This window comes from Pituophis catenifer, unplaced genomic scaffold (genome assembly GCF_029215685.1).
Source record: "Pituophis catenifer annectens isolate HBS135680 unplaced genomic scaffold, rPitCat1.0.hap2 SCAF_1, whole genome shotgun sequence".
Taxonomy (NCBI): domain Eukaryota; kingdom Metazoa; phylum Chordata; class Lepidosauria; order Squamata; family Colubridae; genus Pituophis; species Pituophis catenifer.
Window position 1 is genome coordinate 293,076,515 of NW_027256881.1, and position 72,089 is coordinate 293,148,603.

General features: G+C 36.6%; 1 protein-coding gene across 5 annotated transcripts; it reads left to right on the top strand.

Annotated features, from left to right (window-relative positions):
• Nucleotides 1-13,550: 13,550 nt before the first annotated feature.
• ARHGAP5 (Rho GTPase activating protein 5) lies at nt 13,551-56,312 on the top strand. 5 transcript variants are annotated; one of them, XM_070940386.1, is made up of 8 exons: nt 13,551-13,817; nt 21,520-21,601; nt 39,245-43,134; nt 48,442-48,589; nt 48,809-48,886; nt 50,228-50,359; nt 51,102-51,207; nt 52,518-56,312. In XM_070940386.1, the coding sequence occupies exons 3-8, from the start codon at nt 39,415-39,417 to the stop codon at nt 52,846-52,848; spliced, it is 4,515 nt and encodes a 1,504-aa protein (XP_070796487.1). In that variant the 5' UTR covers nt 13,551-13,817; nt 21,520-21,601; nt 39,245-39,414; the 3' UTR covers nt 52,849-56,312. The 5 variants fall into 5 exon arrangements, with proteins under 5 accessions (XP_070796487.1, XP_070796498.1, XP_070796515.1 ...); XM_070940397.1 differs by having other exon boundaries at nt 21,520-21,595; XM_070940414.1 differs by lacking the exon at nt 21,520-21,601.
• Nucleotides 56,313-72,089: the final 15,777 nt, after the last annotated feature.

Consider the following 72,089-nt stretch of genomic DNA (forward strand, 5'->3'; position numbering starts at 1 on the left):
TCTGCAATTCTTGAATGACTAGTGTTATGTCAGATTTCAGTGATTTTTTTTTTTAAAAAAACATGTTTAATTGCATAATTGAAAGCACTAGGCAGATACTAAAGCATGATTAGATCTTCTGTTTTTATGGTAATAACTAATACTTAAAAGATAATAAAAAGTGAGATACCATATTATTTAGAAGTAAAATAGACACGACAAAAATATTTGTCCACCTTTCTATTGAAGTTCCCTGCTTTTCTGCATCATTTCCTTATTATTAGACTTCCGACTGCAGTTTCATGCAAGTGGCACCAAAATCAAATTAAATAAATCAGCTAATAAAAGTATAATCTGCATTGTGCATTTCAGTATTAAGTTAATTAAGTCTCTATTTTGCTGCTGTTTTTGATTTTGCATCATCTGCCCACATTTTTCATTCATTTTACCTCTTGAGGTAATTGAGATAAAGGCAACATAATTTGCTTCTAGTAATTTTTCTCTAACATGCATGAAATAAGTTTGTTTGGGACATTATCCAATATACTTTTAAATTCTATTGCTTTTCATTAGAGAATTTAATACTGCAATTAAAAATTAATTTTGTAATGGAAAGGAATGAGGTATTAGATGTGCTTAATGTTGGCTGGATTGCAACTGCGCTGATGGCATAAATGGATGTGGCAAATTACTGTACAATATTATATTATAGGAACTATTACTCTGTCATGGCGCCCTGCATGGCTATGATATGTCAAACTCCTACACCCACGTATCATAATCAATTCTGTAGGGCGTTCCACTCTAATTTATATCAGAATGAACAAAAAGATCTCTACACTTTTGTGAACCATTCTTTGGGGAGGCATTGACTAGTGGATCTACCATTTTTCAATCTAATGATGCATCTAAAATTGGCAAAATGGCATTTTGTTATACAGATAATTTATATGACACCACATTTCTATGCCCCAATTCCTCACAAAGCAGTTTTAAACTGACATACAGTTGTTCTCTTGCTTCTAAGATAATGCTTCTAAGAGCCAGTTAGTGGTTACGGCACCAGGTTAGAAATCATGAGAACATGAGTTCTAATCCTACCATATCATAAAAGCCAGCTGAGTGACTTTTGGCAAGTCTCTCTCTCTCAGCCCAACCCCTCTCACTGGGTTGTTGTTGCTGTGGGAGAAAATAGGAGGAGGAGGGAGTGTTAGTTTTGTTTGCAGCCTTATTTATGAAAATAATAAAGACAGGCTATTATTTATTTATTTATTTATTTATTTATTTATTTATTTATTTATCCATCTTACTTTGAAAAGCAACTCTGGGCAGCTTATAATTATGGGATTCTTGATATACTCAGATATATTCAGTTTTCTTGCAGATGTTTCACTACTAAACTAGGTAACATTATCAGTGCTTGTAGGGACTGTGGTTTGCTGTCATACTAGTGGCTTGCCCTGTCCATGTTGGTGAGAGTGGTCTTAGTGGTTCCTTGATTGGGTTGTTTACCGTTGGCTTGTTGGGTAGTTCCTTGATTGGGGTATTTGTTTGCTTCTTCATTGTTGGTCTAATGTTAATCTTGGTGTTAATTTCTGCTCAACTGTGTGTTGATTGCTGGTGAGATGTTTTGATCTTTTTGTTTACTTTTTGTTTTTTTAATTGTCTCTGTAGATGTTGTTTATCTTTATGTGCCTGTTGATGGCCGATTTATCTGAATGCCAGATTTCCAGGAATTCTTTACTGTTTTTTAGACTTGGCTTGACCCCATAATTCAACCCTGAGCTACAAATATTCTCTTCTATTGGTATCTTACAATTAATAATCCATTAAATGAATATAATAAATAAAACACTGAAAATCAAGTGCATCAAACCGCATTCCTCTTTATTGATCAACAGAAGGATGGAAAGAACAGATTTCACTCAATGCCCTATCCCACACTCCTACCAATCCTGGAAAAACAAAAGTTCTTTCTTCCTGCTCTATACAAAAGGAGACAAAATAAATTTGACCATCTCCTCAGCATCCATGTTTTTAGACCATATGTGAATTTGTATGACCATTTGCAACTCCACTTACTATGGAAGAAACTTTCTTAGATACAAAGATATAATTTCTTCTGCATTTATAAGCCTGTTTCCAGCTGTATTTGTGGACAAATAGTGTGCTCACTCTTTCTATAATTGTTGTAATGTTTACATATTGTTAGAATGGCAAAAATGCTTTGTAAACAATATCTACAGAACATCATTGGAACTCTATGGGCAGGTTGGAGTAGTAATGGCCCTGAGCCCACAGAAAGAAACAAGGGTTGTTTATTCCAATATTTTTTCCACATCCTTAAACTTGTTTCACTAAGAATTGAAGGAAATTTGCTCAGTGAATGTCATAAAACTTGCTATTCCAAAGGTTATTAATATTTGAAAAGTAGTAAAAAGGAATTCCAAAAGTGATTAAGAATTGAGCTTGGATGAATTTTGTGCCCATTTGGATACATTATGACTGTGAGCTTTGTTGGAATCCCTTATTCCCAGATGTTCAACTCACACACTGACTGCAAAAACCTCTGTTCCTACAGTCTCCTCATGAGGTGCAGCTGTCTGGACCATCTGTCTGGATCTCTCCTTTCTCTGGACAAATTTTATGGACCAGGACCCACCCTCAGACTGCTAATTTCAATTGAAATGCAGTCCCCTCAACTTCATTGATGTCTACTTCATCATGTCCTCACCAGAATTTCAACGTATCCTACTATTAAGATAATTTGTTTAATAGGAAAAAATGAAATAACACTTGCAAATTATATATAGCAGTTCTATGTAAATGAATCTAGTGTAACTTAGTACAATATTGAGAATTTTTATGATTTGCAAATGTTGGGAGAAAGATAGTGAGTAATATATAGTCTATAATAGATATACTGTATCTCTGTACTTTTAATCTTATTACAGCAAATAGTAGCATATGTCCAGTTTTCAATTATATAAAAAAGTGAGACAGGACTGGTTCTGTTTAGTATTAATTCTTGAGAGACTATCAGGAAATCCCAGGACAGACAGACTGGGATGGGGGTCCTTAGCGGTCTTTGTGCTTGGTTGTTTTCATTACCAGATAATTAGATAATTAGATAATTCATTAGTGCTGAGGTTTTCTATATCCTTAAACAGTGCAGAGAGCACCAAGGACCCCACAGTTCAACCCTGAGCTACAAATATTCTTTTCTATTGGTACAGACTGGGATGTCAAAGTCAGTTCTGGAAGAAGGCAATGGCAAACCACTATTGTATTGCTGGAAAGAAAAATGTATTTAAACATCCATGCAGTCACCAGGAATTGAGCTTGACTTGAAGTAGCCTTCAAACTACAAGATTTTAGGTTTCAGATGGGGATTCAGCTTATTCAGAGGAATTGCCAAATCTTCAAGATAATTCAGATTTCTCACAGCAGCTGTACTCTTTATAAATTGGTCTGACGAAGACCAGTTGAGCAACAAACTTTAATTTTATTAACACAAACAATACAATTATACACATTGTTTACATTACTTAAATCTTGATTTGAAGGAGACCTTAGTTATTTTGCCTTGGTTTATTCTCCCTTGTTTTTAATTCCCACAGTGTCCAGAAATAGTGTTCTTCTTCCAAACAGAAGTAGTTATTATCTGAAAAGCTTGGGTTACCTGATTATTTTCAAGATGGGCTATTCTGAGTAGCATCTGCCCACCCAATGTACATAAAATGCCTACTGAGATTCCCTGTAATTGGGAGTTCTGGCAAGAGGGTGCTCAAAAACTGACATGGGGAGGGGCTTCTTCTCCTACGGAATAGCTTGGCCCTGGAAATAATACAGTAGTGGTCTTTTTTTCTCATTATTTTCTGAAAGCTTTTAGACCTTGGAGACTCAGAGGGCCTTGGGGACTAGATGAAATGACTTTTGCTCTGCTCTCTGAATGAGATGCCTCACTACACAACATGTTGCGTTGTACACTGATGTTTTTATTTTGTGCTTACTGTAAAAAGCTATATTTGTTTTTAAGCTCTTATATTGTTATTGTGCAGATTTGTGACTGTACACTGCTTAGCTTCAATCAAATTGAAATAACTTAAAACAAATAAAATACATACCATACCTTAATAATTGCCAGTGTATTTGCCTTCATACTTTGTGAACCTTGAATCTATATCACATTATCTAAATTCATGCTTTTGGAGGTGTTGGACTTTAGTTCTCATAACAACCATACAGATTTGGGATTATGAGAATTGAAATTCATACTTGAAAAGCAGTAGTCTGAGGATGCTTGCCTGCAATTATGCCTGCAAGACATAATTGTTTTATTGAAAAAAAAAATCAATAGTAATAACAAGAAAGGTCATTGAGCAAAACAGAAAACTCATCTGCATATACCAGGACTTACTAGTTTGTAAAAATAAATTAACATTAATATATACAGAGTGTAGACATAAAACTTACTCAGGAGGTAGTAGTATACCTTTAAGTTATTATTTTACTGGAATGCTCCAAGACTGCCAAATCTAAAATTTAAAGAAAAGCAACATGATTTATGTATAGGAGGAGATAGATTAATTCAACAAATTTGAAATGTAGACACGAACCAATTAAAGAATTATATAACTCATTAATATAAGTGTGGTAGCATATTAGCTGAATGTTATTGATAATATTCACCAATAATTGGAAAATAGGCCTGTGCAAAGGTTACAAACAGATGCTTCACAGTGTTAGGAAGCATAAACAAGAGCCCTCTTCTTTAACTGTTAAAGCAACTGCATTTTTTTTTTTCTGGCTTGCATAGCCATTTCAAAAGCTGCTCCATATATTCTTCACATGTGTGCGCAAAAAGGTGCATGGATGGGGAGATGACATCATTTACCAATCTCATGCCTTACAGGGAAAACATGGCGTCACCAGTAGAAAAGGCTGTGACATTTTTTGTTACTGCAGCTAGTCACCTATATTCCAGGCACATTCAAAGTGTTGGTTTTAATCTTTCAAGTCTTTTTAACAGACTGAGACCAAGATAATAGAAATAGTGACTTTTCTCATACAGACCTATTTATGAAATTTGAGATTCTTTTTCAAGGTCTTACTTAGGTCCCTCTGACAAGTGAAATCAGTAGACAGTCAGAATGAAGATGGCCTTCTTAGTGGTGATATCCAATCTAAAAGCATTGCTTTCATTTTGGTACTGAATGAAGGCATTTTTTTTTTCATCTTTTAAAAGCCAATTTAACTATTTTTAGTTAATGTATTATGTTAATAAATATAATCATAACTAACTAATCTAATAATAGAACTATTGTTTATGTACTATTTATATAAATTCTGGATGTTTGACATGAGAGATAAATGTTGTGCTTTATAGGAAACAGTATTATCTCAACAATATTCAAAAGATTTTTTAAAATATGTGAAAAATAAATGAAACCATAGATTTAGGAAAAGATCGATATGATTAATTTATCTCTTGGAATACAGGTCCTCAATGTCTAATCAATGATGAAATATTCCTAAATATTTTTCTTAAATTAAATTCCTTGTTATTCTGACCTCATAAAACCCTTTTGTCATTTTTTTTTTTTTTTTGGAAATAATCACATTGACTCTTGAAGACAAGACACTTTTTGTATAAAAACATGGCAGGAAAAGGGTGGTAATGGCTCACTTTTTAAACAGAACTTGTTTTTAAATAAAATAATTTTTAAAAGAAACTAAACTGCAATTTAATGAAAATTGTTCCTACAAGTATAATTTGTTCTAAATTCATGTACATTTTAATGTCTTCATGTTAATAAAAAAATATAGATCTTTGGGGTCCTGTTGTAAAATAAAGGGCTTTACTTTTAGTTTAAGTCTGTAGTTTTACATCCTAGATTATCTTTCATTGAACCCCCTCAGGCGACCATTCTTTTTTTCTTTGCATTACTGCCTATGTCGTGGAGTAGGTTTGACCTTTGAGAAGGACACATGTGGTTTAAATTATATAAACTCATTCTCACTGAATTGAATAGGAAGATCTAAGCACAGACTGGATATTATGGTTTTTACCATAGTTCAGTGCTAATATTTATTTAACTTAACATATAGTTCAACAATTTTGCTCTATCACTGGATAATTCTGTCCCTCTGTATATTTGTTACGGTACAAAGTTATAATGGGCTTTGCTCCCATTGTGAATTTTGTATATTTCTGTTTTAAAAAATTATTGTAGCATTAAAATAACTAAGAATCTATTTTCCCTATTATCTATATTCTTCTAGGTCCCAAAGGCATCTGGAATTGTAATATATTACAGAAAGACACTATAGAAATAATTTCAACCAAAACCTTTTTGCTTAACATTGCCCCAAATAGATCAATACATCAAAGAAGGAGTTATGGTGATATAGATCAAACCTCCCACATACCCTGTCCCCCAGGAATTATGAATGATATTTGCTGGTCACAAACCTTCTCCCATTCCCACTCTAAATCTAATTTCCCAGCTGTTTCCATAGCTTCTAATTGATACAATAAAATATTTGTTTAAAAAACTCTTCTGTTCTCTCAAACCAATGTCTACATAGAAATCTCTATTGTGACATAGTTACATCTTTTTATTTAATTATTACTTTTCACCAGTGGTGGGATTCAAATAATTTAACAACTGTTTCTCTGTCCTTATGACCATTTTTATTATAAAAAAAGGATATACTGAAAGGGCTAGGGTTAGGGCCTGAATTTTAGGGCTGTGAGGTAGCCTGAATGTCAAGAGAACCGGGGGCGGAGGCAAGCAGAGGCTGCCTTTTTACTATCCCTGTCCTGGATCAGGGAATCTGGCAGGTGGGCAGGAGTGGGGGTTGGTGGGAGCCTCAACCATCATCTTCTCTCTTTCACCCTCACCCCGAAGCAGCCTCCTCAGACTGCCATCTCTATTTTGAAACAAATATACAGTCAAAATGAACTGATCTGGGTTATTCTTGACCAAGACTCTTTTTAGCCCTCAAACAAGAAATAGGAAGATATGTAAGATCACACATCATATAGGGCTTCTTTATTTCCACAATCTATTTTTCCTTGAATTTCATAATTCAAGAACAACCTGTAATGTGCAAGTTGGGATACCATTTTTTTTAAAATTTGATTTATATGCCAACCTTCTCCGGAGACTCAGGGCGGCTTACAATGCATTAAGCAATAGCCTTCATACTTTTTGTATATTTATACAAAGTCAGCTTATTGCCCCTACAAACTGGGTCCTCATTTTACCTACCTTATAAAGGATGGAAGGCTGAGTCAACCTTGAGCCTGGTGAGATTCGAACTTACAGTAATTGCAGACAGCTAGTGTTAATCACAATGCTTTCAGTCTGCTGAGCCACCAGGCCCCTTAACCATTCTTTCAAGTGTGTCTTGATTTTTCTTTTCCAAAACTCAGGGTGCTTCAAAATAGTATTTCTTTTAGAATTTTCTCCTTAACAGATTTTCTTTAAAAAAAAAAAAATTAAAATAGTGCAATGATTAAAAGCATGGTGGATAAAAATTGATTTTTCTTAAAAAAATTTTTAAAAATGGATTTTTAAAATTTAAATCAGTTTTTTTCGATTTTTATCAAATTTATTTTAATAAAATGCTTTTGGAGTAAAAATCTATCTAAAGATAGTTTTCTATTTAAGATACATTAATAATTTAGTTTATTCAGCATGAAATGGAGGTTAGTTATGTAGCATGAGGCTGTATATTTGGTAAATTCATTCAATGAATCCAAACTCTGCAAGCTGAGATAACATGCACTGCATTGATGCATTCAAACAATTTCACAGTAACCATGAGATAAATCATAAAACAAAGTTCAGGAATATTCCTTTATCCCATTGTTTTGCAAATCTATGTAGACTACAAATTGTATGATTGTTTGAAGAGAAATGCATCTGTACCAATAGGCTCTAAGTGTGAGGAGGAAGGGCAAGCAGTAAAAATGAAAGTGAAACATTTTAAACAGCTTATAAATATAATATTAAAGAGCACCTGTCAATTCAGATCCATCATGGCAGAGCCGGTTAGCGGGCAACCACTTACCTGCTGCCTGCCATGTCCCTCATTTTGTTGTGTCACTGCCACATCACCAGCTGTCCCATTAAAGTGAATGGGACTGCCGGTGAGTCAACAGAGGGTCAGAGGAGCCGCTTCAGGACAGAAATGACAGTTGCGCTTTAAAAATTATGATTTAAATAGAGTTGATTTAAATCAAGCATTTTTTCTAGTGATTTAAATCAAATCCACGCAGATTAAAAGTGGAGGACCTTCTTACTGAATTTACAGATAGTCCTTGACATATGACCAGTTGCTTAGACCATTTGAAATTATGACAGGTTTAAAGTTACAGCTGCCGTGCTACCCTGCAGTCACATGATCACATTTTGGATGCCATCCATTTATATTTATGGCCATGTCGTAGTTTCTGCCATCACATGATGGCATGTTGTGACATTTTTTTTGTCTTTGTGTGGCAAAAAAACCCCTATTGGATGAACTGGATTTGGACTTACATGATTTGCTTAATTTTCATGGTAACTCACTTAATGACCACCATAAAAAGTAGTAAAATCAGGTCCATGGTACATGGTAACTTGACTTAGTACCAAAATTCTGGGCTCAGTTGTAGTCATGAATCAAGAACCTCCTGTATTTTAATATTCTTTTAAAAGGATAGAACAGCTGCAAAATGTAAACTCAAAAATACCCCCAAATAACAAATTATTTTAGTTGAATTTGAGTCTCCCCCTTACCAAATGCCTCTCTTGCTATTGGAAAGCTAGCTATCCAGATTATGAAAATGTACGGAATCTTGCCAATGTCATCACTGCTAGCAATACAAACAACAGATTGCCTGTTAGGCCCACTTCTTATCTCCATAGTCTAATAGGACTTTTCTGAGTGCTCACATCATCTGAAGTAATTATGTGATCAGCAAGGAAAATGATACCCTGGTCATGAAATAGGATTCTAGAAGAAAATTACCTGATATTGTATTTGTCTTTAGGGAATCAGGTCAACAAACTGTTTCAGCCTGTCAGACATGTATGTTTTAACTGAATTTTAATTTCTAATCATTTTGTCTTCAGTTTTGCTTTACTGACATGCCTAGTTTTGTTGACCATCTGGAGAACTCATTTTTGTTTTCGTTAATTAGATATTTTAGTACTTTCTTATTCAGACTGGGTATTTTTAAAAGAAAAAGGGAGTCATTTCAACTGATCACTCCTACCCTGCAGCAGCTCAGAATATTTTACATACATTTGTTTAACATTTGATGTTAACATTTGATATTTTTCAGTTTCTTCCCCAAAGATAAAATATATTCAATGGAAGTGAATATAAGTAGCTCAGGATGGAATTGTGGAACCCTTGATGCTCTATGAGCTTGATTATTTGCTTGCAAATATTTCTTCACCTGACTGGGATGAACAAGAGACAAACTAAACTATGATTAATACCAGGCAATCAAGCAGAAAACAATAACTTAATTAAGGAAGTATAAAAAAGAAAACCACACCTTCACCAACACCGAGAAGGCAAAGTCCAATATATAAATTAGGACTTCATACTCAGTTGCACTGATATTACATAGTTGGGTAACTGAGTATCTTTAAGGACACACAAGCTCGGAGAGCACCAAGGACTCCATAAAATGTTAATTTCATATCTGTTACTTTGAACATTATTATAATACAGCGACATCTAAATTAGTGAAATGGTAATATAAAAAGTAACCTGTAAAAGGCATTCAATGCATGCATGTTCATGTATAGAAATTCTATTTCTACACTATATACCTGTGATGGCGAACCTATGGCATACGTGCCAGAGGTGGCACACAGTGCTCTTTCTGTGGGCATGCAAGCCATTGCCCCAATTCAGCTCCGCTGCACATGCGTGCACACCTCCCACCAGCCAGCTGCTCTTCGAGTCTCTGCTGCACATGCGCGTGGGGCGCATGGAGGGTTGCAAGCGCATTGAATTTTGGGGATGCGCGTGCACTTTGGGCACTCGGTCCGGAAAAGGTTAGCTATCACTGCTATATACCATTCTTCCTCCCTAAAAGCCCACAATTGCTAAATTTTCAATTTCTAGTGAAGTTTTAAAAAATCCAATTCGGGAAACATGTAATAATATTCCAGTTTACTGTTTGGCAATCTATGATAAGGAAATTGTTTCTGCCTTGCCAATGATATACAGAGATGATTCTGGAGATGGATGTCCCAAAATGCTTTTTCCAAAAGGCAACTAGACTTTTTGGACTTCCAAGAAAGATCAGTTAGTTGCCTTCTGGAAAAAGCACTTTTGGGACAATCATAACCTGGATGATTGAGAATCTCCACTGACAACTAGAGATGGATGCCAAAACCTACTTCTCAGTAGCAAAATGCTATCATGTATTCCTTCAGCACTTTGGAAACGAAGCATTAATAATACAATTTTGCATTAGTTATCATTTTTCCAAATTTCCTATCAACATTATCTTTCTCAGCCATTAGCCTTACCTACATATATATTGAAATGTGCTTCCACTCCACTGCCAATAAGACTAGACCAGTGAGCATTTTTAAATGCATGGATTTTATTTGAAAAGATATTGATCATTCTCCTAGAAAGATTAACAGCAAAGGAAAGAGTGATGACAATTCTGTCATTCACAGCTGCCAACATCATTTTGAAATAGTATGTTGGAATAGTATTAAAAAAAATAAATCATTCAGTTTAAATGATGGCAATAATCTCTTCTTGTAAATCACTTTAAAGGATACTGTGTGTGAAAAACATGTATTTACACGTTATAAACAATAAGCTTTCTCCAATGAATATTTTATATTTAAGACTATTCTGTTCCTCAATGTTCAGTGTCTTCGTTGGATCAAAGGATCCACTAAGTTACTGCCATTCAATCTTTCTTGGACTTGTCCAAACAATTTTGTATTCAGTACTCCAAGCTACTTCATTAATATGCTGTCAACCTACTTTATACACACATATCTTACAATGATCCTGTTTGGGCCTCTGTCTCTTCTGCTTTCTCAGTCTATTTAATTCATATTTCATTCATGTCCAGGAACTTTCTCTACTGCTAAGCAGAGGAGGAAAGGAGGGGTTTTTGTTTGTTTTGGTGCCTTCACGACAGTTTTTGACTCCTGGCAACTGCCTGGACAAATCCCTGCGGTTTTCTTGGCAAGATTTTTCGGAAGTAGTTTGCCATTGCCTTCTTCCTAGGGCTGAGTGAAGGTCACCCAGCTGGCATCAATCCTCAGGCAGGACTTAGTCTCCCAGTATCGAGCCTGGTACTTTAACCACTACACCAAGCTGGCTCTCTCAGAGGACGTTTAGGGAATGTTATAGTCGAGATTTCATCAACTGTTATCTTCCTATTTCCTAAGTTTTCTTTGCAAAACAATTTTTGTTTTCCTTATTTTCAGAATATTGTAGAATTGCTTGTTGGGTAAGGTGTACTGTTTGCAATGGAAGCAATTCTCCATCTTTCAATGCATTCTTTCACAGACCAAGCAAAAAAGTTAATAAGTGTAAACAACTTCTACATCAAAAAAAATTCATAAATATTCTCAAGGTGCAGCTTGACCCCTAACCGTTCTATTAATATTTTAAATATTTTAAACTTTTTTCAGTAATCCCATGTATATGTCATATGAGACTCGCAGCAAGATTCAATGGGATCTGCTCCTTTAATCAGTAAAAGTTATCTTTCTACTACTGAGTAATCAAAACATGTACTTAATAGTTTTGTGTTATTTTCCAATACATGCTAGCCTGGCAAATTGCCATAATCAATAACACATTGAAATATTTTTTTCTAACTGTTTTATAAATCTTAGTTTCCTTAAATTCTCAAATTATTAACAGCAAATACCATATGGCTTTTGGACACTCATATCTACTGCAAGAGTAACATCAATGATGTTGATAATGAGCAACAGGTAACCTCAGATATTTATTTATTTATTAAATTAATTAAATTAATTAAATTTATATACCGCCCTACTCCCAAAGGACTCAGGTAACTTCAGATATTTATTTATTTATTAAATTAATTAAATTAATTAAATTTATATACCGCCCTACTCCCAAAGGACTCAGATATCCTGCAATAGTATGTATTTTTGAGTTTAATGGAACATATCTAATTGTGCAAATGCATACCTAGTGGCTAGGTATTAATTACAACCTAATCTATTAATTTTGTTATAATTGTGACTACAAAAACTATGCAGTGCATTGTTTTGTTTGGTTTGGATGCACTCACACTTCCATTCTCAAAGCAGTCATTTACCCCCAGATATGAAGTATTACTTTCCTCTAGCCGCAAAAACTCAGTTCTGTTGAATTTACACTGTGCACATCCCTGCCAACACTGCAGAAAGCATTATACCACACAGTTGCAAATTCTGTGGAACTTCTTAAGCTAAGTGATGCCTATTGTTAAATTAAGCCTTCTTAAATCCACTCCTCCTCTCCACAGAGGAGCCGAATTTAGCTCCCTTTTCTTCTCCATCCATTCAAAGTTGCCTTGCCAGGCGTACCCAAAAATGTGCCATTCCTTCAGGGGCTCAGTCCACTTGCTGTGATGGAAATCCTCCTGGACGGCCATGGATCAAAGAGGGATCCAGGGATCCACTTGAAGGAAACTTGTTTCCAGCGCACCTCAAACCATAAACCAGCCCCTGCTGTAGGTTGGGTGGGAAAATTCATGAATTCCTTCATTTAGCTATTAAGGTTGTGTCTGTGTAAGGCTCGGGCATGCCGTTTGCTCTCCTTCGCCTTTTCCAGAGGGCCGTGGTGAGCTGAGGAGTTGCTCCGAAGACTTCGAAGGACAGGCGGGTTAAGAAAGTAACGCATAAAGAGAAATCACGCAGACCAGCCGGCGTTGGAAGACGTTGGAAGAAACGCCTCTTCGGATGTAACTCTCGGCGTACTGATTTATGTATAATCTTAATCGCGGAAGTTTTTGTAGGCGGGGGAGGTTTTTCGTTTCCCTAGAGAGTCACACATGTATTTCCATCGGTTTCTAAGGACCACAGCTTTTACCAAATGGTCGGATCCAAACATTTCGTTATTCCTTCTCTACCAGTTTCAGTCGCAGGGTCCGAAACGAAAACTGCGAGGAGCCTGTCGCCTTATCTCCCCCCCACCCGCCCCTCAAACCCTTTAAAGTGGCGCTTTCAGCAAGCCGTATGTGTGTTTGTGTGTGGGGGGGGGGCGGTGGGAGGAGAGGGAACTAATATACATAAAACGGGCGAGCTCGCGCCCGAGACGAATCTCTCTCTCTCTCTCTCACGCGCATGTTGCGTAGGCAGGGCTTCGAGGGAACCTCACGACGACGACGACAGAGGCCCAGCAAAGAAACGGAAACGTTTAGAAGGTCCTTCCCGCGCACGCGCACCCGGGGTAGGCCTCGGGGGCGCGCGCGCGCAGAGCCGCGGTGGCGGCGGCGGGCGAGAACAGGGAGGGGGGAGGGAAAGGCAGGGAAAGCTGCTGAGGTAAAGTTCGAGGTGGGGGCGGGGAGCGGAGAGGGGGGCGCCGAGTGTCTCTGTGAGAGCGAGAGCGAGAGAAAGAGAGAGACGCGGGTCCATCAGCGAACCCATTGCTGGGGAGTCTCAACCGCCGCCATTACGAAGCCGGGAACACCGAGAGAGAAGGGAGGAGATATGAAGATGGGCCGAGAGTTGTGAGGGGGGCTGCGACCTGAAAGGGAACGGCGGCCGCTGGCGCGGAGCGAGAGTTCCGGGAATGCTGCTGTTCTCGCTGTGGAAAAGCCGGAGATCGAGGTAAGGAGAAATTAAGCCGCTCCTCCTTGTAAAAGCCCTCCTCCCGATCCACACCGGCCTCCCCCCCCCTCCTTCGCTAACTACACCCAAGCCCATAGCTGCAGCGGCGTTGGGGTTTCGGAGCCGGGTGTTGCTACTGCAGAGGTCCGGACTCTACCGGCTCCTGCCAGTTCCGAGGAAGGCTGAGGCCGCCTTCGGCCGAGACTTCTGAGGGAGAGATTGCCTGGGTAGGTCAAGAGCTCCGCTTTCTTTTCTTTCCCTTTTCCTTCCTTGTGGGAGCCCTCTCCATACCTACACACCCGGGAAGGAGGAGGGGGAAGGGTTGGAAGCGTTGCTTGCTCTGGTCCCAGACAGGTGATGAAGGCCTAAACCCGCCGGGAGGCTCGGTCGGAGCTTATTCTACCAGGCTCTAATAGCGACGGCGACGGCTGCCAGCTGGTCACGGTTCCCCTGGGAGAAGGGAGGACGGAAGAAGGCAGGAAGGAGGAAAATTCTCCTTTCCTGCTTGGTTCTTTTCTCGATCTCTCCGCCCTCCCGTCCCCATTATTTCTGCTTTGCTCTCTCCGGTCTTCCATACTCTTCTCTTCCTCAGTTTCCCTCCTCCCCTCTCGTCTCCGACCACCTCCCAAAATCTCGCCATAGCAAACTTTCCTCTTTTAAAGATGTGAGTGGCCTACTTTTTCCTCCTTTAAACCCTCCCCCAGCTCCGTAGGGTGGATAGAATGTAGTTTGAAACAGGAGGTTAGGCGGGCTGTATTGCTTACTACAATTCTTCATGTTCTTTCTTGTCTCGGTAACCTCTGGATTTCCTCTATCAAGGAAAAGCCCTAGATAGAAGTCTGGAAATGGCAGTTTGACTGAGGAGAGACGTAATTAATTCAGAGGCCGGTTACTTGCTGGCTTTAATTTTCTCCCCCCATCAAATACTCTGGTGTTTAAAAAAGGGTGTGGAAACCTTCCCATATGTACTCTTCTACGTGGAACATCCAGCAGTTCCAGTGTTAAGGATTTGCTTGAAAAGTAGGAGGAAAATGTTTTAAATTTAGATTAAAATAGGCCAGTGGTGGGTGTATTTAGATTAGATTTTTGATGGTAATTAGTGTATATTCCCTGTTAGATACCAGCAGTTAGCAGACATTTCTCAAAGTCTGCATTGCATGGTAAAGCAGTTCTTGGATTCAAACAGTTGTAGATCAATTGTATATTCATATTACTGTATATTTAGATCTTTGTTGACAAGCATTATTCATATATATATATATATATATATATATATATATATATATATATACACATATATACATACATACTTGACCAAAAGGCTAATTAATAAGTGGACAATTCTACTTTTTTTTTTGCTTTTAATATTAAATATTTGTTTCATAATAACGACTACAGACCTTGATTTTCTACTTTGTGAAATGAATGTTTTATTTGTAATTAACCAGAACATACATACATACATATATGTGTGTGTGTGCGTGTATATGTATATATATATATATATATATATATATATATATATATATATATATATAAATATAAATATAAATATAAATATAATAAATATAGGGAGATATTACAAATGGAAATTGTAGCATCACAATTAAAAACTTGCTGTAAGTTTACTGTTATATAGTACTGAACTTTTAGCAGATACTTTGTAGTGTACCATATTACATTAACAGTATATTTGAACAAGCTTTTTATCTATGCTTTACGCATTAAGCTGAAGTCTCACTAACAATTCTTGATCCAAAATAAGAGTGCCTAAACTTGCAGTAAAATTCTATGCATACTTCTAAATCCCATTAACTTTGATGGCTATTTTTCTGGAGAAGAATATACAACATTTCAGTTGACAACTGTTAAAATCTTTTCATTTGGCAGTTTTAATAGGACTTTAAAGTTTGGCATGCAAATAAAACTGGTAGTTTTGATGAAATTATTGTAATAAAATACTTTAATAATGTAAAAAATAAACCAAAGCCTAATCCAACTATTTGGTAATGCTTGTGGATTTGCCTTTATTATTTACAACCCCTATTTTTTTTGTTGTTCAGATTTTTCCTACTGTTAGTTTTAAAAGACAAATACATAAACCACTGTTCAATTTGTTAAATAGATTTAAAAAAACTTTTAAATCCCTGAGTTTGGGTTTTTATTCATACGTAATTTTTGTTTCACACTGAATTTTCTAGATTCATTAATAATATACTTTGCACTCCATACATTACTCTGTTCCAAGCACTTTAACTAAAGGCCTAATTGCCTCTAAGCTGTATTAATTGTAGATGAATTCTGATTTGCTAATATTATAGCTGCAAGTATAGGCCAGTTAGTGTCTTACAAAAACAGCTCCCATATCTGGCTACAGTTGTTGGGCCATGAATTCAAAACATCTGGACAGCATCTGCTTGATCGTCTTGGTTTAGAATGACTTTGCAATGCATTCTTTTACATTATGATCTAATATTTCACTTCATAAGTATGTACATCTATCAAAGTGGGCCTAAACATTTATTCTGTCATGTTTGCTAATCTCTTAAGAATTGCTGTGATGCAATTGTGAGGTTCCTGCACTTTATCATACACTGGAATAATTTATTCTGCAGTAAATATTTATTTATAGTTACAATAATAATTCACAATAAAATCATATTTATATAAGTAATTTTACAATTGTAAAGTAGTAAGCAGTTGGGAATAAATGTTTATAATTCATAAGATGACTTTGTTGCTTCCCAATGTGGAATCCAAGTTTTAGAAATAGTAGAAAGAACTTTATACTTTGTATAATTTTTATTAAATCAATTGATACTACAGGGAATTCATGTCTTGTTTGAAAGTTTTTGATATTGATGCTGAATGAATATTATAAAACAATCTTTAAATGTAGTCTTATAACTTTTTAAAAAAGTTTTCAATCTAGCAAATACTTTTGGGCAGTTTTTGTTGGCTATCATAAACGTTTTGGAAATGTTGACACTTGAAATAATTGTAATATAAAGTGTAACAACACATATAGAGTAATTTCATAAAGGAATATAAGATGCTTTTGTTAAAATGGCAAAATATTTGCCAAATGTAAAAGGTACATTTGTTTAACAGTTTTCCAAAATATAAATAAAATTTTGAGGAAATAAGCTTTACAGGTGCTATGAAATATAGAAATTGATTAATCTAATCTGTAAGTTATTAAGCAATAGGTAAATCATACAAGCCTGACAAGTGATGGTATTTGTCAGAATTCAAGAGACAGTCAGGTTCATCTTGTCTTGCAATGCCCATCTCTAAAACTAAAAGCAAGTTCTTCTGGCTGTTTCCAACTTTCTTCACTAATATGATGTTAAGAAGTGGACATTTGTGTTAGCTTTGGAGGGATGTTGGAAGCAACAAGATCAATTCAAGCTTTTGACTTTCCCCAAAACCTGACATTAAACGAAAGACAAAAAATAGGGAGATTGATTTTCAATCTTTCAGAAATCAAAATAGCAGAAACACAAATATTAGAGATATTAGAGATATATAATAGGAAGTCTCACTTTATGATAAGTATTTAGGGAAAATATGTCAATGAAGATTCTCAGTCATCCATGTAGAGTTATCTGGAAGTTGAGTCATGGCAACTGGACTTTTTCTTTTCTTTTTTGGTTTGAAACGTTTTGTGCTTATCCAAGTAGCTTCTTTAAGAAAAGCTAGACAGTTGCCAAACTAGCCAGTGGAGGTTAAAATTGGTGCTTTTAAGATGCTCTTATTATCAGGAGCACCTCCTATTTTGGATATACAAGTGCTTATGAAATTCAGTAAAGGTTTAACAGAGATATCTACAGCTATTGGTAGAATATAAGGCATTAGAATGAATTTCTTCAAATTATTATTTCAATGTTTATTCAGAGAATTGGACAGTCTTCTAGCACATATTAATGTGATACAGTTAAAGATGGCCAGTATTCCACCAGACAAGCACAATCTAAAGCACACTGAAGATGTCTTCTTTAATGGGGACGAAACGTTTGCAACCAAATCGCCAAGTTCGGAGCTCAAACCAACAACACAGTTAAATACTGTTTTGTTAAAACATTTAGGTTTAGATTCATAAATATTATTATATTTTACTGTTGAAATCAATACAAAGTAATCATAATCAGTGGTTTAGATTCAGTATGAAGTACCATGCAGTCTATTTGAAGGGGGAGAGAATATCCATTATGCTTGAATGTCTGCTAACATGTTTATTTGTTTCATCCAGACTACTTCAGATGCAGTGCCATATTCTATTATTTCAGGGAAATATCTGAATAGAAATTTGTTCTTTGCATATGGATTACTAAATGGAAATCTCTTAAATCAAGGTTCCTTGTACATGAAATCAGATGAAAGTTCTAAGTATTTCAGCTTTCTGTATTTACATAAGTGACAAGTGAAGCTTATAGGCATGATGTGATTCCCTTCCCTTCCCACTAGCTAAAAACATTTGCCTGTTATGTAAGAGATATATGACCCTTAAAGGTAAGTAGGCAGTGTACCACTATTATATATGAATTTGTCTACCCCTATGGTCATTATTTGACTATTATATGGAAAAAGGCTTTCTTGTATTGATCCTAGTTTCAGTGAATGCCCGAGGTTCTAATATTGGATATAATAAGCATTTAATAATAGATTGACTATATTAGTAATGTGAAGTTTATTTATTTCAATTATTATTTTTGAATACAAATCCTATAAAAGCACCTTACCTATTAGCTTCTTCAATAGCAGTGCAAAAAATAGCCTCTCACCGCCCAGTACACTCCCATAGAGAGGGGCTTCTCAGGGTGCCGTCAGCCAAACAGTGTCGACTGGCGGCCCCCAGGGGGAGAGCCTTTTCTGTGAGGGCACCCACCATCTGGAACGAGCTCCCCCCAGAGATACAGAAGATTCCGGATCTGCGCACTTTCCGCTGTGCCCTCAAAACATTCCTGTTTCAGCAGGCCGGCCTGGCCTAACTTTCCCTTTATATTGCTTTTGATTTGATTTTAAACTGGGATGTCTTGAATTATCTAGGACCAGAGTGTTTAGTATATTTTAATTGGTTTTTTTTTAACGTTTGTATTACATGTATTTTTATCGTTCGCTGTTCACCGCCCTGAGTCCCTCAGGAATAGGGCGGTATATAAATTTAATAAATAAATAAATAAATAAATAAAAAATAAATTATAAATATAAAAACAACAATAATTGGAACCTTCTGTCTTCAAGGATCTTTTGACACCGGAGATGGTAGTAATGGTATTGTGGGGGCCAGGAACAATCTAACTGATTATAACGACCTTCATGTACTTGCTTTTCTTTTTCTTTTCTGGGATTTCTTTCTGATAGAAATTTTGAAAGTTATTTATTTGCTAGATTTATATTCTGTATTTCGTTCAGGAACTCAAGACAATGTACCTAGTGTTGCTTCCTCCTATTTTTCTTACAACCAACTGGTGAAGAAGGTCAGGCTGAAAGAGTGACTGGTCCAAAGTTATCCTATAAGTTACTGTTACTGAGGTCAGATTTGAACCAGAGTCTCCACAGTATCCCTCCATCATTTGTACTACTATATTCTTTTGAATAGCTAGTTTATGGTAGATTGGTATATCTATATCCTTAGTTGTAAAAAATAGCATCTACGATAGTGGTTAAAGTGCTGGATTAGCAGTAGGGAGGCTATAGAAATTTTATATGTTTTTCAGAGAAGGCTTGTAACCTGCATCACTTTTCAGTATATGTAAAATAAGGAAAGCTGCTTATTATTTGAATAATTGTCTCCTATTAATTTTGAGTTAATTTGAGTTAAATTGGTTTTTTATTGCCTTCTTTGTGTTTATTTTAAAATATAAGTCTAATTTACAAACCTGGTATTTCCTGGCAGTCTATCCCCTAGATTCCAATATTAGTTAGCGTTTGAGCATATATCTAGCTGGGCATTTTTTCCATCATGCATGCTTAAACGTCCTAATCCAAGTGATTGATGTTCTGATCTAGCACATTTATAGAATGAAGAGTTTGTGAATTTTTTTTCTGCTTTTTGAGGAGATGACTTTCTTTTAAAGGTCAGATTCAGAGTAGGAGGGTATTTTGGGGGGATCTAACTTTACCTTTGGATTTCTAGACTGTATCTCTTGCTATAAGGATTTTTATTAGCTGTTGTTTGTATGCCTGTTGCACCCTCTTCTGGGCAGTTATGATTTTGTCTTTCCCATATATGTCTTGGTAATTTTAAGATTAAATATTATGATATATATAGAATAAAAATATTTAGAAGCTACATTTGATCCAAAACAAATTATTGTTAATTGGTATCAACCTCAAACTTCCTCACTAACAACCAATTGAATTTTGTACAGATCTGTCTAGTCTGGAATCTTGTTCCCAAAGTGATTATCCAAATGTCACTGTGAAGTTTATATGTAACAAGGGTAATAGTGTCTTTATATTTCCTAGATAAGAGTGACATGAGAAATAGACTGCTTGTGTTTATAGAGATACTTGTAACAACTAGTAGTTTTATAAATTATGTATTTTTTAATCATCCAGTTTATTATGATACATTGGTGAATTCTACAGGCTAAAAATTATCTTTGCGAAGAACCATTTTATTTAAGGGGGCATCCTTGATATTTGCTGAGCTTGGTTGCTTTTTTGCAGACATTGCAGATACACTCAGTGTTAGTGAGAGTGGCCCAGGTGGTTCTTTGGTTGGGCTGATTTATTGTTTGCTTGTTTGGCAGTTCCTTGATTAGGTTATTGTTTACTTAGTTGTTAGTGTGATGTTAAACTTTGTTCAACTGGGTGCTGAATGCTGGAAGGGAAATGTTTTGGAACTGCCAAACAAGCTAACAGTGAACAGCCCAACCAAAGAACCATCAAGACCACTCCCACTAACATGGACAGGGCAAGCCATTAGAACATAAAATGGTAGCAAACCCCACTCCCTATGAGCACACATGTTTAGGTAATGTCTGCAGGAAAACAAGCTTAGAGAGCACTAAGGATCCCTCATATCAACCCTGACCTACAATTTACAAATATTCTCCTCTATTGACAATTTCTGTTATTTGTGAATCTGGTAATTAAAGAATTGGTGTTAATTGTTATGGAAAGTTAGTCAATTCTGAGCAAAATTCATTGCATTGACATCTGGTAAATTAACATTTCAGTACATGAAATTTTGTGTATTGCTTTACATGAAATAAACAGTGTGTCAGATGAGTAATGTTCATGAATAATGAATAAATTATAATCAGCATGGGCCATAATAAATAGTGTTAGAAAATGTAGTCCAGTGGAATCTGGCTGTTCATATCTGTTCTAAGGTCTGGAAGATGAATATCGCCTTGAATCTTGGAAAATAGTTTTCAATTCTCTTTTCTAGTACAGATTCGTTTAATATCAGTGTAGAAATAGATGAAACATGATGGTCTTTTGTTTATTTCTAAAAAATCTAAATATAAAAATATTTTCATAAGTTTTTAAATGTTTTAAAAATAAAATTAAAACTCAACTTATAAATTGTGCAGAACTACGGTACTAATAGAAGTAGGTAGTATGTAGCATTTTAAAATACTATAAAAAGTTAAATAAATGTAATTGAAAATTCTAAGAAAAAAATTACCTTGCTATGTATTATTTTGCCTTTATGCTTTTAAAAATGTCTCATCTCCTTGATTTTTAGATCTTTACATCACTGAAATGTGTGACATTGCGATACTTTGCAAGAGCTTGGCAGCAATCTCCTTGCATTTTTTTCTGTAAGGGTAAGCTGAAATTTCTGAATATTTGTGGAGTGGGAGAGATTATTTTATAAATTTGTAGCTGAGAAGAAACAAGATCGTCTTTCATATTTTTTAAAATGGGCTTGAGTTCCCCAACCTTTGTGGCTTTGCGGACTGGCAGGGTGGGGGAAGGGATTTTTCCACATGAGCGGTGGGCAAGTATGCACATGCAGGTCTATTTGCATGAACAGCAGGCACATGTATCCACTGCTCCCACAAATGGAGCACATGTGCACAAGCTCGTCTGCTGTTCACACAAGTGGGGACCTGCACATGCTCGCCCATCACTTCTGCGGCCTGGTTCCGAACGGGTCAAGGCCCAGTAGTGCATTGCGGCCCATGGAGTTGGGGACATCTGGTTTAGAGATGACACTGCATGTTGATCAGAGGAACTTCTACATCATTGTTGGATATTAGACCCCCCTCCTCCAAATTGTAGGATATGATTTTTGTTGTTTGTTGTTGTTTACAAAAATGCCCCCAGTCTTAACTGGCAGGTTTTCACATACATTCAAGGCAGGATTTAACATTGATTCAAATAAACAGAATTGGATTGTGTGAACTATTGACTGGAACACTCCTCCTCTACAAGTAGTCCTCAACTTACGACAGTTCATTTAATGACTGTTAGAAGTTACACCGGCACTGAAAAAAGTGACTTTAACTCATGATGGTTGCAGTGTCCCGGGGTCATGTGATCGAGTTTTGCAACTTTTAATGAGCAAAGTCAATGGGGAAACCAAATTCGTTAATAACAACTGTGTTACTAACGTAACAAATGCAGAGATTCACTTTACAACTGTAGCAAAATAGGACATAAAATTGGGCAAAATTCACTTAACTCTTTTAACAGAAGCAACAGAAAATTTGGGGTCAATCGTGCTTGTTAGTCAAAGCTACCTGCGTTCTGTGTGGTCTTAGATTGCTTTTTTCTGATATCACAGCAGGAATCTACTAAAGCAAAGAGGTGAGAGAAAACAAGACAGAGGCATGTTTCAGATTTTGTCTGAGCCATTTTTGCCTGTGCATATAATGTTAAATGATTCACATTGGGTGAAATACATCTTTGATAAAACCACAAAGGGAAAAATGCTTAGAAAGTCTCTGATCAGTGGTGGGTCACTCCCGGTTCTGTCTGGTTCTTCCGAACCGATAGTAAAAGTGGCGGGAGGCTCTGCCCAGACGTCATAAGGTACGATCTGTGCATGTGCAGAAGCTTCTGTGCATGTGCATGTGCTCCCATTGCGAACCGGTAGTAAAGGTAAGTAGAACCCACCCCTGACTCTGATCTAATTTGACTCTAAAACCTAGACTAAATTATTGTAAATGAACCAAAATAAATTGAGATTCATGTATTTCTTCTTTCCTACAATCAGCAAAACTGCTGTAGCTATAGATTCCTGTTTTATATGGACTTGAAGAACTGGTAATTCTGTTTTGAGTTAATTAGAATAAAACAGGATATCATGCTGTGCTTTATCATGATATTTTTTTTTCTCTAACCTCCTGCTTTCTTAAGGTAGAACTGTATTTAGATGGCTACATTTTGAAATAAGTTTAAAACTAGGATTGAGTAGCTGCTAATTATGTTTATAGAGAATAAAAGAAGAAGTAGGGCTATGGGGAGAGATACTGATTACTGGAGAAGAATCATGAGAGTCAAAAATGCATGTTTTTCTTTAGTTACCAAATTGCTTGCAAATTTTGAAAGACGCAAAAAGTACAACCTTTAGAAAAGGTTCCCCTTGGTCCTTTCAGACATTCCTTACTGTTTGGGACCCACAATATGTCCTTTCTGCAGATTTTACGGAATGGGTAGATGTGATTGGGAGAGAAGTGGTCACTCAAATATTTTAGTTCTGATATAATTTTATTTGTCTTAGTTGGCTTTTAAGTTTGCTGTTATCTTTTACATTTGTTTTTTTATTATTTTCATGCCATTCAGAGTTACACTGTCTTGAGTTGGGTGGCCATATACATGCTCCCAATAAATAAACGTTGAGTTTATGTACTACATTAAGGTAAAATGTGATTGTTTTGAATGTGTTTAGCATGTTGCACCACATAGTTGTGGCTTATTCAATAAATCATGGCTAAATAAGCAATAAAGAGCTGGTTTAGTACAGTAGTTGAAGATAACTTGGCTAGAAACTAGGATACTATGTGAATTCCAATGCTGTGTTAGGCCTAAAGCCATCTGGATGGTTATTGATATGTCACATTCTTAGTCCTAGGAAGAAAGCAGTGAAAAAATATTGCCAAGAAAACTGCATGGATTTATCATGTAGTCATCAGGAATCACTATTGACCTTGAAAACATTAGTAACAACAACCAACATTTTAACATCTCATTCCTCAGTACAAATTTTTGTGCAATACTAAGTAAATCCATATTCTTATTGCAAGTCAATATTTATTGATGCATATTAGTGCTATACCACTTCAACCATAGATTTTAAGAAGTTTTAGCTAGATGTAAAATAAATTTTGGATTAAAATGATTAAATTCTTGAGAAGAATGTTGAGAATCAAACGTACAGGTAATCCTCACTTACTGACTACAATTCAGACCAGCATCTCCATCACTAAATACTGTTGTCATTAAGCAGAAAATCATCTGAATGTGATGGGCTACAACTACACTTGTCACTTGATTGTTAGACATTTGTTAAACTAGTCATTTGCTTAGCTAAGCTAGTCATTAGTAAACTAGTCATTTGCTTAGCTAAGCAAAACATGTGACTTTGATGATTTTACTTCTGTGTTCTCCATTATAACTCTGCTTGTTGCAAGCCAATTGGAAAACACACAAATGATTATCATATAATTGTGGAACATAGCAGCAGTAATAAATGTGAAGATTGATCACGAAGCTGTTTTTTAACACTGTTGTAACTTTGAACAGTTATTAAATGAAGCAGTCAGTAAGCATGGATTATCTGTAGTTTGAGATTTAAAAAGTACCAGGGGATAGAATCAGATATGCAAACTGGATGACAGATTAGTATATATTTTTTAAAAAAACTAAAAAATACTGTGTTTCCCTAAAAACAAGATCCTGTCTTATATTTTTTTTGCCACCAAAAAAGGCACCAGGTCGTATGGGGGGGGAGTCATCCACTGACTAACCTCACTTGTGTACATTGCCCCCAGCCTCTTTTTTGCTATCAGAGGCCTTCAGGAACTTCTTCGTCTGGCAAGGCCAGCAAGGCTTTCCTGAAGGCCTCTGTAGCTCATAACAGAGCTCCAGATCGATCCGGAGCTCGATTATCGACTACAGAGGCCTTTAGGAAAGCCTTGCCGGCTGCAGCAAAAGAACTGGGCTGAGGTGTGCAATGCCTGGCTGCAACTATCCTTAGGTAAGTAGTAGGGCAGCTCCACCCCCCCATCCCCAGCCTAGCTTAATTTTTACCTGTGCAACCTGGAGTGGGTAGGGCTCTTAATTAGGGCTTATTTTGGGGTAGGGCTTATTTTGGGATAGAGCTTATATTGGGCGCACATGTAAAAATCAAGCTAGGACTTACTTTCTGAGTAGGTCGTATTTTCGGGGAAACTACTAACGAAAATATTGCTAGACTTACTGGAGTGTCTGCTCTTAAATGATCTACAAGTTTTAAGAAGCAACTACTGATATAATATTTATGGGAAAATAACATGGATTTCTGAACAATGACTTTTTGGGTTATTGCAGTGCTGAATGGATGGTGAAGACTCTGGAAATTGACTTATCAAGTAATACGTAATGAAGTTGATATCCCATTTTTCTTTTTTAAAATGTAAGCAATAGAAGTTTTTTCTTTGAAATCCTATGCAGGTCAATAGAAATAAAATACTCAATAGATTTACCTGGTGGAGATTAGAAACAGGCTGTAAAAATTCATTGTTTTATTTTGCAGCAGTATAAGAAACTCTGAGCAGGAATATGGTCTTAGTTATTTGACAGCATTCCCCATGACCAAGAAAGGTTTTGCTTTTAATATTTGAGATTATCACAAAATATGGGTGTTAAACATTTTGAAATAAAAAATGCAAGGAAAATAGAATAGAAAGTTGTTATAATAAAATCTTAAGAGATTCTACATTAAGGCTTTATTTTTTTTCCTTTAAAGGTAGCCTCAAATTTAAGATGACTCCGCTTCTAAAAAGAGAATATTACGCAGAAAAAATGCTAACTACTACTGTTATTGTCAGATGACTCTCCAATTAAATATTAATTTAAGAAAAATAAATTTTCACTCTTCAGCTTAAAATAACAGTTTATAAAATAATAAAAAATAAGCAGACTTTAGGTTTACAATCAAAAAGTCATGATACAGAAGATGAAGGGAATAGGACATTATAAAATATTTTTTTAATGGTTTGTGGTGATAGAAATAAGCTGCTTGGAGGGACAGGTGATGTCTTAATTTTGCTTGCAACATATTACTTTGATGTTTTTCTCTGTTTTTAAAATGTTCTTGAACAAGCTTTCTCCTTATAATTTGATTTAGTCATGTAAAAACATAGCAAGAAAGGAGATTTTGTATGATTATCTTAAGAAATGCTTGTACTTTATAGATATTCATTATGAATGTTAAAATTCCTGTTTTAAAAATTCACATTGAAAAGTTTTGCTAATATCTGATTTATTTCAATTTTATTCAGTTTATTACAGTTTTAAATAACAGTTTGGGAAAATGTGGTTCAGTATGATACACAGACTTCCAGTTGTCTGCCAACTTTATTTCACATAATGTCTCAAGAAAACATTCTTGAAAAGTAAAATGACATTTGACAGTTGAAAACCCAATTTTTGTATTTGTGGTTGCCATCACATTCCCCTGCCCCAATTCAAAAGGAAGGAAGAAACTGAGCCCTTTGTTACCATGGATGGCTTGGCATGACCCCCATTGCTAAGGGTGACAAATAAAGGAAGAGGAAGTGAGAAGACTGGTAGAATAATATAATAGTGAACTTTGAGGCAGTCCAAACGAGAAAGAAAATGTGTGTATATATGTTTTTAAAATGTATAGATGTGTTATTAAAAATAGAATGAGATTAGACTGTTTTTTCCTGAAACACAAACAGCTGACCTGAAGGGATTTTGTACACTATGAATGTGGGCCTATAGATTCTGGGATGTGGGAGGTACAGATCAATCATATTACTACTGTATATCAGAATTGTGGGTGTAGAGAAAAACTTTGTGTTAGACAGTTGAGATTCTATTTTTGACTTGGATCCAAATAATGGAATAAGTGACTTCCCCTTAATTTTTATTAGTTTGCCTTTCTGTTATATGAATGTGTACCCAAATGACTGTTATTTTGAGATGATAAATATGACATATATTCAGAATTCTAAATATGTCACAAAGATTGGAAGTTCCTAAAGCTAAATTCCTATTGCAATTGTTCCAAAGCAAGATTGTTGCCAAACATTCTGAATTATATTGACTAATCTTCTCATAGTCTAATTGTGCCACAGTCTGCAAGCAAATGGGCAAGCTGTACCTTGCTAAAGACTAAGGAATATATTTTAATAAAAACACTCCATGCTGTTTACACTCCTCCATGGACACAAAGCCAAACTGTCATGCAGGAAACAATTTCTATCTCTACAAATAAGACAATTAGTCTCTGAACTATGAACACAACTCAACATATTTCCTATATTTGAAACTGAAATTAAATGATAACTGTTCTCCGGTAATTCATTTAAAAATTAAAAAAACTTTATATACCAACACATGCCAATGTATTATTTAGTAATTATTTGTGCAACATTTTAAAGAACATACACATCTGCAATGTAAACCTTCATATTTAAAATTGAAAATGTAAAAATTCAACATCTTTACAAAACGAGTAAGATAAAAATATATGAAGTTACCATAAAATACTAGAATAAAAATAAAATGCTGGCTCAATGTATTTCATAAAGATAATATGATATGCAGCTTTTATTTAACCAGAATTTCTTTTATCAGTTAATAGGATTAAATGGAATTGTGTTCACATTGGAAATCATAGGCTTGCAGGATTATGGGTAATCCTAAAGGATCTACAAATTTTTACTATTTTACTACTGCCAAAAAGAAAGCACAATGATGATTTACTACTGCCAAAAAAAAGGACAACTTTTAATTAATAAATTTGACTCAATATATTTTACTAGCTATACCATATTTTTCGGAGTATAAGACGCACCGGACTATAAGATGCACCTACATTTTTTGGTGAGGAAAACAAGAAAAATCTGCCTTTGCCTCCCAGCAATTTTGCCTCGTTGCAGCAAACAGCAAATAGCCTCTTTCATTTTTGTTTTCAGCATAGCTTGATTAGCACAAGAAAAAAAAAATCTGCTCCAGCAATTTACCTCCTTGCAGCAACCAGCAGAGGCCCTAGCAAAACAGCTGAAAGTCGGGAGGCCGATCCAATCAACTCGTGTTAATTAGGCTGTGCTGAAGTTGAAACGAGCTATTTCTTCTTGCAGCTTGCTGCAAGGAGGTAACTGCTGAGAGGCAGAGGCCAGAGGGTGGGTGCCAGTGGGTGGGCGAGGCTACATTCGGTGTATAAGGCACCCCTAAATTTTCACCCCCTTTTAGGGGGTATTTCACCCCCGTATTTACTCCGAAAAATACAGTAAATAAAATATATTATATAGCTAAATAAGCATTGAGCACATTAAAGTACTTTGTAAACTTTTTCTTTTTTTCATGTAATTGCCTGTATACTTATAAAGAAGTATGATTTAGGAATCAAAGCCTATTTTGTGTTTATGACACTGGAAGTAGCTGTATACAGCAAAAAGGTTTTACAATACATATTAGTTCTTGTTTTTTTTTTTTTTTTTACTAAGGTAGATAAGTGACAACTTTTAAACTATTTAGCGTTCAGTGTCAAACTGCTTTGTGTCACATTTTTGTTGTTCAGTCGGTAAGTTCTGTCTGATAGTTCGCAACTTCATGGACCATAGCCTGCTAGGCTCTCCCTGTCCTCCCCTATCTCCCAGAGCTTGTCCAAATTCATATTCATTGCGTCGATGACACTAACCATCTCATCCTCTGACATTTTCTTTTGTCGTCAGTCTTTCTCAACATCAGGGTCTTTTACAGACAGTCCTCTCTTTTCCTGACTTGCTGCTCAGACATTCCTACGTCTGGGTTATCCTCACTCTAATTTGTTCGACTGAGTGCCAATCATTTCCCCCTGAAGCTGGTCACGCCCACCTCCTCGGCTCTCCCAGCAGTCTTTTTCACTCAGTCGATGGTGTCAGACTCAAGTGCCTTTACTGCGGTATTTAAATACAATTTCCTTTCTAGAATCACGGGGGTTTATTTGGATTGTGGGGGCTGTGCAACGTGGGATTTCCCTCAGCGACATTTCTGCTCCTTTGTCAGCGTTTCCAGGGCTCCTGACGCCGCTCGCACTTTCTCCTTAATTACCGGAGTTTTTGGAGGTCGCTTCAGCGTCTCCTGTTGCTCAGCCGCGGGTGTAGCTTGCTGGGACCAGCATTATTGGCTCACCCTCGCAGCCTTCACTGAAGCGATCAGCGGCTTAAGAGTTCCTGCCAGCTGGCATACTCGCTTGTAAAGGAGGACGCTTCATGGCGGTTGATTTATCCCGCCATTTTGCTTCGTTGTCGGGCCATTTATTTGCGATTGCCTGCTTCTGCCTAGTGGCCCTGCCTCTGAGTGCCTCGTTTCACTGTTGCTGTGTGTGGCTTTGACCTGAGGGGATCTTCCAGCCGCCATTTTGCCGCTACTTGCCCGCCATTTTCTGCACAATTTGGCGTGGTTTGTGATTTACGTCCTGAGCTTTGGTTCTCAGGGACGTAGGCGAAGCTACAGGCTTTGGACGCTGTCCATTATTGCCCTGCCTCCCATCGCAGCTCTGGTCATCGCTGTTTGCCTACATCAAAGGAAAGTACCTTTTATTTATTTACTGTTGGGGCCCTGGTCTGAGGGAAGTTTCTTGATTCTTCTACCAAAAAAAAAAAAAATGATTAATTAATAATCACATACTACTTTATTGCTATTAATATTGGCCCTCTTAGTTCCTAATATTACTTGCAATGGCAGATGTTGAGCTGTCCTCTGATCTGGAGCAGGTTCCTTCCCCCCCTCCAGCTCTGTCCCCAAAACTGTCCAAGGAGAAAAAGTCCCAAGTTTTCTAGGGCCACTAAGACAGTACCTGTGCTAGACAAAGAGGCCCAGAGGAGGCACAATGCCTTAGAACGGCAATTCTCCAAAGCACAACGTCAGGCACAGCTGGGTCTCTGTCCTGCGGAACCTGAGGTGGCTGCTGACCACCAATTACAGCTCACTTCAGCATCCTCTCAAGATGTTGACCAGAGCTTTTGCCCCCAGTGTGATATGGCGTCTGTATCTCGAGATCAAGTCCTGACCAATGTTCACTCTGACCATGTTGCTCCCAGGCCTAGGTCTTCTGGAGTCGCTAGTCATGTCTCACAGTTGTCCCATCCTGCACCTGAGGCCACTTTCACACCTACTGCTGCCGGGCTCCGTGCAGATGAAGGCCATAGCTCTAGTCAGTTTCTGAATTTTAACTCCTTAGTATCACAGGCTATTACACACATTTTTCAGGCTGGTTTACAACAGACTGGTTATGTGCTGCCACCAGAGTGCAACACGGGGGTTTCTTGTCAGATGCAGTCTACCACAATGCACCCTTCCTCTTCCTCCTATGGACATGTGGCTGAGCCGGTCCGGGAGGAGGAATATCTAGAGGACTTTGAACTCTCAGGAGATGAGGAAATGGTTCCGGACAAACCAGCCTTTCCGGGTTTGTTTAAACCTTCTTTATTCAAATCGCTCTTACATAAAGCTAAAGTAGCTACAAATATGGGCAAAGGGCTTGACTAACTTTCTGCTTCCCAGGCTCAGCCTGATCCCAATAGCAATTTATTTCTCTTGCCTAAACCTGACTATGATTTTGTTTCTTGCCCAGACCATTTTTCACAGGTCATCCAGAAGCCGTGGGAGCATCCTGCTTCTCTCTCTGGCCCAAATTCCTTTGACAGAAATCCTGTATTGCTCGGCACCGGAGCTTGATGCTTTGCTTCAGCTACCAACTGTAGACGAACCTGTGGCTAGCCTTACGTCGTCCTCTGTTCTCGGAGAGGTTGGTGATGGTCTCAAATTTGAGGACAAAAGAGCTGAGATGGCCTTCCGTAAAACCCACCAGGCGGCTGCCTGGGCCATTCGAGCAGCAACTTCTGTCTCGTTTTTCAATAGACCGTCGCTGGTCTGGCTGCGCCAGTTACAAGACAGGTTACCTCCAGAAGATGCACGCCTCCAGCAGGACGTGGCTAAGATAATTGTGTCAGCAGAATATTCGGCGGACATTTCTCTGGACGCGGCTAAGTTTGCCTCACATGCTTTGGCGTCCACGGTTTCGTCTCGTCGGCTTCTCTGGCTCCGGAATTGGAGGGCCGACATGAAGTCAAAATGGAGGCTTACTGCAGCACCCTATAAGGGTTCTTCCCTTTTTGGGGCATCTTTAGACTTTGTGTTAGTTGAAAATAGGGACAAGAAAAAGGTTTTGCCGTCCGCGTATAGACGGCCGGATCGGCGGTATTCCCCTTACCCACGGCAGCCATTTTGTCATGACCAAGGAACCAGTGGTTCCTCATATCAACTTTCCGCACCGTTCTCCTACCAACCTGCTTCCGACTGGGCTTCCTTTTGGGACCGTGGCAGACATCAATCAAGTTTCAGACGTCCGTTTTGGGCTTCTTCCGCTGTTACTCCCGTAGAGGCAAGTGACTCGCCGCCTCGGATTCCCATTGGAGGCAAACTACAGTCTTTCTACCACCAGTGGGAAACTACCACATCGGATGCATGGATTCTTCGCACTGTCACTAGCGGCCTCACCTTGGAGTTCACCTCCACTCCTCCGAACCGTTATCTTCAATGCCCCTGGCCCACTCAACCGGCCAAGCGGCAGCTCTTGGCCCTCGAAATCCAACATCTTTTGCAGATAGAGGCCATAGAACCGGTCCCGGAAGATCAGGTATGGACCGGGTTTTATTCAACATTATTTCTCGTTCCAAAGAGTTCCGGGAGTTGGAGAGGAATTCTGAATTTGAAGCAACTAAACCTGCATGCCTTGTATCGCCGCTTCAAGATGCATTCCCTCAAATCTCTCCTGGGATGCATCCGCCAAGGGGATTTCATGCAATCGATCAATTTAAAGGAAGCGTATGTACATGTGCCCATACATCCGGCACACAGAAAGTTTCTGAGGTTTGCCTTCGCCAACAGCCACTTTCAATACAAAGCGATGCCCTTTGGGCTCTCTTCGGCGCCGTGAACTTTCACAAAGATCTTAGCAGCATTGGCGGCATCGCTCAGAGAACTGCCTGTTTGTCTGGTATGCTACCTGGACGATATTTTGATTCTATCGTCTTCGGCTGTTCAGGCGGACAAGGACAGACAACTTGTGATTAACACTCTGCAGAGCCACGGCTTCACTCTGAATCTCGCCAAGAGTCATCTATGCCCCACGACACGAATCTTACATCTGGGAGCGATAATAGATTCTGCTCAGGGACTGGTTTACTTGTCTCCCGACCATCAGTCCAGCATTCAAGACCTGGTGACTCAGGTGTTGACGCACAAGAAATTGCCCTTGCTTCTGCTCTCCCAACTTCTTGGCAAGCTCATATCGTGCATAGCAATAGTTCCGTGGGCGCGCTGCCACTTATGTCAACTACAGTGGTTCCTCCTCCCCTTTCAAAAACAAGGCTGGGGGGAGTCTCTCTTCAAGGTTGCAGTGCCAGCTCGACTGCGTCTTTCTCTCCGTTGGTGGGTCTCACTAGCTCTGCGTCAGGGCTCTCTTTCTGGAACCAGAAAGGGTCATCTTAACCACGGATGCCAGTCTTCACGGCTGGGGTGCCCATCTACAATCTCAACTTGCACAGGGCACCTGGTCTCCCTCGGAAAAACTTCAGAGCATCAACTGGTTGGAGTTACGCGCAGGACAACTGGCGCTGGCACATTTCCACCGTCAAGTATTACACAAATATATTCTGATATTGACCAACAACACGGCCATGAAGGCCCATGTCAACCGTCAAGGGGGCACTCGTTCCTTGTCGCTGATAGAGGAGACAGAAAGGTTGATGTCATGGGCGGAGCGTCATGTCCTCTCCTTGAAGGCGGAGCACATTTCAGGTGCGATCAATCGCGAAGCGGATTGGCTCAGCCGTGGTCAGTTGGACCACTCGGAATGGCGATTACATCCTTGTCTGTTTCAGGCTCTGTCTCGTCGGTTCGGGTCCCCGGTGCTGGACCTTTTCGCCACCCCCCAGAACACACAGCTGCCGAGATTTTTCTCCCGTTTTCCAACGCCGGGTGCAGAGGGTCACAACGCTCTTCAATCTCCGTGGCCTTGAGGGCTCCTCTACACTTTTCCCCCGATCATTCCCAACGTGATTAGGAAGATGATCATGGAACGAGCAGATCTCCTTCTGGTAGCCCCTCATTGGCCTCATCGGGCGTGGTTCGCCGATCTGATGTCACTGTCCGTCAAGCCGCCATGGCAGATTCCACCCGACCAGATTTCCCTGACTCAAGGTGCTGTGCAACATCCAGAGCCAGAATGGCTCCAGTTGACCGTCTGGCGCTTGAAAGGATACGATTGACTAAAGGTCACCTGTCAAGTGAAGCAATATCTACCATTCAAGCAGCCAGACGGCCATCAACTGTACACATCTACAATGCGTCTTGGAATGCTTTTGTAAGGTGGTATGCTATAAATCATGTTGATCCGACTACTGCCGCTGTCCCAGATGTCCTTTAATTTCTCCAATCTGGCTTCACCAAAGGTCTGGCTCCTGCAACGCTCAGAAGGCAGGTGGCTGCCTTGGCCACAGTCCTCGTTGGAGACAATCAATAATCCTTATCTCATGATTCCTGGATAAGATCCTTTCTTCAGGGTACGACAAACTTATTCTCTCCAGCAATACACCGGTATCCCACATGGGATCTTACACTCGTACTGCAAGCATTGACATCGTCTCCATTTGAACCTTTCCGTTCTGTCAGTCTGTGCTACCTCACTTTGAAAATGGCCTTCTTGTTGGCGATAACATCGGCCTGTCAAGTCTCTGAAATTGCGGCCCTTTCTATTAGGAGTGACCTTTGTGTGTTTTATCAGGACCGTGTGGTTCTCCGATTGGACCCGGCATTTATTCCCAAAATTAACTCTCATTTCCATCGTGCACAGGACATTGTACTGCCAAATTTCTGCCCGGATCCCCGTCATCCTTCCGAAAAACGTTGGCATACGTTGGATGTGTGTCGAGCCTTAAAACGATATATTAGTCGGACTGCCTCCTTTAGGAAGACTGAGGCGTTGTTGGTGTCCTTCCTTCCTTCCTCTCTGGGACAGAAGGTCTCTTCCGCTACTGTGGGCAGATGGCTTAAAGCCTGTATTTCTAAAGCGTACGAATTGCGGGGTGGTCCAGCTCCGGGACGGATATTGCCCCATTCCATATGCAGTGTCGCTACATCGGCTGCCTGGGCTACTCAGGCCTCCATAGATGACATTTGTCGAGCGGCCACTTGGTCCTCGCTTTCCTCTTTTGTTAAGCATTACCGTTTGGATGTTTCTGCTGATGCCGCTTTCGGCAGATGTGTTTTACAATCTGTAATATCTTCCCATGGCCAGGAAGGGGCTTCGATTCCCGCCCTGGGGACTTAAGCTTGGGTATGTCCCAGACGTAGGAATGTCTGAGCAGTGAGTCATGAAAATGGACGTTGCTTACCTGAACATCCCTTTTATGCTCACTGCGAAGACATTCCGTCCTGCCCGTGATCTTGCCTTGTCCTGGCCTTGGGTGGGTTTTTTTTTTTTCTTGTTTCCCTCTGCAGCTGATGCCGTCGGATGATTCGATCTTTTGGTGTCTACTCTCGTCTGTTATGGAATAGCCTTCATAAAAAAGACTGCTGGGAGAGCCGAGGCGGTGGGCGTGACCAGCTTCAGAGGGAAATGATTGGCGCTCAGTCGAACGAATTAGAGTGAGGATAAAAGGGACGTTCAGGTAAGCAATGTCCATTCTCATGTGGTGGCCAGAGTATTTGAGCTTTAGCTTCAGTATCTGTCCTTCCAAAGAACAGTCAGGGTTGATTTCCTTTAGGATTGACTGATTTGATCTCCTTGCAGTCCAGAGGACTCTCAAGTGTCTTTTCCAGCACCACAGTTCAAAAGCATTAATTCTTCATTGCTCAGTCTTCCTTATGGTCCAACTCTCACAGCCATACATTACTACTGGGAAAAACCACAGCTTTGACTATGCAGACCTTTGTTGACAAGGTGATGACTCTTTTTAATATGCTGTCTAGGTTTGCCCTTGTTTATCTCTCAATATATTCTGCAGGTAATCTTATTTCTGGCTTGTCATTCATCCAGCCCAGCATGTAACATAATGTACGCTGCATATAAGTTAAATAAGCAGGCTTAAAATATACAGCCCTGTAGTACTCCTTTCTGTATTTTGAATCAATCAGTTGTTCAAATTCTGAATGTTACTTCTTGATCCTCATACAGGTTTCTCAGGAGACAGGTAAGATGGTGTGGTACTCCCATCTCTTTAAGAACTTGCCACAGTTTGTTGTGATTACACAACCAAAGGCTTTAGCATAGTCAGTGAAGCAGGAGTAAATGTTTTTCTGGAACTCCTTGCATGTTCCATAATCCAGCGAATTTTGGCAATTTGATGTCAAGTTTCCCTGTCTCTTTGAAACTCTGCTTGTACTTCTAGTAATTCTCGGTTCATATATTGATGAAGCCTAGCTTGTAGGATTTTGAGCATGACCTTGTTAGTATGTGAATAAGCACTATTGTATTGTAGTTTGAACATTCTTTGGCATTATGTCACATAGCTAATAACATATATACAAACTTGAAAAGTTTGAAGCTCCATATTTTACAGGTAGTCCTTGACTTATGATCATTCGTTTAATTATGGTTTGAATTTACAGCCTCAGAAAAAGTGACCAACCACCTGTCCCTGAAATTATGAATGTTGCACCCCCTTGTCATCTGATTGTAGTTTGGCTGGTTGAGAACCAACTTGCATATACAGCAGTTGCAATAACTTGCAGTTGCCTGATTCATGGTTTGCGACCTTCCCAGCTGGCTTCCAACAAGCAAAATTAATTGGAAAAGCTGGATTCACTTAACCATGTGATTCACTTAATGATCATATGATTTGTTTAATGATCTTGGTGATTTGCTTAATGACTGAAGTAACAATGGTTGTGAAATTGGGTCTGGTTATGTGAGGAATGCTTAACAATCACATCAATTGACAACCAAAATTCCAGTCTCAATTGTGGTTGAAGGCCAAAACTACCTGTAGTTTCAAACATCTTTTTCCCCAATAATTTTATTAAGAATTATATTGAACAGATAAAATTAGTACAATAACATAGTACAAAAATATTAAATTATATTTAAAAGTTCATAAAATCCTCCCAAAAGCAAAAAAAGTAAGAAACTTTTATTTCATTCCCAACAAGTATAATCAATTTATATCAATTTATAATAAACATTAACAATTTATCTGTCACTTAAAATACAACTAAATACATCTTCATTCCATACCTCACCCCATTTTCTATGAACCTCTCTCTAAATCTTCAGCTCTCCTTATTAATCAGCAATGATCCAATAAAAATTAACATAAATGCTTAACAACATAAGTATATAATCTCTCTTTCCATTTAATCTAAACCTATCGGGCATGAAAGATCAGTTCTACATGTGAAAAATCCAGTTAAATTGATTTATTGCTATTCATGCCTTTAAGCACAGGAATATTCTCAACTAATGGTTAGCATCATCTAAAAATTAGATAAGGGACAGTGTAATTCAAGGGGGGGTGGGGGTGGACTTAGTCCACTTGTGCCTATGTAGAGATTCTAGGCTGACCACTTTTTAAAAATTGTCCCCAGCTTCTGCCACTCCTTACCCCACAAAATCTCCCTCATCACTCTGTTCAGTAATCAAAATCTAATCCCAATTAACAATAACAAAATTACAAAAATTAAAAACTGTTAAACATTACTAGAAATAGTGACCTCTTATTTACATATCAAACATAATAACCTAGATATTGCAAACTCATTCATTATACCCAGTTGAACCTTAGAAAAAAAAACCTTATCCAAGATAATCATTAAGCATCATCAGAATTTAGCAACTCATTATTTAAGCATAATCAAATAAATCAATTTTGTATTTTTCTATTATTTTTTTCCTTCTTCCTCCCAGCCATTTTTAAGTCCCATAAAGTTCTAGCTCTATTTTTTTCTACTACCTTTGTCTCTTATCTTGGAATTCTTTTCTTTATCCAAGTCCACTTGTAAATTTAGTGTAGTATTACATTCTAATTTAAAAGAGTAATCTATATCACTTTTGATGCATCATTGGAATACCTTTTTACATTTTTATATGATCATCCAATTTTATTTGAAAATCCAGTATTTCCATCTCTTTCTTGTAGGTTATAATTTTTAAGTCCTCATAAAGTCTGTTTCGCTTACGATCAAAAGGATTTGTTCTTCAATAACACCCTTTAGTTCCAGTATAATGTTAAATAGCTTGATCACTTCTTGAATCCACAAATTAAATGCTTCATTTAAAGTAGTCATCTGGAGACCTCTAATGATCAACCTTCAAAGTCTTGTTACTAGTTTGAAACGTAAAAAATGTTTTTCCAATGCGGAAGAATCTTCTAATTAACTCAAACCCTTTTCATTAAATTAATTTCATCTAAACCGTTAGCATTTACAAAAACTTTCCAAACTTTCCAAAGTATAATGATGCTTTTGCTATATATTGCAAAAAATCTTACAAAGATGGAAGTGTAATTTTATTTCTTTTTAAATTAATTGATCTAAATTTCCACTTTTGGCCATTGTACTTCTGTGATCCATGTAGTAGAGAACAGTTCACTATTCCTCACTGGAAGCCCCCAAACACATCTCCATAAAACTTTTTTTTCTGCTCATATTAAAGGACTTTGAATTTTGCTATTTTCCTCCTCCCCTCCCCCCCCCCCCCGGCTCCATTTTCAGAAGTTCAGTTAAAGTGTATTTGCACTTGTTGGTAAATTACTTAAAACATTCATAGATCTGAAATTTAATCTAGCTATTCTGTTTATTTCAATGAATTGATATAGCTTATAAATCTTCAGCACAGGATATTAGTATGTGACTAATTTTTTCATATGGAAAAGGAGATCAGGATATAATATATTGGCAGAAGCTAGAAAGATTTCACAATGACTTAATATTAATATTATTTGGATAATTTCATTTAATAAGCTTGTTTTTGCTAATATCTAAAACAGATTTGATTTTTTATATAGTATTTAGTTATATAGTAACTAAAATTTAAAGAAGCATGTGTATTATAGAAATGGAAATAACATTTTGATTTCTGATAATTATCAGAAATAATAATTATGACCTGTATATGAAAATAGAAACTGAAATGTGTTCTTACGTAGTGTCTCAATTCTGTGATTTTTTGAAATCTGATTCTGTCTTTTGAAGGAGGATAGAAGTGAACAATAATAAAACATTGAGACAATAGTTTGTAATATTAACTGATTGCTGTAATTAATATTCTAATCCAAATACTTTATTAAATTTTAAATATATGATCCTATTTAATATTTATTGTTACAGATAGGATTCATACAATCAGTGCAAAAGTTTCATATGTACACTGTTTATTATTAATTATTCTTTTTCAAGCAACAGTATCTGGCTTACTTAGGATTCAGTCTGAAACAGTGGTCCAATATATTATTATTTATTTATTGGTTAGGCTTGTCCTCATTGGAAACAATTGGAAACAAGTTCCAATGAAGTAATTTGCTTAAAATTAGATTCTTTAATCCACATTAGATATCAGGGTGGATAAAAATCTATGATTTAAAAAAAATTTAAAAAATGGATTTTTTTGTTTTAAATTGGATTTTTTATTTAAATCAGAATTTTCTTATTTGTCGGATTTTTTTATTTTTATCAATTTTATTTTAATAAAATACTTATCAAATTTATTTTAATAAAATGCTTTTGAAGTAAAAATATATTTAGTTTTCTATTTAAGATACATCAATAATTTAGTTTATTCAGCATGAAATGGAGCTTAGTTATGTAGCATGAGGCTGTATATTCTGCAATATTGGGACTGTTGGTGAGTCAACAGCAGGTCAGGAGGAGCTACTGTGGGACAGAGATGACAGTTGCTCTTTAAAAATTGTAATTTAAATCAAGCCTTTTTACTAGTGATTTAAATCGTGATTTAAATTGACTTGATTTAAATCAAATCCACCCTGTTAGATATTAATTTCCTTCTCAGTATTAAAATCCAAGAGCACTTTGTTTGCTTAAAGAGCTATAGAAACCTTACTGTTCAGTCACTAATACAAGATTATCTGTGTGCATTCTAAGAGAAAATTTTGAGGAATAATTAAAATACTGTTTAACTATTGTTTAAAATAGTTTAAAATAAAATATTATGTTTGTCAGAATTCATTTCAATATTTAAAATTAAACTTTGAGTATTGTAATTGATACACTGCCTTTCCTTTTTCTTTCAGAATCATGGAGCAATTGATCTGGAGCACCCACATTTATTGCAATCATGAGGATTTAAGAACTGAAAATAATTTTGAACTTTGGAGATAAAATTTTAGTATGTGGCATCATTTTTAAGAATGAGCGTTGCACCCAGTTGTGTTGGTGAATACAGAAGGATGAGAAGAACACTATGATGGCAAAGAACAAAGAGCCTCGTCCCCCAGCCTATGCTGTTAGTGTGGTTGGACTTTCTGGGACTGAAAAAGACAAAGGAAACTGTGGAGTTGGAAAATCATGTTTGTGCAATAGATTTGTCCGGTCAAAAGCAGATGAATATTACCCTGAACATACCTCTGTGCTTAGCACAATTGACTTTGGTGGTCGTGTTGTTAATAATGATCACTTTTTATATTGGGGTGATGTAATACAGTGTGGAGAAGATGGAGTAGATTGCAAAATTCATGTTATTGAACAAACTGAGTTCATTGATGATCAGACATTTCTGCCTCATCGTAGTACAAACTTACAACCTTATATAAAGCGTGCAGCTGCAACCAAATTGCAGTCAGCAGAAAAACTTATGTATATTTGCACAGATCAGCTTGGATTGGAACAAGACTTTGAGCAAAAGCAAATGCCTGAAGGAAAGCTAAGTATTGATGGATTTTTATTATGTATTGATGTAAGCCAAGGATGCAATAGGAAGTTTGATGACCAACTTAAATTTGTAAATAACCTCTATATTCAACTTTCAAAATCTAAAAAACCTATAATTATAGCAGCAACTAAATGTGACGAATGTGTGGACCATTATTTACGAGAAGTTCAGGCTTTTGCTTCAAATAAGAAGAACCTTCTTGTAGTAGAAACATCTGCAAGATTCAATGTCAATGTGGAGACGTGTTTCACTGCACTGATACAAATGATGGATAAAACTCGTGGCAAGCCTAAAATAATACCTTATTTAGATGCCTATAAAACACAAAGACAAGTTGTTGTGACATCAACAGATAAGTTTGAGAAACTTGTGCAGACTGTGAGAGACTATCATGCCACATGGAAGACTGTTAGTAACAAACTGAAAAATCATCCTGATTATGAGGATTACATTAATTTAGAGGGAACAAACAAAGCCCAAAATACATTTTCAAAACACATTGAGCAACTTAAGCAAGAGCATATAAGAAAAAGAAGAGATGAATATATTAATACATTACCAAGAGCTTTTAACACACTTCTGTCAAACCTTGAAGAGATTGAACATTTGAGTTGGCCTGAAGCTTTGAAATTAATGGAAAAAAAACAAGATTTCCATTTATTCTTTGTAGTACTGGGGAAAACGCCCTGGTATGAAACTGACCATATAGACAAAGTAAATGACAGGAGAATTCCATTTGACCTTTTGAGCATGCTTGAAGCTGAAAAGGTATATCAAAATCATGTGCAACATTTAATATCAGAAAAAAGGAGAGTTGAAATGAAGGAAAAGTTCAAAAAAACACTTGAAAAAATTCAGTTCATTTCTCCTGGGCAACCCTGGGAGGAAGTTATGTGTTTTGTAATGGAAGATGAAGCTTTTAAATATATTACAGAAGCTGACAGTAAAGAAGTATATAGTAGGCATCAACGAGAAATAGTCGAAAAAGCCAAAGAGGAATTTCAGGAAATGCTTTTTGAACATTCAGAACTCTTTTATGACCTGGATTTGAATGCAACACCTAGTTCTGACAAAATGAGTGAAATTCATGCAGTTCTTAGTGAAGAGCCTAGATACAAAGCTTTACAGAAACTTGCACCTGATAGAGAGTCACTTCTGCTTAAACATATAGGTTTTGTATATCATCCCACTAAAGAAACATGTCTCAGTGGCCAAAGCTGTATGGACATTAAAGTAGAACACTTACTTGCTAGAAGCCTCCTGCAATTAGACCATGGTCGTTTAAATTTTTATCATGATAGTGCCAACATCGATAAAGTTAATATTTTCATTTTGGGTAAAGATGGTCTTGCACAAGAATTGGCAAATGAGATTCGGACACAGTCTACTGATGATGAATATGCCTTAGATGGAAAAATATATGAACTTGACCTCAGACCAGTTGATGCTAAGTCACCTTACCTTCTAAGCCAATTATGGACTTCAGCCTTCAAACCTCATGGATATTTCTGTGTGTTTAATTCAATTGAATCACTTAATTTTATTGGTGAATCCATTGGAAAAATCAGGACTGAAGCTTCTCAGATAAGAAGAGATAAGTATATGGCCAACCTTCCATTTACTCTAATATTGGCCAATCAACGAGAGAGTGTTAGCAAAAATTTACCTATTCTGAGACATCAGGGGCAGCAGTTAGCAAACAAGTTGCAGTGTCCTTTTATTGATGTGCCTGCTGGTACTTATCCACGTAAATTTAATGAGGCTCAGATAAAGCAAGCGTTGAGGAGTGTTTTGGATGCAGTTAAACACAATTTTGATGTTGTAAGTCCTATTCCTACAATTAAAGATCTTTCAGAAGCTGACTTAAGAATTGTTATGTGTGCTATGTGTGGAGATCCATTCAGTGTAGATCTTATTCTTTCTCCTTTCCTTGATTCTCATTCTTGTAGTGCTGCTCAGGCTGGTCAGAATAATTCCCTAATGCTAGATAAAATTATAGGTGAAAAACGGAGGCGAATACAGATTACAATATTATCATATCATTCTTCAATTGGTGTAAGAAAAGATGAACTTGTTCATGGCTATATACTAGTTTATTCTGCTAAACGGAAAGCATCTATGGGAATGCTTCGAGCATTTCTTTCAGAAGTGCAAGATACTATTCCTGTACAATTAGTAGCTGTTACTGACAGTCAGGCAGACTTCTTTGAGAATGAGGCTATCAAAGAGTTGATGACTGAAGGTGAACATATAGCAACTGAGATTACTGCTAAATTTACAGCTCTGTATTCGTTATCTCAATATCATCGTCAGACTGAGGTTTTCACCTTGTTCTTTAGTGAAGTCTTGGAGAAGAAAAACATGATTGAAAATTCTTATATCTCTGATAGTACACGAGAGACAACACACACAAATGAAGATGTTTTCTTGCATTCTCCTAGAGCAAGTTCTCTTGCTTACAACTGTTACCCAGATTCAGAAGATGATACTGAAGCCCCACCTCCTTATAGTCCAATTGGAGATGAGGTACAGTTGCTCCCAACACCTGATCGCTCAAAATACCGTTTGGATGTAGAAGGTAATGAATATCCCATTCACAGTACACCTAACTGTCATGATCATGAACGCAACCACAAAGTGCCTCCTCCCATAAAGCCAAAACCAATTGTGACCAAGACAAATGTGAAAAAACTGGATCCAAACCTATTAAAAACCATTGAGGCAGGTATTGGTAAACAATACCCCAGAAAAACTAGAATGATTTTGGCACCATCTGATGATCTTGAACAATCTGATAACTATGCTGAACCTATAGACACTATTTTTAAGCACAGAGGTGTTGCTGATGATACCTACATAACTCCAGATGATAGTCAGAATCGTATGATTAAATTTCGAAATTCCTCTCTTATAAATAATGCCCAAGGAGAGGAAGAAAATGGATTTCCTGACAGAATTTCAAAGACCCATGGAGAAAGACGGCCCTCAAAATATAAATATAAATCTAAAACATTGTTCAGCAAAGCCAAATCTTATTATAGAAGAGCACATTCAGATGCAAGTGATGATGAAGCTTTTACAATGTCTAAAACAAAAAGAAAAGGAAGACATCGTGGCAGTGAAGAAGATCCACTTTTATCCCCTGTGGAAACATGGAAAGGTGGCATTGATAACCCTGCAATTACATCTGATCAAGAGCTGGATGATAAAAAGATGAAGAAGAAAACACAGAAAGTGAAAGAAGACAAGAAGGTATGTTTTAAAAATGTTTTAAATACAGTCAAAATGTTGCTTTTTTGAGTGAATGAAAATCTGTTAGCATGATATATTAACTATGATATAAATGGGGTCCATTTCTGTTCCTTCCAACTGTAGCAGCAGTAACTAATTTGACTTGGCTTAAACTAGTTTCTTATTGAACTGTGGTTTAGGGAAAAAATGCTATTTGTTAGTATATGAAACAACTAAAGTTAGCAAAAAGCGTGTTTGAAATTAGAACACAGTTGATTGTGGTGGTTGATTGTACCCAAGCTAATTTTCAGAGAAAATAATTTGGCAGTGAACCATTTAAAGTTAAGTCAAATTTATCAGCCCAGTTTAACTACTATTTCTTTTACTATTAAGTGGCAAATCTCTTTGGTTGTTTCTTTGCAGATGTTTCATTACCCAATCAGGTAACATCAGCAGCGAGTGTGGGATTTGTTCTCTATTTATTTATAGTAGCTTGCCATGTCGGTTTTGATGGATTTCTCCTTGGTGTTTTTTCTGCTTGGTTCTTACATTAATACATTAAAATTTACATTATATTGGTGCTGAATACAACACTCCGATTATCATTTGTTTCTATCTTCTATTCAAAGGAGCAAAGTCAAAAATTTTATTGCTACTTTATTGCTGGATAATATTCAGGAGGTTGTGTAGTATTGTACAGTGGGGCAAAAAAGTATTTAGTCAGCCACCAATTGTGCAAGTTCTCCCACTTAAAAAGATGAGAAAGGCCTGTAATTGTCATCATAGGTAGACCTCAACTATGAGAGACAAAAATGAGAAAACAAATCCAGACAATCACATTGTCTGATTTGGAAAGAATTTATTTGCAAATTATGGTGGAAAATAAGTATTTGATCACCTACAAACAAGCAAGATTTCTGGCTCTCACAGACCTGTAACAACTTCTTTAAGAGGCTCCTCTGTCCTCCACTCATTACCTGTATTAATGGCACCTGTTTGAACTTGTTATCAGTATAAAAGACACCTGTCCACAACCTCAAACAGTCACACTTCAAACTCCACTATGGTGAAGACCAAAGAGCTGTCTAAGGACACCAGAAACAAAATTGTAGACCTGCACCAAGCTGGGAAGACTGAATCTGCAATAGGCAAGCAGCTTGGTGTGAAGAAATCAACTATGGGAGCAATAATTAGAAAATGGAAGACATACAAGACCACTGATAATCTCCCTCGATCTGGGGCTCCACGCAAGATCTCACCCCATGGTATCAAAATGATCACAAGAACGGTGAGCAAAAATCCCAGAACCACACAGGGGGACCTAGTGAATGACCTGCAGAGAGCTGGGATCAACGTAACAAAGGCTACCATCAGTAACACACTACGCCGCCAGGGACTCAGATCCTGCAGTGCCAGATGTGTCCCCCTGCTTAAGCCAGTACATGTCCGGGCCTGTCTGAAGTTTGCTAGAGAGCATTTTGATGATCCAGAAGAGGATTGGGAGAATGTCATATGGTCATATGAAACCAAAGTAGAACTGTTTGGTAGAAACACAACTCGTCGTGTTTGGAGGAGAGAGAATGCTGAGTTGCATCCAAAGAACACCATACCTACTATGAAGCATGGGGGTGGCAATATCATGCTTTGGGGCTGTTTCTTTGCAAAGGGACCAGGACGACTGATCCGTGTACAGGAAAGAATGAATGGAGCCATGTATCGTGAGATTTTGAGTGCAAACCACCTTCCATCAGCAAGGGCATTGAAGATGAAACGTGGCTGGGTCTTTCAGCATGACAATGATCCCAAACACACCGCCCGGGCAACAAAGGAGTGGCTTCGTAAGAAGCATTTCAAGGTCCTGGAGTGGCCTAGCCAGTCTCCAGATCTCAACCCCATAGAAAACCTTTGGAGGGATTTGAAAGTCCGTGTTGCCCAGCGACAGCCCCAAAACATCACTGCTCTAGAGGAGATCTGCATGGAGGAATGGCCAACATACCAGCAACAGTGTGTGCCAACCTTGTGAAGACTTACAGAAAATGTTTGACCTCTGTCATTGCCAACAAAGGATATATAACAAAGTATTGAGATGAACTTTTGATATTGATCAAATACTTATTTTCCATCATAATAAATTCTTTCCAAGTCAGACAATGTGATTGTCTGGATTTGTTTTCTCATTTTGTCTCTCATAGTTAAGGTCTACTTATGATGTCAATTACAGGACCCTCTCATCTTTTTAAGTGGGAGAACTTGCACAATTGGTGGCTGACTAAATACTTTTTTGCCCCACTGTATATGTCAATGAAAGTTGCAGGCCAGCGTCTAAATTACCTTTTATTTTGAACTGAATGTATATAATGTAAACATTTAAAAGCTATAAAGCTTTCCAAAATTTAACATATTGGTATTTATTATAAGCAATATCTAAATATACATTTATGATTTTGAAGAATGATGGTAGTTGGATTTATTTCTTAAAAAGACCAATCAGTGTGCTTAATTGGATTAATGTATTTTTCTTAAGTATGGACATTTGTTCAGAATAACTTTTTATTCTGTGGAGAAATGGCTTATTGACTAAAAAAGGGAAACTTTTCATTGTCTAGACAGTATTCTCTAGTATTTCCTAGGCATTGTTTGTACTTTTAATAGGTTTGCTTGCTTGAAAAAGTTTTAAAATTATTGTGCCTTAAGTAAAATTGATAGAGCATGAGGTAAAAGAATGTGATTTACGTAAAAAGTTCCCTCGAGTTGCCTCACAGTGAGATGGCGGCAAACATTTCATAAAAATAATAAGTAAATAAAGCAAGAAATTTATCTTTTTAGGTTTTACGCTTCCTGTACAGTTATTTTTAATCTTGAGCTCAGGAAGACTTTATGGTCATTATGAACCCAATAACTTTAAGTAGCTTGATATAACATGTTTCTCCAAAAATAAGACCTACCCCAAAATAAACTCTAGCCTGATTTTTAAGCATGCACCTAATATAAGCCCTACTCCAAAAATAAGCCCTAGTGAAGATCGTCATCCGCCCGTGGGGTCAGGGCCAGCACTGGAGCAGTGAGGGCGTGGGGGCTGATGGTGTCCGGCTGCAGCCTTTGCAGTGCAGGTGAGTTGATTACCTGTCCAAGCAGCAGGCAGAGGCAGGGGAGGCAGGTGATCTGGACGTGCCGCGTGGGCCAAGGGAAAGCTGAGAGTCGGGCTGGAGCAGGCAGGCAGCTGTGGGAGGCTCGTCTGGATGCGGCAGCACTGGAAGCAGAGGTGCAGGGGAGGCAGGCGATCCTGAGAAGCAGGCAAGCCAAGAGACATGAAGACAAGCCTCCTGCAGCCGGCCGCCCATTCTGTCCCACCATCTCTCGGCTTTCCTGCAGCTCGCACAGGCATCTGGATTGTGTGCCTCCCCCCTCTTGCCTCTGCCTCCGTCTGCTGCAGGTCCCGCTGCATGAAGACTAGCCTCTTGCGGCCGGCCACTTTCTCTGGCCCACTGACTCTCAGCTTTCCCACAACCAGTCGCCTTTGTGGCAGGCTGATCACCCTGAAATTGTGTTTCCCTGAAAATAAGCCCGAGTTCTTATTTTGGACCCCCTCAGAAAATATAAGACCAGGTCTTATTTTCGGGAAAAGATTGTATCTAATATTTATTTTGAAAGCATTAATACATTTTTAACAATGTATTTATTATAAGATACAGTCTTACAAATGAAGACCCTCTTGTTTCAACAAGCCGGGCTGGCCTAATATGAATATGAATTTTAATGGGTGTATGCTAGTTTTTAATTTGTGGGCCAAATTTTTGTATATTTGATTTTAATGGTTTTTAAATTTTGTAAATTTTATGTGTTTTAATATGGCTTACACCGCCCTGAGTCCTTTAGGAGAAAGGCGGTATAGAAGTCTAATAAAAGTAAAGTAAAGTAAAAGTAAATGGACCATAGCCATACACTGTATTTACCTTAACTGAGCATCTGTTAAGTTTCACATCAGCTGTGTGTATGGTCAGGAATAAAATTGAAATGAAATAAAAGTATTCACGTCATTTAAATCATGCACTCCCCATAGTGCCCTTCAGAATTGAGTATATGTATATATGCATGTGCGCACACCCACCCACACACCCCTGGTTGAGATGAAGGAATAATATCTCTGGGAGAAAATATTTAAAATTTCCTAGTGCATTAAAATGTGCCACTTGGAAAAGGAGACACATTTTATGTTTATGGCTTCTAAATCACCAGCCAGTTGGCCATAAATGTTTTTTCCCTTTCTTTATTTTAATGGAATAACATTGTTATCAAGTTGGATGGCTTGTGAGATTAAGTACATAGATATTATAGTAAACTTGTTTAACTCACATTAAAAATAATCAAGAGATTCACTATTAAAAATGCAATTAAAAAAATCAAATTGGAATTGAATGTTTAAAATATGCCATAATTCCTAATTTGAATGTTTTAGTTGGTAAAGTCTTCACAATTTTTGGTGCTTGACAAAGTAATACTGGTGGAATTTGCTTTCTGTTTTCTGACAGTACCATTACTATAACAATTCTTTCTAATAAACTTTTAACAATTTTAGTTGTATTATGTGAGATACTGTTTTTATATATCATGCCTTGTATGTGTATATTTTGAAAGTTGAAGCATAGCATTCTTTACCAGAAAATAATAATATATAATAATAAATTATATTATGTCTGATTATATCTCATATTAATGAGAGCAGATGTAATGAGAATGTAAAAGTACAAATTTGAGGTTGTATGTTATGTAGAGTCGGAAATGAATGCATTTTATAATTTCAATCCAAAAGGCAAGAGTTTACAATAAGCTTTCACTTTCGTAACTGAAATGCTTGAGATTTTTTATTTGTCATGGTTATACAATGTTTTTTGGGAGTAGGAGTATTTTATATATATTATCCAGATGAACAATTATTCAGGTTGAGTGGCTATATAAATTTTCTAAATCAATAAATAAACCTGTCCAGTAAAAGCTTACATATAAGACATGAGCAGTAAATAGTCTGAAGTTCATTAATAAGGATTAGATGTGGGATGAGAAGTAGCATTCAGGTAAATAGTAGTTTGGTTATAAGAAACTAACCAGTAGCTATTTTCTGCATCATGCCCTGGGAAAGATTCAGGATCCTTGCCCTGGATACAGACAGATGTAGCATAGTGGGCAAATTTGGTTATTCTTTGTATTAATTATATATCTTCAAGATGAACATTGCCATATGAAAAATTGCCTTTCTAATATTATGTAGTTATTAGAGAATGTTTATTTCAATAGCTAATATTCTTGACCATTAATGCTGTTTTGTTGCAGCAAAAAAAGAAAACAAAGACATTCAATCCACCAACTCGTAGAAACTGGGAAAGTAATTACTTTGGGATGCCCCTACAAGATCTGGTTACACCTGAAAAATCTATCCCTCTCTTTGTTGAGAAGTGTGTGCAGTTTATTGAAGATACAGGTAAGAAATTACATTTAAATATTTATTCTTGCTGTTAAGTAATTTTGAAAGTCTTACTTGTTCCTCATTTAGAATTTTATATTGTTTTAATAAATAATGTGAATTAAAGACTGCTTACATTGATGTATTTATGAGAAAAAATATCAAGTATTTGCTGGAAGAATTTTTTTACTATGTGAGTGACTTCCATCCTTCGATGTTTTCTTTCTTTTCCCAAAGGTCTGGGTACTGAAGGCCTCTATCGTGTTAGTGGTAATAAAACAGATCAAGACAACATTCAAAAGCAATTTGACCAAGGTAATGGGGATCTTTGTTATGATTACATAGTTATAACTATGTAATGTTGTTTTAGTGCAGTATTTAAAACTCTTCTATGATAGCAATAGCACTTAGACTTATATACCGCTTCACAGTACTTTTACAGCCCTCTCTTAAGCGGTTTACAGAATGAGCATATTGCCTCCAGCAATCTGGGTCCTCATTTTACCGACCTTGGAAAGATGGAAGGCTGAGTCAACCTTGAGCCTGGTGAGATTTGATCTGCGAAATTGCTGGCAGCCGGCAGTCAGCAGAAGTAGCCTGCAGTACTGCACTCTAACCACTGCACCACCATATTATCTTTGTAGAATCTAATCATAGAAATTGAATAACGTGAATATATAAATGTATTAAAAACTAGTTTGATATGTTAGCTGTACTGTACGTGTTGGTATGTTGATGTTTAATTCAATGTATAATATTTTAATTTATTTTACTAAATTTCAAAACATTTTTTTCTGCATAATGTCTCTTAGAGCCCATGAGATTTATAATAAAAATAGACTGTTTATGGCACACCTTTTATAACCTCCCAAATAATAAAATATTACATTCGGCCTGCGGGGTGCTTAGATCTGGCCCGCGGGGCCTCCTTGGAAACAGCAAAGAACCGGCCTGTGGTGCCTCTGCCAGCAAAAACAGCTTGGGAGGGCCATGCGCTGCCTCCCAAGCTCCGTTTTCACTGGCAGAGCTCTCAGGCCACCACAGGCGCCCCTGACACAAGTGTTGTCGAACTGGCCACGCCCACCCTGGCCATGCCCACCTCACGTGAAAATTACTTGACTGCATTTCTGCTTACCACCCAAAACTGACAAGAATAATCAGTTTTACAACTCTGGCTTTTGTTTGCCTTCTAGCCACACTCCTATCCTTTTGAATGCTCATCTCAGTGCTGGATAATGAACAAGAAGAGAAATTAATGTTTATATTTGCATTCATTGGAGAGAAAGGGATTAGAAGAGATTAAGCAGGCACACAATGAAGAATACACATTGAAAGCAGTGTGTTGGTTGGTCCTGTACTCATTAATTAGTTAAGCATTTCATTCATTAAAGTTATCAGATTTGTATCTGATATAAAATTGTGTCAGGCAACTAATCCTCTAGCAATCTTGATAATTTAGAAAAATAAGAGTGAATTTTAGCAGAAAAATGCAGAATTCTTCACATAGGAAACATGAAGCACATAGATACAGGAAGTGGCTTAGTAATACTTGTGAAAGGATATTTTAAATTGAAAATTAATGGTGAATGAATTCTCTTGAGAAATGTATAGTAGAAGTTGTTGTATTCCTAATACAAGTTTCATACTGCTTTGTAGATCATAATATTAGTCTGGAATCTATGGATGTAACAGTAAACGCTGTGGCAGGAGCTCTTAAAGCTTTCTTTGCAGATCTCCCAGATCCTTTAATTCCTTACTCACTGCATCCAGAATTAGTTGAAGCATCAAGTAAGTAATTTTTTTTCCTCATGGAGTACATGTTATGGATAACAATTTTCTATCTCTTACCTACTATAGTCTGTATTGTATTCATTTCAACCTGTTTGGTGCCTTTTGAGGATTTCACAGATTTATTGGGGGGGGGGCCTTTATATTTCCCATTTTACAACTTCTTTTATATGCCTTTATTGTTAGGTAATATTTCAAGTAATCACAGAAAGCTTCCCATACACACTTGATTAATTAACCCTTCTACTCTAAATATTAACTTGCTCCATATTTTATTTGCCCTGTATTTTATTATTTGTATTTTTACTATACCATACTAAACTAAACTAGTGAACTCTGCCTATTTAAGGGGTGAAACCAAACTTCTCTGCCCACCAATGGAATGGACTTCATTGATACCATGATTGTATTATTGTTCCACAGACCCTGCACATCTCCAGAGGATTGCCGCTCATGGAGACAGAAGAGGAGAAATTAGCAATTTGTTCACATACATTTATTGAATAGAAAATTCTCTAAAATCTTACTTCAGATTGTTTCTCTTCAAATGTTCACCCACTCATCAGTTTTATTACTGCCCCCTACATATGAAAAAAAATTAATGACCAGCTATTACATTAACATAGGTTAACATTCCTCATAATAGTGTCCCAGCACATATTAGGTCCCAAAATTAGAAACAGTGCACTGAGCTGCTATATGCTTATTATTTTAAAATTTTGTTTTTATTTTGTTTTTACAGAAATTCTTGATAAGACTGAAAGACTGTATGAATTAAAGGAAATTGTGAAGAAATTCCATCCAGTGAATTATGAAGTGTTCAAATATGTAATAACTCATCTGAACAGGTATTTTCTTTGCCAAATATCAATTACAGATAAATAACTTCATTAATATTTGTCAGAAAGATTAATCATATTAATCTGCTATGCATAAAGTTGCTTGCATGAAACATTAAGTCATCTGGTGCAAGATGGTCGGTAAACAAATGTAATAAATAACAATTAAACTGTAAATTAGAAAGATCTATGAAAGCCTTATCCATATTTTTGTAGCAGTTGGGTATTACAGTGTTGTCCATTGATGTAAAACATCATTAAATGAAACGTTTTAATGAATCAATGGGTTGGTGTAGCAATAAAAAGGTGATTTTGAAAGGCTGTCTACATTTATATGAATATGAAGTTCTTACTTACCCACCAATAAATTGACAGAGTTGATAAGAAGTAGAGGTGCTCTTCTTAGTAATAGCACCTGGTGTTGGAAAGTTCTTTTAAGAGATTTATGTCTCTTCCCTGTGCTGACTTAAAAGTTCTGTAATTTATATCTTGTAAAATTCCACTGGGGTATTTTTGCCAGAAACTGGACATAGACATTGGAAACTGGCAAAAAAAAAACCAAGCCCCAATTGAAAATCATGGTTATGCGACTGGGATGCTGCAAACTGGCATAAAAGTAAGCTGGTTGCCAAACAACCAAAATATGATCACATGATAACAGGTGTATGTGCTGCTGTTGGAACTTTAAAATTGGGTTGTAAATACCTTTTTGGGGGATCCATCATACTTTGACTATTAAGCAAAGACTACCTATAATCTTGCCTTGGTCATTGTGTGCTACAGATAGCCTTCAAACCTGTCACTGCAGACCTTAGTAGGAAATAGACACCCATAATGTCTGGGTTTACTTCTGATAGCGTATGCACGGTTTTTAATGTAAACCATTTAAATAGTGTAAATGTTTTATTTAAACAAAGCTGTGTAAAAAAGTGGCTGTAAATAGCTTAAATGTTCATTACAATCATGGTCATAATGGTAGAATCCAACTTGAGGCTGATAGTTTTGTTCAAGAACTTTGGCACTAGTGCATTTGTATGAACAACTTACACAATCCATTTTCTCTATTTCAATAGACCGTAGATCTTTCTACTTTTTCTATTCATGCAGAGAAATAGTAGATTTAAGGAGTTCTTCGGTAATTATGCCTGTTTTCTTGTATTTTAAAAATAAGCACATGACTGAGCCTCGTTTGTTGTTGCATTATGTTCAGGATATAATGTCTAAAAACTGCTGACTGTATTAAATATAGTGCTATGTAACATTTTCAGGTACATTTTCAGTCAAATATTAACTCTTCAATACATTTATTCATATTATAGAGTTAGTCAACAGAGCAGAACCAACCTAATGACTGCAGATAACTTATCTATATGTTTCTGGCCTACTTTGATGAGACCTGATTTTGAAAACAGGGAGTTCCTGTCAACCACCAAAATCCTTCAGTCAGTAATAGAAACAGTCATTCAACAATGCCAATTTTTCTTCTATGGTGGAGAAATTTCAGAAATGTCTGACAATGTAGCGCATCAGCTTCCAGGTTCGAATCCAGTACAGATGGTGGACCCAATTTTACCACTACAGTTACCACCACCACTACAACCTCAGCTAATACAACCACAGTTGCAAGCAGATCCTCTTGGGATTATTTAAACAAAACAACTGACAAGAAGATGATTGGCAATGGATACAGAGGAAAACTGGATGTGCATGTTTCAAGATACAATGACAACTTCATTATGAAAGAATTTGAACCTAAACTAAAATATTTTTGTTTGTAGTCACTCTATCCACCTTGTTCATAACACTGCAGGTCAAAATTATGTGATTAGCATGACTGGAGAGGTTTAATTTTTTAAATCAGAAATAACTAAAATGCAAAGCTGCTGTTGCATGAACATTTACGCAATCACTATCATTTCTGTGACAGTTTGTCACAATATATTGTGAATAAAACTTTTCTATAGAAATGTTATGATTAAATAAATCATTTATGGAACATTCAATACTTGCAGCCTGCTTTAGGGCTGTTTTTTGTTATTTAATTGTCTCCCCTCCCCATCATTTTCATACCAATTTAGTCCTACACGTAAAATACAACCATGTCTTATTTGGAAATTATGAACTACTTATACTACATTGCAACATATTTTGGAAAAACAAACTGCACTGTTATAAATGCCACATTCCCATACTTCTTTTTCTCTTAAACCTGTGGATATTTTTGTTGAGGGCTTTAGATTTTTTTTCTTGTAGCACAATACCAAGGACATGCTATTGTAAAAGTGAGTTAAGCACTGTGCAAATATGTTACGATTATCTACTTTTCCCTTAATTTGCATTAATTAATGAAACTTTTTATAATACTGTTAATTCTGTAAACTGCATGTTTGAAAGATCATTGAAGGTCTTGTAAGCCTAATATATTTTCTATATTTTAATTTTTCCCACTAGGAAATTCATTTAGTGTAGAGAGAATAATTTGATGATTTCATATAAGGCTGTATAACTTTTCATACCTAAATGAGAACTTTGCTGTAGTATAAACTTGCTAAACCAAACAATCTAGACCATAAATTTAACATATACACTGTATCTATTTTTCTGTGGCCCTCTAAAGGTATAAAAAGCATTGCTAATATATAGCAATAAATACTTTGGGTACTGAAGCATCTAAATTTGTATATATAAAGATACCTGTGTTCATTTTTTTTTTCCTGTGAGCTGTTGTACTATATTTTCAAAATAACTTTTGCACCATTTAAAATTATTTTTCTTTTTTATATTGGTACAAATATCTCTGTTAAAGAATGCTGCTTAATTTTTAAACATTCTTGATTAATAGTTGATAGTTAATAAATGTGATGAAAGGTTAGTTATGGGGAAAAAATGGAATGGTTTAAAATATTTGAATTGGCTCAGATTTCTGTCCACGAATGGAAGGGTTTCTTTCATCTACACAAGTGATTCAGTGGAGAGATCCCAACTTACGCAGATTTCCAATGTCCCTAAAGAGATCATTTTTCACCTCTGGAAGAAATCTTTAGAGAGAATGAATGGGTAAAAGTTAGTCCATAAGCAGAATGAAATTTGCATCCAGGTTTGAGTTTTCCTTACCAACTTTTTCTTTCATCTGCAAAATACTTTTTTTTAAGAATAAGCTTTAGGAAAAAAAACCATGGCAATATCTGAATTAGTTGGGAGACTTTACTATCACTGTTGTCATCTCAATTGTTTACTATCAGTTGCGGTATGTAGAACATTTTTGAATACTAAGGTAATTTAATTTTTGATTTTAAAAACTTTTTAAAGATTCTTATGGTCTTTGGCCTTCTGAAATAAAAATTGCCTTTTTCGTTATGTCCTAGGTATTGTACTTAGAGTTATGACTTACATTACCATTATACTTAAGATACCATAACCCAGGCTGCTGTTAAAATATTTGTATATTATAAATTACCTTGATATTTGTGTTATATTCTTGCAAGTAATTATCTTTTCTACAAAAAACAAAATGCTCTATTCCAATTCAAAGCACACAGGATATAAATATAATAATAAAATTTGTCCTGTAATTGTAGTAGCATTAATTTGTTTTACATCATCTGCTGTTTAAATAGCTTTTATTTATAGCCATTAGTTTAACAGAGGCATTTTAAGAAGAAAATAAATTGCAAGCATTTTGTAAATGATTTCTAGGTTGCTAAAGAATTTATTTTTCTACTATAGATGGTATGACAAAAGCATCAAACTGTACAGGAAAAACCACGTATTCCTCTTGCAGACAGGCTTAAATTTCTCAGCCTTATTCCTTTAACGAGTATTCTCTAGCACAATGACAGTTAAAATTTGATTTCTGTTTAGAATTGTCTTTTTGTATTTTAGTATGTTTTTCATTAATAATTTACTCATCGAGAGTGTAGGCAATTTGCTTCAGTGCTGCTCTTAGCTATCTTTAAGGGCATGCTTCTTGGTTATCCTCGGCACCCTTGTGCGCAGGGCATAAGTATATCTGTGTCTGCATACCCCATTACCCAATGACAGCATTTTGAATTCACACTAGGATTTAAATCTGAATCATCTCCATAATTACAAGTTCCATTATAACCTTAAAAAACTCAAGTATTGCTTGCCTTTTTTAATTCTGAAATTAAAATCTTTGGGATCCTTTTCGGAGCACTCGGCAACATTTTTTGACCTCCTGCTTTTGCTTTAACTGCTACTCTAGGTGTTTGTATGCACACATTAACTTCCCCTTAAGCAGAATTGATGGCTCAATAACAGGAAAATTCGTCAATGAGGTATTTAGAAGCTAGCTTTCTTGTAATAATTTGAGATTCTTACCATACCGTAACAAAAAGACTTAACGCATGATTGCTAGACATCTAGCAATTTAGCTCATTCATTTTAACAGATGGAGTACCTTCATTGTACCTTGTATCTTTTCTGAAGTTTCAAATCATGAACTACTAGTATTGTAAATTCAGTCATTTTTAACAACGTGAATAGTGCTCAACAGCTGTCAGTTTGACCTGCATCCCTCACACTGACCTTCATTACATTTGTATGTTACTGAAATATGTGTAACTAGGCTACAATCCTACAGTTATCCTTATGTAACTCCATTAAGATCAGTAAAATGGGTTGTAAACTTAAGTTGTAATCCTAAACTTAGTTATTAGGGAATACATCTTAACTGTGGTTAATATGCTGTTCTAAGCTTAATGCATAGAATAACATTTTATAAATATATTTAGTTACATGCAAAACACATTAAAACAGCAGTCATATCCACCTGCATAACAGTAAGTTCCATTGAACTCAATAGCACTTATTTCCAAGAAGACATGTGAGTGGCATTTTATATTAAATGATTTAGAAATTATTTTTACATTACACTCAGACTAAGAATTTTGAAATAATGTAAATATAAGTATGCAACTTTAATGAAAAGCAGCATTTTCCAATGTATGTTTTCTGCATTACTTGACTACTGGTTGCTAGAAACTACCATTGACTTGTTTTGTTTTCAAGGTACTGGAGTTTAGTTTTAATTTCTCTTAAATTGTAAAGTAATGAACTAATTGGACAAGTTAAATAAATCAGGCCTCCACTTTCATTGTGATTTCATTTTTTTACAGTAATCAATATATTTGCTGAAACTATAAGTAAATATACAAACACTTAGTTTCTTTTTATGTAATCTTATCAAAGTTTACAAAATGCTGCAGTGAGTTACCGGTAAATATTGGTGAAGTTTATCTGTATGCAGATTGCAATGAATAAAACATTAAGATGCCTGCTGTGTATAATATTCAGTTTTATATTCAACTTTAGAAGAGCCAAATTGCTCCTTTTATCTCAAATAAATACAGTAGTAAAAATGTTTGGAATTGAGTTCAACAAATTATAAGAGTTGTATTTAATTGGAACAGAGGTCATTGGCAGATGGAATTAGACTTCCAATTTAGCCTCCTAAATGTTGTAGAGAGCTTTAGAATTTGGGAACCAGCCAAAAACCTGTAAGATACACCCAAAAGTGTTCAGTAAGCAAAATCTTTGTTAGGCAGTGTATTTAGTAGTTTGCTTGGGGTCTTGCTCAAGCCAGGAAAACCATGGAGATTTTGATTTTGCCAAATGTAAAAAGGTTTTTTTTTTTAGTTACTGGTCTCTGGCTACCCATTAATGCTTTTTCTTGTCAAATGTATACTTTGCTATTATTAAAAGACCAATTAAGACTGCTCAATTTATTCAGCTGTAATACAGGGTGGGGTTGGGGGGAGGCATTCCAGCAGAATGAATGGGCTGCTGCAAGATGATGATAATGAAACACTTCTCTTGACCTGCATGAATTTCATTGATCAGAGCAATATTATATAAATTTACTCTGATCAATCAAATGTATATATATCATGTACATCCATCAGAAATGTTAATTGAAGCCTCCAACCACCAAGAGCTATCAACACTTAAATGAAGGTGTTTTGTGAGTTAAGGTATTGGAAGAAATGGAGCAATAGAGGATCTGCAGAATGTCACATATTAGGTATTTCTAAGGAATAATTTAAAATGACAATGGAAAAACTTAACAGAATTAATCTTACATGCAGCTTTGAGGATTTTTCTTTCCAAAGAGTTTGTTGGTTATGCTGAGCAATCTAAAGAAAATAACATACCAATGAAGCATTGCTGATACTTTTATATGTAAATCCAGAGTTGTGAAAAGAATTTTTTAAAAAATGATGTCCTAAAATATAAAAAATAATGTCCTAAAATAAAGCAAAGTAGTAGTTTTGATGGAATTCTCTGTACAGGGAAAACATTCCAAGTTTGATAAATCAACCATCTGAGAACCTTGGGAGAAAAGGCCCCCACTATAGAATAGATACTGTTTGTCAAACAGTGACAGATGGTGGGTGGCATGGCAATCTGAATGAGCTACATGTTTTTAGTTGTCTCACAAATGTAAGATTGGTTTAAATTGTCTCTTGCCTCCAGATCTCTGTAATAAAGGGATGAATACATTATCATTTCAGAAGAGTATAAATAATGCTTTTTTAAAAAGGAGTCCTTTTATCTTTTAGATTAATCACGATGTAACTTGTGAGCCAACTCTTCTCTGGGATAAATGTTATTTTAAAAAATAGGTATTTTAAAAATCCTACTGATTGAATAGTCTTTTAAAATTTATTTTGTTACCTATCCAGTCCTATTGCAAAAATGTATTTGACTGGTAATCAGTAAAATCACTTGAATGCTTACATCATGCCAATCATTAAAAGTTGCTTTCCTGTTGCAGCTTCGTATAATAGCACAAAATATGTGTGTGGACTGTAGTCCTGTGAGTGAAGCCTGATCCTTTCCAGATGAACCTATGCTATTTAACGGACATAGATGAAAGTACTTAGAAGTTTATTTATTTATTTATTTATTAAATTTATATGCCGCCCCTCTCCGGAGACGGCTAAGAAGTTCTTAGCCAGTGAATATGGCTAAGTTCTTACTCTACTCCATATTCTTAGCAAGTGAATATGGAGTAGGCAATAAAGAATTAACTCTAGTTCTGGAAGGTTCTACATCCTCTCCCATAGAAGAAAGTTCATGTTTGTCACTGGTGAAGATGAAAAAGAAGCACCATGGTATTTCTTGAAATGACGGCATCCTTTCTAAGGGTCTGATTCTACCTGGATCCAGAGTAGTTATAATTATGCACCTGGAAATACAAATGGAATAGTTTTCTAATTCTGAAGAAATTATCTCTGCATAAAGAAGGCACCACCAGGACTTTTCAATTTATTTGATTTGCCTTTAATTTATGATACAAAAGTCAGAAATTTGTGGCATCAACAGCACATGAATCCTAGAAGTGGGACTGAAGAGGGGGATAGAAATTAAAAGATTAGGTAGGCAGGCTTTGTCTTCCTAGATAGATAAGAGGCATCGCTATATGGCTGCCTACATATACACACATATATTGTGTGTATGTGTTGGAGATCTTATAACTAAATAAAATCAATAGCTTCCTCAGAAATCCAAACCTCCTCTCACCCTTGGTGATTCACTGTTTCTACTCTAGCTTCTCATGGATTTAATTACTACCAAATAGGTTCCCATTAATACCCTCACCTGAAAGAGTTTCTGGTAGCTCTAATCGTAGCTAGAAACACTCAGCTATGTGACAGAGAGTCTGTATGAATACCAGCAGGACACATTGGTACCAAGAACAGATCTATGCCCGATTCCCGTGATCAATTCTAAATTCCATTCAACACAAGAGAATATGCTTCCTAATTTATGCCCAGACTCTCCCCATGCTAGAGAATGTAGCAGGTAAAAGCTAGATGCATTCAGGACTCTAATTTATTTCACTGGTGCTGATGGCTGATAGCTTATTTGTCTTCTACAAAGGAAAAAAAAAACACTAGAGATGAGTTATATAATCTAGCATCTGCAGGTGAGTTAGAGAATGTATTGCTTTGGTTTAGCTAGCTAGCATCACAACCCATTCATTGCCCTAAACATTATTGACATTTCATATTGTGGTGCTTCTTCCAAGATAGCTGTCGAGATCACAATAGTCTTTAGTAAAAGTTTTTGAAATTCACTATTTTACATTTACTTGATAACAATATTCTTCTAGATTATGGAACATTATAAATGTACATAGACTTTATTACAGTAAATATGTTGTTGGAAATTAAGCACTATATTAGTATAATTAAAGTGTCAACATTCTTGGTATAAACAAATTCTTGTTAGTCATTAATATGTTTTTAATAAATAGTTGGAAGAGGCAATAGTTTTTCACTTTATCATTTTGAAAAAAAAAATAGGAAAAGCTAAATAAAAGTTTTATTGGATTACTTCTATCTGAAAATTGTGATTATTATAATCTATATTATTTAAAAATAATCCACTATTGCAAGAGCTAATTGAAAATATAAAACTACAGCCAGGAATATGCTGCTCTCTGATTTTTATATATTTACAATATCTCAATATTGTAGGTTATATTACCATTCTAGGCTTCTATATGTATCTTCAAATGAAATCTTATAACTAAATAAAATCAATAGCTTCCTCAGAAATTCAAACCTCCTCTCACCCTGTTTCTCTTCATTGGGATCTACTCTAGATTCTCATGGATTTAATTACTACCAAATAGGTTCCCATTAATACCCTCACCTGAAAGACAGTTTCTGGTGAAACTGTCTTCTCTAATCTAATCATAGCTAGATTAAACTCAGCTATGTGACAGAGAGTCTGTATGAATACCAGCAGGACACATTGGTACCAAGAACAGATCTATGCCCAATTCCCGTGATCAATTCTAAATTCCATTCAACACAAGAGAATATGCTTCCATACTCTCCCCATGCTAGAGAATGAAGCAGGTAAAAGCTAGATGCAATCAGGACTCAAAACGTATTTCACTGGTGCTGATGGCTGATAGCTTATTTGTCTCCTACAAAGGAAAAAAAAGCTAAAGAGATGAGTTACATAATCTAGCATCAGCAGAGTCAGAGAAAGTGGCTAGTTATTAATGGACATTAGGCGAACCCCAACAACATATATTGTCTTTCTTTCCAAGGACAGAACAGTGACTCTTTTTCTCATGATTATGACTGGATTGCTTGCACCTTGGCTTTCTCCAACAGTTGAGCTATCAATGTGGCAAACTGTTCCTGCAGGTTCATTTAAATTTTAAAGCACTTTCCAGAGCAGGAATTAACCACAGAGATCTTTAAAAGCCACAGAGATCTTTAATACAGTATTCATCTCTGTTCAGTGATTGACTCAAAAGAGTATAATCTTCCACCAGCAGGCTGTTAGACTCCCTCTTAATCTTTTTATAAAACGGGCCATATTCTTATCAGTTGACTCATTCACTGAGATCAACATTTCTAAATCAATCAAAAAGTTAATGATTCCAGGTCTACCAGACTAGTGACAAATATATATTTAAGCTATAACATTCTCCACCCACCCCACCCCCCGAAAAAAAACACCCATCTTGAAATTGTAACCATTCATTATAACACAAACAATGATGTCAACTGCATACCAACCACCACTACAAATATTGGTGTTAAACTTTAAATCCCTGAACAAGTTTAAGCCTCCCGCATTACATGTCAATTGGAGGATATACCCTTCCAAAGATGTTCCCACTGTCAATAATTCATTTACTAGGCATGTTGGAAAAGCAATGGAAAGTAGTTTTTCAGGAGTTACATTTATCTCCCAGTGTGTCTCTATTTGAAAAAGCAGTGAAATGTATCATTTTTGCTAAACTTTTCACTGTTAATTATACTTTGTGTTAATTTTAATTTATGTTGTTTAACTCTTTGCATAGTCCTTTAAATTTTAAATTACTTAAATTACTTCCTTAGATTTAGAGTTAAAATCCAAGTTAAAATCCATTACCATTTCATACAAGATCATCCACTGTAAAGAACAGAGATTGCTTTCCAATTCTTGCATGTATACAAGAATTTTCCCTCCAAATAAATGGCATCTGTAACATAATGTTGTTGACTGACTGAAATTATTTTTAAGTAAGCTAATCTATTTCTTTTATGCAAAATATTACAATTAGATTCTAACTTCCCCATTTCTTTGGCAAGGTACATTTTAGTTCTCAATAACTAATGTACTGTGAGTCATTTTTTAATTACTTTTAAACAGAAAATGAAAATGGCAAAAGCTTCCAAAAGTCACACTCGTGCTTCAGATGTCAGCTGGACATATTATTTCCAGATCTTCCTTGAAATGATTGTGGCTACTTCCAAAGAAATCTGTCGGCCAGTCTCTTGGGGACTAGAAATGCTCCCAATTGCACTGAATTTATTTATTTAATTTATCCAGCTACCCATCTCGCTGAAAGTAACAAGTTGTGTCAATTCTTAATTTGCAAGTGTGTGTAAATCAGTGCTGCTGGGGAAAGAAGTCCAGAAAAAAGTAAAACAAAAGTTTTCTGACAATTTACAGAAGATAATTTTTCATACTTTTCAGAGATATCTTTGTCTGGCTCCAACTATTGCATTACAGGCTCATCAGTATAATTTCTTAGCCCTGTGTATAACATTTGCAGAATACAGATGGCTGGGAAAGCTTCCACGGAGAGAAGATATCCAAGAAGCCTACCACTGCTAGCAGATGGTTTCTTGCCATTATATTAAAAGGTAATTTCCCTGACATAGTATAATGGGATTCTTTGGTTTTCAAGGACGGCAGTTGACTCAAAGAAACAAGGCAGTGGAGGCTCCTTTTTTGCATTTTTACTATTTGCAACAAGTATTTACAATAGGTACATGTATACACAATCCTGTCTTTTACCTGGTGTCAGGTTTCCTTCCAAGTCTTCCTTCCTCCCAAGTCTCCCTCTCAGAAACTATTGTTTTCTAACTTTCCCGCTAACTGCTTTACTTCCTCCTCCTTCACTCTCCCTCCCTCCTCTGTTTCTGGGCTCATCAGAGAGTGAAAAGAAAGGAGAGGGATGGATTTACTGCAGTATGTTCATTGCGGCTTGACTCCTCCTGGCTGTCCTCAGCTGATAATTTTTTCCTCTATACTGAGAAAAACCTCTCTCAGGGTCTTCTGCTCAGTGCTTCCCAAAGACCTGGACTTTTCAATGACAACTGATTCCTTCCTTCCTTTCCTGAGCCCTGCATGAAGATGTTGTGTTTCTGGGACTTCCCTCTTTCCTGTAGAATTATCTTCCTGCTCCCCACCAGTTACCAAGAATTGCCCTGCACACTCACGTAACTTCACTCTCCAATTTTTCTCCTCAGCCACTCTGATTTGCTCAGTCTTTTACTCTCTTCATCTCCCCTTTTTCCTACTCCAATTTTTAATCAGATCCCAGCAATTGAGGAAGCAAGTACCCCTCAATGCTCCAGTCTCCCCACCCCTGTTCACCAGGATGGACCAATGGCACTTCTGTCTCTACATCACTCCACATCAGCCCTGGCTAGCAGCCAGGCCAGCACAGCTGCCCTTTAAGGCCTGCTCTGAGCTGTGTCTCCCTTTCTCTCTCTCCATTTGCTGACTCCACAACAGAAGCCAGCCCAGCCCATTAGAAACCATATGCCACACTCTCAATGTTATCAAGTGTAAGAAGCCAGCCTGGTGTCCTTCTAATATGGCTAACATAAGTGTAAATGTTTCTCAGCTGCTTTTCATCATCTTCCTGGAACTGAAAGGACCATTTAGGCTATCAAATTCAAACTCAAGGTTGACTCAGCCTTCCATCCTTTCTAAGGTAGGTAAATTGAGGACCCAGTTTGTGGGGGCAATAAGCTGACTTTGTATAAATATACAAAAGTATGAAGGCTGTTGCTTAACGCATTGTAAGCCATCCTGAGTCTCCAGAGAAGGGCGGCATATAAATCAAATTTAAAAAAAAAAATCCCTTCTCAGTGTAGGAATACCAATTAAAGTATCCTCAACTGAAGCTGAGATGCAACCTCTGCTGGAATACAACCAACGAAGGGGGCCCTACTACCTTTCCAAATAGCAGGTTCTTTTGTAAAACAACGGTGGCTGATGGAAGTTGCTCCTCTCCTAAAAATCAGTTGGATTCTGCCTTCCTGTTACTTGAATCTGAAGGTGCCTATTGGAAAGTGATAAGAATGAGATGTTAAGGTTGTTGGATAATAGATTAAAAATGTTGACTTGGATCAATGCATTTCCAATTTAACCATGATAGACAGTTTCAGTTCCACACACGAAAAGAATATTGGGAAGGAAAGGTCATAGCATCATTTAACTGACTTTCAAGTTATTCAGTATTAGACTACTCATTCAGCATGCCTAAGATGTTTAGAAATACTTATCTTACAATGTTCTCAGAAACAGTTGGGTTTGAATTTATAGCAAATAAACTCGTACTAGAATTTGTCAGAGAACAAACTTTTTAGTCATGAAATTATGATGTAAAATCAAAAGCCTTGTGTGCAATTTTGTCTCATTTGCAATTTTCATGGGGAAATACATTTCTAATAAAATGTCACTATGTGAAGGAACTAAGAGGTTTTTCAATTATAAACTTTTACGGAAACATTAACTATTCGGTCATAAGCTGCATTATTAAAAACAAAGAAGTAGAAGCTGTAATATTCTGCCCCATGGAAGAACCAATAGGACTCAAAAATTTAGTGCGTAAATATTAAATTTGTAGAATTTGTGTGATGGCAAACAATGCTAGAACTTTCTGGATAGATATCATTTTTGGATATGTTTCACTTCTTTCTAGGAACCGATTCATGTTCCTTGGTATCTCTTCATTGTTTGATTATATTATATATTTTATTTTAAAAATATGGATACCTGGACCTCAAGCTTACATTTTTTTCAATAGTCTTATTTTCAATTCTTTCTGCCATTGCTGTACCCTGCCAAGTCACAACTCCTGTTTCTAGAATAAAAAGCAAGCCTACAAAATAGTTATGTATAAATGTCATGTGCAATTTAGCAATTCACTAATGATGCCAAAGATGAGTATGATTCTACATGTGTTTCTCCCATTGGCCAAAAGAAATAAAGTGCTTCACATTCTTTCTCGCATGAAGAAATCAAGTTGTGGGTGTATTTGCAGAACATTTTCCCTTCACGAAAGCCACCTGGCTCTTTTAACCAAAACCAGAGGACATCCTTACTTAAAAAATAATATTGTTCATACACCCACTTGTGTGCTCACACACAAACATACTCACGCATACACACACAGACAATTGGTAATTGCTTTGGAAAATTGTTGCAAAAATGGCCCAAATTTATTGACATGTATAAATAGTAGATGAAGACTTAAACAACATCAATGGAATGCTCTGGAACTAGAATGAGATTCAATTTATTATGCCTAATCTTTTATTTATGAAGTATTTGGAAAAGCTGACTGCATATTTAGACATGAAAGCTGCCAAGTAGTACAGAGCCATTATCATCCCTGTTATTTCATCTTTGCATGTCAGTTTTCTGTGCTATGTTTGAATGGCTGCTTTTGTTGTGTTTCCTGCAGGGAGTAGATCTTTGCGTGGGTCTGTTTGCTTTGGAAAGTGTATGGCGAAACATATGCCAGTACTGTTTTTCATTTTGTTTTGTTTTACAAATGTCACTATCAAAGAGTTAGCATACTAAGTCTTCCGCCGGAACCACGACTGGTGTACTGTTTCAGATACTTGGTTTCTGAGAGTCAAATTCTTCATCAAAGTTTGCCTCTTTTGCATTTTTTATTTGTAAAAAATCTTCAGTGCTAAGGGAGTTTGGATTTGTTTTGCAATAGACAGGGAAGTTTCATAGTTCTGCCAATAACACACTCAAAAGCAAAAAGAGAATCTGTAATGATTTCTCATCCAGTCAGCCTGAGAAAGAATGTCAGAACATTATGCATTATCTTTTGTAGGATACCAATTGTCCTTGGTTTTCCAAAATAAGCTGAAGGCCTGGAAAAGCACATCTTTATTTTCTTATGAAAGGCACGTCCACAATGGAAAAAAACAAAAACAAAGGACTTTGTACCTGATTGAATGAAAACATTTGACAATTATTTCTGGCAAGATCAGACAACTTTCTTGTGATGCCGTGTTGTTACAACACAACAAATAAATGTCCAGTCAGGACATTTTAAAACTGAGCTATGTGACTGTGGAGCAAATGGCACCTTTGGTGCCAATGGCACCTTTTCTACATGTTCATGAGGTGAATTCTTTTAACTTTTTTCCAGTACTTGTTTTTCATTTCTAATGCCTATTGTTTAATGTTAAACAATAAGAAATAAGCTGCATGGCATGTATTTTTAGGCTGTGTCCTTATATGAGTCTTGCACATTATATTTTCTATTTTTTTGTAACCAATGGAATTGCAGGGTAGCAACCACAAAGTTTCTGATATGGTTGAATCACAAATACATTCAGTGTATCAACTGCCAGCAGGGAGCTTATGGCTTTTTACTTTAAGACTGTTCAAATATAACCAAACCATGTATTTGAAATAGCGTAATAACTACCATTTATATGAAGTTGAAAAACAGATATAAATTTCTAGACACTTTTGTGTCACAGGCAATTCGAGGAAATCTAAGAAGATTACTTGAAAATCCACTTCTTTGTCAAAATTGTTTGAATATTCAGTTCCATCTTCTGTTAAACAATGGAATAGTGGTTAGATGAAAATGAGATAGTTTTGAACATTTAATTATTTACTTCATCAGCTTTAATTTTTTTTTCCTTTCCCTGCATCTTCGTTATCAACTCTTCCTATTCATTTACTCTACCTCAAGAAAGGTGTAATTATGAATATACTCACAAGGGCTTGGGAGGTTTCTATCCCTTAAAAGTACCCTTAAAAATACAAAATTTCAAAATATTTCAACTATGCAATGCCTCTTGTTGAGTCCATCTTATCCTAATATTCTATCCCTAAGGTTTTTTTTTTTTTTAATAAATCAAAAATCTGTTGTTTCCAACAAAACCTGGAGTAGCAGGATTCATCATGTTAGTTAAGGCAGGTGAATGGGCAAAGAAATTACACACCAATGGTTCAGTGAGTCACATCTCTTTTGTTTTCTCATAACTGGTGTGATCATGCAGATGTATAGGAATAATTTGTTTTCAGCAAGGAATGCTAATTTACAAGGAAATTTTCCTTCTATTTTAAGCATGAATGGTGGGAGATAAACACAGGTTTGAATTTAATTCCAAAGCAGTAAAGATATTCAATTTGAAATTTTGGAAGTCAAGATATTTATAAAAAGGGTATATCCATACCAAGTACTATAGGAGCTATAGATTATGAAACCAGTGATACATATTCCTTTTTCTGTCTAAATAAGGGATCTCTTTTGAGAGCATGCACATACACATACCTGGAGATAAAATAGGCTTACTAAAATATGACATAATTTAGATGCTACCTTAAATTGCTGGAAAAAAACCCTTGTATTAAAAAGTCCAACTGGAAACAGCTACCATTAGTTTCTTAAAATTTGGAATTATCTCCAGCTACCAGCCCTGGATGACATCTTCACATCTTGCTGTTTGAGGAAGTTGCATAACATTCTCAGAGACTCTTCCCATCCTGTTTACAATCTTTTTGGACTGTTGCCTTCTGGCAGAAGATACAGAACAATTAAAACTTGGACCACACGTTTTCTGAATAGTTTTTATCCCAGAGCTATAATTGCACTCAATAATGCATGGTGATGGTGAAAGAGCCACCATCAGTGAGCTGTTGGACAGCATTACTTGGTCTGTTGTTTGGATGTTTGGGTGGTTTAGGGGTGGGAAATTTGTGGTGGGTGGGGGTGTGTTTGGGGATTGTTATGTGTGTTGGACCTGGTCTTTGGGTGTTAAGTGAATTTCGTTGTATGGGTATACTGTGTATACATGTACAATGACAATAAATTTATTATTATTTTAATAATTTTATATAATACTCATTCTGCCTAGGCATCAATTTAGGTATTTTATAAGTAGTGACTTCCTTGTACAGCAACTACTTGTAGTTACAATAGAGATGAAAAGTAACCAAGCCTCACATTTACGACCTTCACAAATCTGTGAAGCAAAGGAAAGCTGAAATAAGATAGTAAGCACAGTCATGATTTCACTTAACAACCATTTTGCTTAACAACCAAATTCCTGGTTCCAATTATGGTCTCTAAAGGACTACCTGTATTGTTATTAAATCAAGAATAATTTCACTTTGTTCTAATGTATATTTATGTATTTAATTAATTAATTTCTACAGCAGCCCATCTTAACCCAGTGACTCTGGGCGGTGAATAATTATAAAGTCATTTATATTATAATGAAATATGGTACATAACTTATATGGACCTCATTAAAAATTGTGTGGAATTATTTTTTTTATCTGAAATCAACATCACTAGTAATTTATTAGCATTAACATCATATTCCATTTTCTCCATTTATCGATAAATATTCAATCTTTATAAAGCCTTGCATATCATACATTTTAGCAATTATTAATATATTCCTTACTTGTATCATTTTAGGGATCATTAAGGCAATTCAAATTTCCCTTAGTGAACTAATAAAATAATTACAGGTGTCTGTCATCTGCACCTCTATAACTGTCTGGTTTGGCTCTGCAACCCAACAAGACAGACAAAGACTGGATAATTAGAACTGCAGAAAAAACAATTGCTACCAACCTGCCTTCCATTGAGGACCTATATACTGCACAAGTCAAAAAGAGGGCTGTGAAAATATCTACAGACCCTTCACATTTATTTATTTATTTATTGGTTTGATTTATATGCCGCCCTTCTCCAGAGACTCAGGGCGGCTTACAATGTGTTAAGCAATAGCCTTCATACTTTGTATATACCTGCTTAGTAGGGCTTTCGGCCCCCTCAAGCGGTGTTCTTTATTATACAAAGTCACCTTATTGCCCCCACAAACCAGGTCCTTATTTTACCTACCTCGAAAGGATGGAAGGCTGAGTCAACCTTGAGCCTGGTGAGATTTGAACTTGCAGTAATTGCAGGCAGCTGGTGCTAGTTAAGAGCACTTTTAGTCTGCTGTGCCACCAAGGCTCATTATGTCCACATCCTGGACATAAACTGTCCTACCCTCAAAACAGTGCTATAGAGCACTGCACACCAGAACAACTAGACACAAGAACAGTTTTTTCCCAAATGCCATCACTCTGCTAAACAAATAATTCCCTCAATACTGTCAAACTATTTACTAAATCTGCACTACTATTAATCTTCTCATTGTTCCCACCCACCCATCTCCTTCCACTTATGACTGTATGACTGTAATTTTGTTACTTGTATCCTTACGATTTATATTGATATTGTTTCCTGATTGCTTATTTGTACCCTATGACTATCATTAAGTGTTGTATCTTATGATTCTTGATGAACGTATCTTTTATTTTAGGTACACTAAGCATATGCACCAAGACAAATTCCTTGTGTGTCCAATCACACTTGGCCAATAATAAATTCTATTCTATTCTATTCTATTCTATTCTATTCTATTCTATTCTATTCTATTCTATTCTATTCTATTCTATTCTATTCTATTCTATTCTAATTGATGGCTGTTATTTTATTAATACTTTAAATAATTTTATTCTCAAAATTCTTGAACTAAACATTTAACATAAATTTGAATTTACTTGAATCATTTTGTACACTGTGATGCCCTAAAAACTCATATATAAATGTTGGGGACCGCATAGCCCAATTCACCAGCTATTTGAACCTTGAGAGAGGTATTCATCTTTCCAAAAGAATAATTATTTTCATTATTGCTTAATCAAATATTTCCCCCCTTTTCCAAAGCATGTTGATATATTTAGTATTTCAACCTTCTGGAGATCCTCTACATTTTAATACTGACATATTTCTTATACACATATTGTAACATTCTCTTATCGACTGAATACCGACTGTTTATTGGATACTTGCATGCTTTTATGTTCTTTCCACTTTGCAATGTATTGACTATTTGCAAGATATCATTCTTTCATGTGTCCCATTGTCTTTGAAAAGTATCATAGTGTTAGATAAACCCAGGATTAAATTTTTGTATAGTTTTATTCTTTTTAATATTGGAAGCCGCACAGAGTTACTTCGTGATAAGATGGGCAGAAGACAAAATAAGTAAGTAAGTAAACAAACAAGCAAGCAAATAAATTAATAAATGTGGGACATCAGGTGACTTATTTTCTATAGAAGAAACCATTTGGAAGATGGAGACAGTGTATTCAACATTGCAGCGATGGTTTTATTTGTAGGCTGCTGAAGGACCAATCATACTATGCAATTGCTATTTTTTATGTGATAAGTGGAAAAGGTTTAGTTGAAAAAAATATAGCCTCTTGGGAAGTAAATATTGCATGTATCTCCCTGGATTTCTTTCTCACAAACATTTCAAGATTTACCATTATGCCTCTTAGCTAAGTTTTGGTTACAGAAAACTTCAAAGAGGAATTAGGCATCTTGCCAGTTTTCCCCAAGTCTAATGCTAGCAGCTCCTAATGTGCTCTCCAATAAACTACATGGCTTTAGATCAAACGCTAGTTTGTCTGAAAAGAGCTCATCTGAAGAGATGTTTCCTCTTTCTTCACCCACATCAAGAGTATTGGATGCACCATCTTATTCTACAACTCATGGAACAATTTGCCTCATAGGATAAGCAAACTAATATGTCTTCTTGTCTGTATCTGTTGATTAGGTGTCTATGCAGATGTCCTACTTGGCAAAGCAAAGGCATGCTTGCATAGCACTGAGACTGTCTGCTAAACAAGCATGGCAATTTGCAGTACAGTATCTCATTGGTATTTTTAGTATCATTTGTATTTGCCAGCTTCCTTTAAGGTCAAAGCTGTATCTTGCAAACAGATGGCTGAAGTTCAAGGTATTAAGAGATTTCAGAGATGTTTCTACTTGGCAGGGTGCTGTCCAAGACTCTTTTTTATGTTTAGCTCAATTACCTTTTTTAAAGACCAGAAAATGTATAATGTCCAGTTCAGAGAATTAAGCAACCTTTTATATCCAATGCATTAGAGTAGTGCAGGAGTGAAAGGTTGAACTTAGACTTGGAAGATTTAGATCCACAGCCTATTCAGACACATAACATAATGGATGGCCTTGGTCCAATCATACTCTGGCTTTGTGAACATAACAGCCCAAATCATAGCATATTGAATTAACCCCATAACCTGAGTTAGTATAACACATTGAATCATAAAATAATCACATAAGCTGAGTTGGCAGAATACAGGAACCTGAAACAATCCAGTGATAATTCAGTTTAGCATATTATGGAAAGCTAATCAGACTCCTTTTTCTCCACTAATAACAAAAATAAACAGAGGCACTTAAATTGTGAGATTGGTGGCTATAGCATACAATAGAACAGGGGTGCCAAACTCAAGACCCAGGGGCTGGATCCAGCCCATGGGATGCTTAGATCTGGCCCATGGGGCTGCCCTGAAAACCATGAAGGACCGGCCTGTGGTATTTCTGCCAGTGAAAATGGAATGACCCTCCCGAGTGCCATTTTCGCTGGCAGAGGTTTGCAGGAGGCCATTGCAGATGAAAATGGGAGCCCATTTTCGCTGGTGGAGCACTCAGGCCACCACAGGCACCTCCGACACGAGTGACGTCGAGCTGGCCACGTCCACCCTGGCCACGTCTACACCTGTCCCCTGAGTGAAACACAACCCTGATGCGGCCCTCAATGAAATAGTTTGACCACACCCCTTTTAGATGTAATTCTTTTTGAGGTGATGTCCCTAGTAAAGAAAAGGCAATGCTATTTTAATATACTCTTTTCACCACAAAATATGGCTGCTATTTTCTGACCCCATTGAAAAAAAATCTGAAGTATTTCACATGTTCTGTCATTTTATCCCAATACTGACCAAACAAAAGCAAGCTTTTCTCTCAATCTCTCTTCCCCAACCCCTTTTCCATTTCTGCCTAGAATCTTGAATCCTCTCTAGTGCCCAATTTCTGAAATCACACCTGGAAGCAAACTGGTAACCAATACAATTCACAAAACAGGAATATTATGTGGACACAGGGGTGGTTTCTACTTACCTTTACTACCGGTTCGCAGTGGGGCAGCGCGCGCCAGCAAAGCAACCACGTATGTGTGCTCTTCTGCGTAAGCGCAAAAGCATTTTGGTGGGGGTCGGTGGGCAGAGCCTCCCGCCGGTTTTACTATCAGTTCTTTAGAACCAGTGCGAACCGGGTGCAACCCACCACTTTGTGGACATATTGAGGTATGGCTACCTTTCTTCAATGGGTGGAAACTAATTAACCTAGAACTAAGGACAAATTTCCTGACAGTTAGAACAATTAATCAGTGGAACAACTTGCCTCCATAAATTGTGGATGCTCCAACACAGGAGGTTTTTAAGAAGAGATTGGACAACATTTGTCTAATAGTATAGGGTTTCTGGCCTAAGCAAGGGATTGGACTAGAAGACCTCCAAAGTTACCCCTCCAACTCTGTTATTCTGTTACCTCCCCATTTACTCTAGACCAGTTTATTTCATCTCATTTAATCTGTGTAAAGAATTGGGGATCCTCAGTTTATCTACTAGCCCCCAAGCTATTAGATGATGTACATATATATTTTTCCATTGAATAACAATGCACTTGGCATCAAGCACTTTGGAATGGATGTGCTTTAGCTAGTATATAGTTTAAGCAAACAGCATGGACATTTCCATGACTTTACTTTTAGTTTGTGCATCCTGCACAATGCTTGAATGGGTTCAAAAAGAGGTGCCCCTTAATGGTTAGGCTTTTTTATGTGAATCAGGAAGAGAGAATTAAGATATTGTTTGACACAGAACATTAAGAATGAATGACAGAGTTACCACAGTGAGGGCAACAGTTC

Bases quoted from the DNA above. Each gene is read 5' to 3' on its own strand.
- ARHGAP5 (XM_070940386.1), top strand. From the start codon at position 39,415: ATGATGGCAAAGAACAAAGAGCCTCGTCCCCCAGCCTATGCTGTTAGT. The intron at 43,135-48,441 runs GTATGTTTTAAA...GTTTTGTTGCAG, and splicing joins AAGTGAAAGAAGACAAGAAG to CAAAAAAAGAAAACAAAGAC. The intron at 51,208-52,517 runs GTATTTTCTTTG...TTCATATTATAG, and splicing joins GTAATAACTCATCTGAACAG to AGTTAGTCAACAGAGCAGAA.